This window comes from Pelophylax lessonae, assembly GCF_965119305.1.
Source record: "Pelophylax lessonae genome assembly, chromosome: 10".
NCBI lineage: Eukaryota > Metazoa > Chordata > Amphibia > Anura > Ranidae > Pelophylax > Pelophylax lessonae.
The window spans coordinates 218,082,406-218,154,494 of NC_138777.1; the positions used below are offsets into that span (position 1 = coordinate 218,082,406).

At 42.5% G+C, this 72,089-nt stretch overlaps 1 protein-coding gene across 1 annotated transcript; it reads right to left on the bottom strand.

Moving 5' to 3' along the window:
* Positions 1 to 1,559: 1,559 nt before the first annotated feature.
* LOC309565820 (histamine H3 receptor-like) lies at positions 1,560 to 20,325 on the bottom strand. The gene is made up of 3 exons (XM_082270826.1): positions 19,842 to 20,325; positions 8,450 to 8,616; positions 1,560 to 2,910 (listed from the first exon to the last, which is right to left on the bottom strand). The coding sequence occupies exons 1-3, from the start codon at positions 20,104 to 20,106 to the stop codon at positions 2,020 to 2,022; spliced, it is 1,323 nt and encodes a 440-aa protein (XP_082126952.1). The 5' UTR covers positions 20,107 to 20,325; the 3' UTR covers positions 1,560 to 2,019.
* Positions 20,326 to 72,089: the final 51,764 nt, after the last annotated feature.

Consider the following 72,089-nt stretch of genomic DNA (forward strand, 5'->3'; position numbering starts at 1 on the left):
TTAGCAGTCAGCAGCTACAGTATTTGGAGTTATGGTGGTGGTCATTTTTTACAACCACAACCCAACTCCATTCAACACTTTTTTTTTTTTTTTATAGCTCCATTCGCCCAATCTCCAAAAAAAAGTTTTGGCTGGCGTTAGGCTTTAAGTTCCCTCCCACTTTTTAGCAGGTGCTCCCGCTGGCAAGGGCGAAGTCAATTTACAGATGACACATGACAACTCAGATTTAGGCCTAGTTTACACACACTGGCAGTTGGGGCAATAAAAACAGGCTGTTGATCCACAATTTTACACCACCCCTTCCACTGTCTGCCTTTTGCAGCTGTATGGGGGTATGCACATGCTATGGCTGCAATGCAAAGAACACAAATGATCCCATCTTCGCAGCCAGTAGCACCCACTGAGCACGACGACTTCAAGTGAATGGAGCCACGTCGCAACTGCCCTGAAACCACAGGAAATGCATGCGGTTGTGGCACAGTGGTGTGGGCATTTAGGGGTTAAAAAACATAACGCCTCCTCATCCACCTGTATAACACCTCCTAAAAAGTAGTCCCCTGCAGATCGATTTTTAAATAGATACTGCTAGTGTAAAGAGCCCTTAGTTGGATTACAGTTGTTAAACTGCAATTAATGTCATGCCAAACCCATCCCCAGCCAGAACTTTCACCTTAGTTTTGAAAGGACTTGGAGAGCATACATGCATGTTTTTTTTAAAGGTTTTTTGCAAGGTTTTTGCACATGTATGTAAGTTTCTGGGTAGAGGAAGAGAACAGTAGCCCAGACACAAAAAAAGCGCAAAATTGCTGGTGTGGCGCATTTACAGGCCCTTCTTTTGAAGTTTATGGGGCCAAAAATGCACAACACAGCTCCACCCTTTCCAGTGTTTGGAATCAAGCTTCAATAGACTAAGCATAGAGATGTGACCAACCTTGAAAAGAATAGGATTCTAAACTCCTATTGTTGAACATTGGCTTGGGCGCAAATATATTCAGGTGTGAATGGGGACCCATGGTAAGATCACCTGATAATATTGTGTGCCTGCATTTTAATTATCTTGGAAATATTTAAAGTGGAACTAAAATCCCAAAAAGAAGTTAGTTCTGCTTTAAAACTCCTCCTCTGCGCAAGCAGAATTGTAGCAAAGTTTTTTTTCTATTTTTTTTTTTTATTCTTTAGCCCAGCTTCCCACCGCTATTCTGGCCTAGGCCAGAATGATGAATCCCTGGCAGCCAGTCCTGATGACGTCCCCGACCCACCCCCCTGACCACCCCCCGGCTGCTTTGTGTGCTGGCCCTGCAGCCTCCTGGAAGATGTGATGTAAATATTCCAGGAGGCTGCAGGATTGGCACACAGAGTAGCTGGGGTTGGGGGGGGGGGGGTCCAGGAGATGGGTCTGACATGTCACCAGGACTCGCTGCCCGCCCCTGGAGGAGGTAGCCAGCTAAAGAGGACCAAGATAGTGCTGCAGGACCCATTGTGTGGAACCTGAATAGTGGTTCACAGGGGGACATCAATGGGCAGGTTTTGAAGAGCACTACAGCACTGCAGGTAGGTAAGTCAGAAAGTAGGGGTAGAGGGAGTTGTGCACCGTTTTAAGGCAGGCCCCATTTGAACTTGAATGTAATAAAACAGTGTTTCTCTAATTGTAGACTACTGGTGGGTCTGCCCACTGCAGGTGGGATACTGAAGAGTTCAAGATGAACTCATTGCCTTTAAACATTTGAATTTAGCATGCATGCTAGACTCATGATCATTATATGATCCACTTGGACTGTGTACCGGCTGTGCTGTCGGCTCACCAAAAGGTCAGATACTCTTAGAGTTGACAGGACACACTAATCTTACGTCTTCAGCTTTCTTGTGACATTTCAACCAAATGTTACATATATATTCTCCAATTATCTAGTTAGTCGCTCCACTAAAGTGATTGAAACCTGAATACCGGATGTCATTCAGGTGAGCCAAGCAATAAAAGAAAAACTCCATGTTATTGGAATTGCTGTCCCGAGATCGAGGCTACATAAAAATATGGGGATGTATTTTTACTTTTCCTGGACACAGTAGTTTCATGAAGGCTTTTCGGAAACTCATATGGCAGAGGGGGTACAGTACGGGATTGATTGCAGAATTTAACCACAGCAGCCAAAACGAGATTTCGTAGAGATAATGTTGGACACAACGCCCATGGCAAGCAGCCCTGATAATCATTAGGAGGGTGTAGGGTGCCCAGCAAAGGCCAAATACGCACACAATGATGGCCAACGACTTGGCTACCCTCTTGTCTCTCGAAAGCCTAAAACGATTGGCAATGCTACTAGCCATGTCCGACCTGACGTTACTGCAAGCGTTCTCCACTGCTTTATAAAAGCAGTCTTGGTGTCTCCTGGATTGGACCTCAACCTGCAGTGGTGGAAGGTCCTGACTTATGTTGAGGTCCAATGTGTGGCCTTTGACTCTCTGCATTCTAGGCTCTTCGGGGCAAACCTCTGTGGGCGTCAAGCAAGAGGCCTGTTGTCGGCATTCTATGTGAGGCCTCTCGGCTGGCTTGACGAAAAATATCAAGTGTTCCTTCCTCTTCCTCTGGAAACTCATCTCACAGTGCTCATGGCCTTGGGCCAGCTCCTCGTTCCTCATCCTGGTTCTCTTCTTGATGTTAATGTAGATGCTCAGGTTGAAGTAGGTGACGCTGATAAAGGGTGTGAAAAATTCCACGGTGGAGGCGATCATGAGAAAGTACCAGTTGTAGTAAAATTCCACGTAACATTCGCCCTCTGGTAAGATGGTCGCACGTGCGATGTATTCCCAGCTGATAATGGCAGGACCATAGAGGAGAAAGGCTGCTACCCACACAAAGACCATTTTAAGGACAGCGTTTCTGGTCATCCCTTTCTGAGCTCTGTATGACACCTAAGAAAAAAATATAAACTTGAGTGAAAAGTACAATGAATAATGTATTCTGGATTATTGGATATAAATACATTTAAATTAACCTCTGTACAAAGATTAAAGGAGACTGAACATGCTAACTTTAGCATGGCTGCAATGCCTGAATAACCCAGTTATCTTGCTTTGTAGCCCCCGATTCAGAGAACAGAGAGTGTAAGTGATGATGAGTGACGAGCCTGAGTAAAAGAACAAATCCTTGACACCCATTAGATGAGCATATATCTCCTTGCTGGCCATTGGATGGTGCAGACATTGCCAACTGTGCTGATCAAATGCTTGGTTAATGTTCCAGAAGATCTGATAGAGTGTAATCAGGCAACTAATGGGTAGACTGCCTAGTTAAAGTCTACACCTTCCAGTGGCCAGCTCCCTCCCTCAAACATGCACATCTAAAGGGTGCCCAGGGATGTGTTCTTTCTGGCTCAGACGGAATAACAATACAGTGACTACGAGCACTACAATGAACCATGTGAGATGTACATTTGCAATGAGCAAGAAGCTGATGTATCAATCCCCCACCCTCTCATGTCGTCTGTATAACTGTTGACTGTGTCCAAAAGAGCCTTGTTTCAACCAGTGTGTCTTCTGGGTTCTTTAGGGGTGTCTTGGCAAAACACAAAAAAAAAATTGCCCAAAATATCACCAAGCCAGCAGGTGGATTAAGCCTGCCCTTTTTTTGCTACACAAAGCCACACTTTTTTTTTGTGCAGCATTACAACTTTGGGCACCATGAGGGCCAGCTGCCCACGTCCCAACAACAGAAGACATCAAAACTAGATAAGAAGGATGTCGAGCACCTGAGGACGCCCTTGTTTGTTTTACCCACCCCTCTCCACCAGCACTGGGGTCACATTAGCTGAATGAAGGAGAGAAATTGAGGGAGAAAAGAAACATTGGAATAGTAGTCAGTACCAGTGTGCAAAGGTATATTGTTTTGTAAAAATTTTTATTTTTTTTGCAAAAATTTAATTACCTCTAATGTTATGTAAATAATGTGGGTGTAAAACTTAGTTACCGTTTTTACATTTTAGAATGGGGTGCCGTCAGACTGTGCAGAATTTTAAAGGGTGCCTTGACTGAAAAAAGATTGAGTAACACTCTCATAGAGGGTAACAGCAACAGTGGTGGGATAGCATCAGCCACCATGAGGAGGGAAAATAGCCCAACTTAACCACTGAAGGAAAATTATTTAGAACCCCAAACATTATATATACAGTAAACCCCCCTCCATTGCGGGGGTTACGTTCCGGACCCAGCCTCGAAAAGTGAAATTCCGCGAAATAGAAAAACCCTATTAAAATGCATTGTAGGCATGTTTTTTTACTGTCACTGTACGTGTAGAAGCATTTTAAGGTCTTTAAACACACTTTTAAAACAATAGAAACTCATTTAAACACATAAAAGATACTAAGAGACATAGCAAGAGCTATGGAAAACACAAAAATATTTCATTTTTAATGATTTATATAGTAAAATAACATTACAAAAAAAACCGCGAATTACCGGGACCGCAAAAACTGAACCGCGATGTAGCGGGGGATTACTGTATATTTTTTTTAGCAAAGACTAGAGAATAAAATGGCGTTTGTTGCAATATTTTTTGTCACGCCGAATTTGCCAGCGGTTTTTCAAACGCAATTTTTTGGGAAAAAATACAATTTAACAAATAAAAAATAAATAAATAAACAGTAAAGTTAGCCCAATATATTTATATTGTGAAAAATAACGTTACACTGAGTAAATAAATAGCCAACATGTCATGCTTCAAAATTGTGCACAGTCGTAGAACGGCGACAAACATTGGTACCTAAAAATCTCCATAGCCGACTAGTTAAAAATTTCTATAGATTACCAGTTTAGAGTTACAGAGGAGATCTAGGTCTAGAATTTTTGCTCTTGCTATAACGATCGCGGCCATACCTCACATGTGGTTTGAACACCGTTTACATATGTGGGTGCAACTTGCGTAAGCTTTCGCTTATGCATGCAAGCTCAGAGGGACGGGGCGCTTTAAAATTTTTTTTTTTTCTTTTCTTATTTATTTTACCTTTTATTTTTTATTTTTACACTATCCCTTTAAAAACTTTTTTTTGATCACTTTTATTCCTATTACAAGGAATGTAAATATCCCTTGTAAAATAAATAGGCAGGTTAAATGCCTGCTGCAGCCATGTTACTAAGAAAAGCGATGGCTCGCCCGCCAATTTATAACACGTTTCCTAATGCTATAATTGACTTCAACGCAGACCCCCCCCCCCCACCCACCCACCCGCCGCCACCACCACCTTTGGCTGTGGTAAAACACATTTAATCATAGAGCATGTTATCTACAGCTCTTTCCTTGCAATGCTCCTTATAGAAGAGTGGCTGATACTGTATGTGCCTCGTACTGAAAGGGTGCAATCCGTTCCATGAAGAGGTCCTCCGGAGGCTCCGCGGTAATGGAGGACTCAGATCTACTTGTCATGAAGCACAGGCAGAAGAGACACTAATGATTCATGGAAATTGAGTTTTCAGAACTTCTCCGCTATTAGCGATTGGAGTGGCCACACTTGAGACCTATTTCTTCGAAATACACAATATGAGAATTATATAATGTGTCTGTGAAATTTTTTTTTTTCCCCCAACATTGTTTTTTTTGGGACGTGTGCTCAGTCTAGATCAATATAGTCTTTTCAGTGAGACCTGCATGACATAACTAATCAATCTTATTGATACGGGTCAGTCTTATAATAACATTGTTCCTATATAGGATTTGAATTCAAATTTGTAAACTGGGGCCAGACACAAAATTGCAAGTCTATGAATTGGCCAACTCCTTATAAAAACCCAATGCCCATCTTTAGTGGCTGATATCCTATCTTTGCTGTTGTATTCCATTAAGAGCTCCCCCTAGTGGCTAAAATAATTATTAATATATAATAAAAAAAAAAAATATGGTAAAAAAAATTAACGTAATATTGGAGTTTACCTTGCCCTGGTCTTGGCAGATATATTGGGCTATATATATATATATGTTTATTTATTTATTTATTACACAGGCAGTCCGGGGGGAGGGGGCGCGGTCTATTCACATTCTGCAGCGAATTTAACACAGCGGGGTTGATTTACTTAAACTGGAGAGCCCAAAATCTGGTGCAGCTGTGCATGGCGGCCAATCTGCTTCTAACTTAAAGCACAACTCCACTTTTGTTGGGAAAAAAACATTCCCCTCTGGGTGATCTCTGTACATTGCAGGGATTATAACAACCTTTGTTACAGATTCCTAACTTTTGTTATTCTGAAGAAATCATTGTTTGTTCCTCTGTGCTGAGTGGGTCTAATGGGAGTGGTTTCATAATTATCTATCAGCTGTGGCAGCTGCAGGGCTCTAATGAGGAAATCTGCTGGGCCTGCATCCCTTTAGACGTGTTCCTATTGGGAGTATCTCACCAAAAATGACATTTTTGTTGCAGGGGATGCCAGAAATCTGACTTGTATCATAGGCAGACTTCTGGGAAAATTGGTGAGCCAATCACACAAGCAGGAAATTATGTTTCTGGGGGTGTGGTCAGTATACATTCTGTGTACAAAACAGTTCCAGGCAGCCATATTGCATTGCAATTTCAGAAAATTACAACAGCTGCAGATTGAAAAGGAAAGGTCATTTTTAACCACTTGCCTACCGCCGCAAGTACTTATACTGCGGTGGTCAGCCCCCCCTGGGCAAAGTGATGTATCGGTACGTCACTCGCCCGCTAACCAATAGGGGGCGAGCACGCGCCGCCGGAGGCGCGCTCCTGCCCCCACTTGTTCACTGCCATCCCCATGCGAGTGACCGACGGCTCCGATGTCCGCCGGTCACTCGCGATCTCCCGCTGGAGAGGGAGAAAGGCAGGCGGCTGATGTAAACAAAGCCGTCTGTCATTCTCCCTGGTGTAACAACAGAGATCATATGATCCTTCTATGTAGGATCGTATGTCTCTGTGGTTACATCAAAAGCCATGCCCTTGACAGTTAGAATCACGCCCCTAGGGACACACTTAACACTTAAACACTTAATAAAGTTAACCCCTTCCCTGCCAGTGTCATTTTTGCAGTAACAGTGCATATTTATAGCACTGATTACTATAGTAATGTCACTGGTACCCTCAAAAATGTCAGTCAAGGGTCCGATCTGTCCTCCGCAAAGTCGCAGTCCCGCAAAAAAAAATTGCAGATCGCCGCCATTACTAGTTAAAAAGAAAAACAATAAAAAGGACATAAATCTTTCCCATAGTTAGTAAACGCAATAACTTTTGCGCAAACCAATCAAAATACGCTTATTGCGATTTTTTTCACCAAAAATATGTAGCAGAAAACAAATTGGCCTACAATGTTAAAAAATTTTGATTTTTACATTTTTTTTGGGGGGGAATTTCATATAAAAAAATGTGAAAAATATTGTTATTTTTTCAAAATTGTCGCTCTTTCTTTGTTTATAGCGCAAAAAGTAAAAATCGCACAGGTGATCAAATACCACCAAAAGAAAGCTCTGTTTGTGGGAAAAAAAGGACGTCAATTTCATTTGGGTACAGCGTCGCACGACCACGCAATTGTCCGTTAAAGTCACGCAGTGCCGAATCACAAAATAGGCCCTGGTCTTTGAGCAGCCAAATCCTCCGGGGCTTAAGTGGTTAATAACATTCAATTACAATATGATTTGTGTCGCAAAAGTACATATTATATTGTTTTTTCTTTATTTGCTATTTTTTTTCCCCCACGAAAGTGGAGTCACCCTTTAAGCTTCCTTAATTAACTGCTTAGGTTCCGCTCTATAGCAGTTTTACTGCTACAGGGCGGCACCTCTGAGCCAGATCACGTATATATACAGTATATACGTGATCTGGCTCCTTCGGGTAGGGGGTGTGCATGCGCACTGCCGGCAGCTTTCTCCCGCTGTGATCATACACAACAGAAGTCCATCGGCGGGTACCGCAGACTCGATGTCCGCCGACACTCGCCGATCATCCAGCGGAGAGGCAGATTGCCATTCTGACAGGAGGGAAGGCTTGGATCCTGTGTTCCTGCAAAGCAGGGACATAGATCCATGTCTTCCCCTAGAAAAAGCAGCACATACAGTACATATAAAACACTGGTCAGGCACACAGTTAACCCTTTGATCGCCCCTTCCCAGCCAATGTCATTAGTACAGTGACAGTGCATTTTTTTTAGCACTGATCACTGTATTAGTGTCACTGGTCCCCATAAAGTGTCAGAATGTCTGCTGCAATATTGTAGTCCCACTATAAGTTGCTGATCGCCACCAATACTAGTAAAAAAATAAAAATATCCCATAATTTGTAAACTATGGTTTTGTAGACTAAGAGGTAAAATATTCCCTCACTAAAAATGTACATTTATCATGTACAGATCAATAAAAAGTTGGCAATGGGTTAGGATTCACGTCTAGTTTAATTGTCAGATGGGCGCAGAGCATGCAAGAAGATGTACCTGATATTTAAAGGGACAAGTGACTTACCGCTTTGGTGACGGAGATGAACCTGTCAAAGCTGATAAGGACGATGTTGAAAACGGATGCGGTGCACAGCAGATAGTCCATGACCAGCCACAGCTTGCACAAGCCTTTACCGAATTTCCATTGTCCGGTCAGGACGTACGGGATGTAGAGAGGGATGCAAAACCCGCCTGCGGGGAAGAGAAGCGGTGAAATCTTATTCTAAGGTGTGCGGGTGTATCTCATAAAATTAGAATATCATCAAAAAGTTATTTATTACAGTAATTCAATTCAAAAAGTGAAACTCATATTTTATATATAGATGTGTTACACACAGAGTGATATATTTCAAGCATTTCTTTCTTTTAATTTGGATGATTATGGCTTACAGCTGGTGACACCCCAAAATTCAGTATTTCAGAAAATTAGACTACAGTATTACATACGTAAGACCAGTAAAAAAAAATGGATTTCTAACACAGAAATGTTGACTTACTGAAAAGTATGTCCATGTACAGTATAGTATGCACTTAATACTTGGTTGGGCTCCTTTTAGCATGAAGTACTGCATCAATGCGGCGTGGCATGGAGGCGATCAGCCTGTGGCACTGCTGAGGTCTTATTGAAGCCCAAGTCTCTTTGATAGCGGCCTTCAGCTCGTTTCCGTAGATGGGTCTGGTATCTCTCATCCTCCTCTTGACAATACCCCACAGATTCTCTATGGGGTTCAGGTCAGGCGAGTTTGCTGGCCATTCAAGCACAGTGATACCATAAATATTAAACTAGGTATTGGTACTTTTGGCAGTGTGGGCGGTGCCAAGTCCTGCTGGAAAATAAAATTAGCTTCTCCATAAAACTGGTCAGCAGAGGGAAGCATGAAGTGCTGTAGAATTTCCTGGTAGAGGGCTGCGCTTGGACTTGATAAAACACAGTGGACCAACACCAGCAGATGACATGGCTCCCGAAACCATCACTGACTGTGGAAACTTCACACTGGACCTCATGCAGCTTGGATTCTGTGCCTCTCCACTCATCCTCCAGACTCTGGGACCTTGATTTCCAAATGAAATGCAACATTTTCCACAGTCAGTGATGATTTGGGGACAGACTTGTATAAAGTACTCAAAATTTCTACTTGAGTAAAAGTACAAGTGCTCGATCAAAAAGTGACTTAAGTAGAAGTGGAAGTGCTCGCAGAAAAAGTTACTTAAGTAGAAGTACTAAAGTATTCAACATTTTTTTTACTTAAGTATTGCAAGTAGTTTTTTCAAAAAATTTGCTACTTAAGTACTAAAAGTAAAAAGTACCAGTAGTTTTGAAAAAAAAAATTCTACTCAAGTACTGAAAGTTGAAGTACAAGTACTGTGTTATGTAGTTATTAAAGAAAGAAGTCAAAAGTTTGAACATCATATTGTTTTTTATTATTTCAAATGATTTATTCAAATGATTAACCTAAAGGACAATCACAATTCCTTAGGCTGTAACTTTTTGTAAACAAAAAACAGATAAAGTATGTCCCTCCCTTCCCCTTTTAAAGCATCCACCTTTTAAAGCCAGGGGTGGTCTCCTTCCTGAGCTTCCTCACTCTCACAGCCAGGCAGATCACTTGAAGTTGAAGGGCCAGGGGTGGAAGGTGGTGTTTTTGGTTCGTCCATCTTTTCAGCTGATCAAAAGACAGAACAGGAGCATGCGCAGTCTTCTTAATCGCGGTTTGATTTGATTTGCTCAAATGATGATGTGCCAGGCCAGCTTCGTCAAACCTACAACGCTTAAAGTGAAAAATGCATCAAAAACTACTAACAAAGTGGCTGTGCTAAAAATGCTAATAAAGTGCCTGCAATTATATATATATATTCTTCTTGTATTCAAAATCATCGCCCACAGTATCAAAAATAAAGTGACACGTCTGTGCTAAATGCAGTGCAAATTATTCCCACAATGTAAATGTAATTCATGCAAAATATATATGACAATACCACAATAAAATAAGTTGTGATTGTGAATAATTTAGGTGCAAGTTTAAGTGTGTAAACTAAACTTTATAACGAAAAGTCCATAACTGAATTCCAGTGTGCAATCTAAGAAGTGCTTGTCACTTGCTGTCAGATGCTTCCACCTTTCTTCTGTGATCTGCTCAAGTAAAGTGGTGGACTGGATAGCCTCTCTCTCTGCCTCTCTCACCTTAGTAGCACTGGCACTGCACTGGTTCAAAAAGCTGTCTATATTATTTTCATTATAAGAACTTGTCAGAACATGCTTCCACCACCTGTCCTTCACACTAGTAGTGCTCATTTGCTTTGCTCAAGTCAAGTGCCACTGCCAGTGGCCACTGCAGTGCAGGCACAGCCGCAGAGGCAGAGACAGGCCGCAGGAAGCACAGGCACCACCAACACAACACTTATGGTCCATGGACCATGGATGGTCGGATAATCATCATAGCCGTCAGTCTCACTCTTCTTGGTTCAAAAAAGCCACCCATGACCCGTGTGTATATAATATATTAATATTTTATATTGATTATTTGATTCTCAACGGTCCACCTCACTCACCTCATAGAGAAGAAGATGAGATAACGAAGAAAATGCTCCGAGTTCTGCTCCCGCGTCCGGCCGCCCGCGTCACAACTCCTCTCAGTAAGGGCCCTAAGGGGTGGAGTCTGAGTGACACACAACACGTTTAGAGGCGGAGACCTAGAGCGGGAAGACGGCAGCATGGCTCCTCCTGTGCGGTCTTAACTTGATGATCATGACAGTGATTCCGCGGGCCGCGGCGCGAGCGAGGCTGTGGGATTGATTGAATTGAGTTGTGCTGCCTACTACTACACGCTACCTACTACTACTAAATTGTGAGTCAGTATATTTTATTTCATTTTTATATATAAAAGCGGTATTGTTGAGCACTACTATTTACTAGATCTCCTGGCTGTCACTTTGTCACATGTTGGGGAATCACAGCGGCTCGGCTCCAGAAGTGGCGGGTGTCCCCATCATCCTGCCAGGGCCGCCAAGAAGTTCATCAACTAATCATAAGTTAATATCTTATGAGGAGAGGACCAATGAGATTGAGAATTGAAATAATTAAATATATATGGCTTTTAGAACCAGTGCAGTCAGTGCCACAGTGCCACCCAGACGCTATCCACCAGTGCCACCACCATTAAGTGTGTTGGTTGGTCACTCGAGCACTGAAGGAGGTGGAAGCATCTGACAAGTGAAGTGACACTTTAGATTTGCACACTGGAATTCATTTATGGACTTTTCGTTATAGATAGGTTTACACACTTCAACTTGTTGCACGCACCTGACCTAACTTATTTCATAACTTATTTTATTGTGATTTATTGTCATATTTTATATGAATTGAATTTACTGTTACATTGTGGGAATAATTATTTTCATTGCATTTAGGCTTTAGCACATTCATGTCACTTTATTTTTGATACTGTGTGGAGTGTGGGCAGGGCACTGGGGGCAACAATGATATTATATCGATTGCACAGGCACTTTATTCGCACAGCCAAGTTGTGTTTGTTAGTAGTTTCTTGATGCACTTTAAGCGCTGTAGCACAATTTATTTGTTTGTTTCATATTTTCTTTTTATTGGAAAGATTTGGTATAGCAGCTTTTATTATACACAGCCTTTATTTTCATATGCGCTGATTTACAAATTACATTATACACATTTTTTTGAGCTTTATGCAACCTGCCATCTACTGTTCTGGCAGTGGTAATTTTTTTAAAAGTAACGAGTAACTATGCAGCACAAAAAAAAAATACTTGAGTAGAAGTATCGAAATCATCAAAAAAATGTAGTGAAGTAAAAGTAGAAGTAGGAGAAAAAAATTCTACTCTAGGAAAGTACAGATACCGCATTTCGGTACTTAAGTACAGTACTTAAGTAGTTCTACTTCGTTACTATACATCTCTGTTTGGGGAGACATGTCATCTGCTGGTGTTGGTCCACTGTGTTTTATCAAGTCCAAAGTCAGCGCAGCCTCTAGCAGGGAATTCTAGAGAACTTCATGCTTCTCTCTGCTGACCAGCTTTATGGAGATGCTGATTTCATTTTTCAGCAGGACTTGGCACCGCCCACACTGCCAAAACTACCAATACCTGGTCACATGATCATGGTGTCACTGTACAGCAAACTCGCCTGACCTAAACCCCATAGAGAATCTGTGGGGTATTGTCAAGTGGAAGATGAGAGACACCAGACCCAACAATGCAGATGAGCTGAAGGCCGCTATCAAAGCAACCTGGGCTTCCGTAACACCTCAACAGTGCCACAGGCTGGTCGCCTCCATCCAACACCGCATTGATGCAGTAATTCATGCTATAGGAGCCCCGACCAAGTATTGAGTGCATCCTATACTGTACATGGACATACTTTTCAGTAAGCCAACATTTCTGTATTAAAAATCCTTTTTTTATTGGTCTTATGTAATATTCTAATTTTATGAAATACTGAATTTTGGGTCTTCACTAGCTGTAAGCCATAATCATCAAAATTAAAAGTAAGAAATGCTTGAAATATATCACTCTGTATGTAACACATCTATATATAATATATGACTTTCACTTTTTGAATTGAATTACTGAAATAAATTAACTTTTTGATGATATTCTAATTTTATGAGATGCACCTGTATAGTTCATTCATTTATATGGTGCTGACCAATTTCCCGATGCTTTGTATAGTCCATTGAGCCTTTTACAATAGCTTGAGCCAGAGAAGCTTACATTCTAATGTCCCTAGTGCAAAATAGGAGCAATTTGGTCAGAATAAGATTCAAAATAATCTGAAATTCTGAAAATGCTAACTGCCCGGCTTTCTCTGGCTTTGTGAGTCATTGCTCTTGAACAAACACATGACGGTGTTCTAAACCGACGTCTGGCATTCGCCTGTCTCTAGTGGGCGGTGTTTACGTGCATAAAGTGTTACTGATTGGCTGTTCCGGCTGCTTTAGGTCTGTGTGGCGGACCTGCATGCTTGTTAATGGACTCCGAGGGCTCCATTCACACCTCAGCGTTTTGTAGCTGCAAGCTGGAAGCTCCAAAACTCTGGAGGAGAAAAAATCTATTATTCTTTAAGGGGATGGTTCACATCTCCACTCCAAGTCACCTGAAGCCTAAAAGAGTTCTGGAGTTTTTTTTTGTAGCTCGAATCGGACAGATTGGTGTGTTTTTAAAGTGTTTTTTGTTCCATAGAACTGCATGGAAACCCTTGATTTGAGCATTTTTCTGCTCAAATGCAATAATTAAATGAAAATAAAAAATAATAAATAAAATACATTTATAAAATATTAAAAATAAATAAAAAATCCTAACCCCAACCCTTAACCCTAACATTAACCTTGAACCCTAATACTAAACCTTAACACCAATGTTAGCCCATAACTCTAATCTTAAACCCTAATAATAACCCCTAACCTAACAAATTAAATAAATAAAATAATAAGTAAATTCATTAATAATGAAAAAATGGACCCCTAACCCTAACCCTTAGCGTCTTACATTTTTTTTTTTATTAATAAATAAATAAATAATAATAAATAAATAATTTTTCTCTATTGGCTAATTTAAAAAATCCAAAGCTCAAAACACTTTAAAAATGCTGTACACAAATGCTCAAAACACGCATAAAAACATAAAAAAAAAAATGTCTGAAAATTTTGACGTTTAGGTGTGAATGCAGCCTGAGAGTACTGAAGCCAAAGGATTGGCATGACAGCCAAGGTTCTGGTATTTTCAGAAGCTTGAGGTTTCCTTTAACTGGCTGATGTGATTTTGGGTTGTGGGAGGAATCTGGACGCTCACACTTCAAAACAAATTAAGATGCAGCTTCATCATGCATTGCAACCAGAGCCTCAATTCCAGGACCACAATGCTAACTGCTAAGATATGAGTATGACTACAGTTTCCTGTAGCTTCAGTGGGATGGATGCCCAACCAGTTCCTCATAAGTCATCTGTGCCTTTCATTACTCTCATAACCAAAGCCCACTATTTCTGTTGTGTAAGTGTCAGTAATCACATTCTATGTACTATTCTCTTGGTTTTTAAAAGATTGGTTGAGTCATCACTGAAATCATTAATGAGTTTATTCTGATGGGCTAAACATTACCCCACTTTTCCTAAACCTTTTATAGTACATTCCCACCTATGTATTCAGCTCTACTACACCCACAGAGATGTACAATTACTTCTGCATCTCCAGTAGCCTCAATCCTCTTAATAAGTGAACAATTCAGCAATAATTGTGAGACTCCCACCCTTTCACCACTACAACAGTGGAGAAAAAAATTCCAGCATTTTAAGTAATGATCTCTCCTTTGAAGAAGAGAGAACAGTTCAACTCAGTCAGTGGTGGTGGGATGGTGACAGTTGGGATAGATCTAGTTGAGACGGTGATTGAGGTCTTGTAAGGCTTTACATATGGCTCTTTTCCACTGCATGGAACCAAACGGTTCGGCTCGCTTTTGTGCTTTTCCACTGCTGGTACCGCATGGTATGGTGTAGGAACGGTTCGGTTCGGTACGGTACGGTACAGCGGCGCTTTTCCACTGCATGGAACCGAACGGTACGGCTCTCAAAAACAGTACCTACTCGATTGTGGTTCCAAGAGGTACCATACCCGGTACCATATCCCACAATCCTTTGCATGCAGTCACTACTAGCCACTGATTGGTCAGAGAATCCCAACCACCCCGTTGTTATCCCACCCACTTAACTTTAGTACTACTTTAGTGAAAAATCAAACCATACCGTACCGTACCGAACTTTTCCAACACCATACCATGCGGTACCAGCAGTGGAAAAGCAAACCGGGCCAAGCAGGACCGAGTAGAGCCGAGCCGGTACTTGCAGTGCCAATAGTTTGGGGGGTCTTTGAGAGGAATGTGTAGACATTGGGGATTCCTATAAGGCTGCTGGGTCTTTATAGAGAATGTAAATGGCATTGGGGTTCCTGTAAGGGCTTCACATTGTCTAGAGAGTCTTTATGAAGATTGCATAGATATTGGGGTTCACGTAACGCTTCAAATTGGTGGATCTTTGTGCAAAATTTATAGACATTGGGGATTCATGTAAGGTTGTTGGGTCTTTATGGAGAATTTAAGAACATTGGGGTTCCTCTAAGGGCTTCAAATTGTCTGGTGGGTATTTGAGAAAAATATAAAGACATTAAGGATTCCTGTAAAGCTGTTGGGTCATTATGGAGAATTTTAGGACATTGGGGATCCTGTAATGGCTTCATGTTGTCTGGTGGGTCTTGCGTGCATATTGGGGTTCCTGTAAGACTTCACATTGTCCGGTAGATCTTTGTGAAAAACGTACAGGCATTGGGGATTCATGTAAGGCTGTTGGGTCTTTATGGAGAATTTAAGGACATTGTGGTTACAGTAAGGGCTTCCCATTATCTGGTGGGGCTTTAGGAAGATTGTATGGATATTGGGGTTCCTGTAAGACTTCACATTGTCTAGTGGATCTTTGTAAAAAAAATATATAGAAATTGGGTATTCCTGTAAGGCAGTTTGGTCTTTATGGAGAATTTTAGGACATTGGGATTCCTGTAATGACTTCCCATTGTCTTGTGGGTCTATTTAGAGATGTTATGAACAATGGGGTACCTGTATGGGATTTACATTGTCAGGTGGGTCTTTGAGAAAAATATATAGACATTGGGGATTCCGGTAAGGCTGTCGGTCTTTATGAAGAATGTAAGGACATTGGGGTTCCAGTAATGGCTTCACATTGTCTGGTGGGTCTTTATAAAGATTTCATGGATATTTGGGTCCTAAAAGACTTTACATTATTACATAGTCAGGTTGAAAAAAAGACACAAGTCCATCTAGTCCAATAAAACCTCTTTGCAAAAAATGTATAGACAATGGAGATTCCTCTAAGGCTGTTGGGTCTTTATGGAGAATTAAAGGACATTGGGGTTCCACCAAGGGCTTCATATTATCTGGGGGGGCTTTAGGAACATTGCCTGGAGGTTGGGGGTTTCTTTAAGGCTTCACATTGTCTGGTGGGTCTTTGTGAAATCTTGTATAGACAGTGGGGATTCCTGTAAGGCTGTTGGTTTTTTTTTGTGAGAATTTAGGGTTTCTGTAAGGGTTTACATTGTCTGGTGGGTCTTTATGAGGAACGTATAGACATTGTGGATTCCTGCAAAAGCTGTTGTTTTTTTTTTTTTTTTTTTTTTTGAAAATGTAAGGTTTCTGTAGGGGTTTACATTGTCTGGTGGGTCTTTATGAGGAACGTATGGACATTGGGGATTCCTGTAAGGCTGTTGGGGTTTTTTTGTGAGAATTTAGGGTTTCTGTAATGGTTTACATTGTCTGTGGGTCTTCATGAGGAACGTATAGACATTGGGGATTCCTGTAAGGCTGTTGGATTTTTTTGGGAGGGGGAGGATTTAGGGTTTCTGTAGGGTTTACATTGTCTGGTGGGTCTTTATGAGAAATGTATGCTCATTCAGAAGGTCCTCTAAAGCTGGCAGGTCTTTATGGAGAATATTAGGACATTGGGGTTCCTGTAATTGCTTCACATTGTCTGGTGGGACTTCATGAGGAATGCATGCTCATTGGGGATTCCTATAAGGCTGTTGGTTTTTTTTTGGGGGCAGGGAGAATTTAGGGTTTCTGTAGGAGTTTACATTGTCTTGTGGGTCTTTATGAGAAATGTATGCTCATTGAGAAGGTCCTTTAAAACTGGCTGATGGGACTTTATGAGGAATGTATTCTCATTGAGAAGGTCCTTTATAGCTGATGGGTCTTTATGGAGAATATTGGGACATTACTATAATTACTTCACATTGTCTAATGGGACTTTATGAGGAATGCATTCTCATTGGGGATTGATGTAAGGCTGTTGTTTTTTTGGTTTTGGGGGGGGGGGGGGATTTAGGGTTTCTGTAGGGGTTTACGTTGTCTGGTGGTTCTTTATGATGATGCTCATTGAGAAGGTAATTTAAAGCTGGCTGGTCTTTATGGAGAATATTAGGATATTGGGGTTCCTGTAATGCTTCACATTGTCTGATGGGACTTTATGAGGAATGTATGCTCATACAGGATTCCTGTAAGGCTGTTGGTTTTTTGTTTTTGTTTTTGTGTGGGGAGAATTTAGGGTTTCTGTAGGGGTTTACATTGTCTGGTGGATCTTTATGAGGAATGTATGCTCATTGAGAAGGTCCTTTAAAATTGGCGGGTCTTTATTGAGAATATTAGGACATTGGGGTTCCTGTAATTGCTTCACATTGCCTAATGCGACTTTATGAGGAATGCCTGTTCATTGGGGATTCCTGTAAGGCTGTTGGGTTTTTTTTTTTGGGGGGGGGGGGGCAATTTATGGTTTCTGTAGGGGTTTACATTGTCTGGTGGTTCTTTATGATGAATGTATGTTCATTGAGAAGGTAATTTCAAAGCTGGCGGGTCTTTATGGAGAATATTAGGACTTTGGGGGGTTCCTGTAATTGCTTCTCATTATCTGATGGGACTTTATGAGGAATGTATACTCATTAAAAAGGTCCTTTTTAGCTGATGGGTCTTTATCGAGAATATTAGGACATTGGGGTTCCTGTAATTGCTTCACATTGTCTGATGGGACTTTATGAGGAATGTATACTCATTGAGAAGGTCCTTTAAGCTGATGGGTCTTTATGGAGAATATTAGGACATTGGGGTTCCTGCAATTGCTTCACATTGTCTGATGGGACTTTATGAGGAATGTATGCTCATACAGGATTCCTGTAAGGCTGTTGGTTTTTTGTTTTTGTTTTTTTGTGGGGAGAATTTAGGGTTTCTGTAGGGGTTTACATTGTCTGGTGGGTCTTTATGAGGAATGTATGCTCATTGAGAAGGTCCTTTAAAATTGGCGGGTCTTTATTGAGAATATTAGGACATTGGGGTTCCTGTAATTGCTTCACATTGTCTAATGCGACTTTATGAGGAATGCCTGTTCATTGGGGATTCCTGTAAGGCTGTTGGGTTTTTTTTTGGGGGGGGGGGGCAATTTATGGTTTCTGTAGGGGTTTACATTGTCTGGTGCTTCTTTATGATGAATGTATGTTCATTGAGAAGGTCCTTTAAAAGGTGACTTTATGGAGAATATTAGGACTTTGGGGGGTTCCTGTAATTGCTTCTCATTATCTGATGGGACTTTATGAGGAATGTATACTCATTAAAAAGGTCCTTTTTAGCTGATGGGTCTTTATCGAGAATATTAGGACATTGGGGTTCCTGTAATTGCTTCACATTGTCTGATGGGACTTTATGAGGAATGTATACTCATTGAGAAGGTCCTTTAAGCTGATGGGTCTTTATGGAGAATATTAGGACATTGGGGTTCCTGTAATTGCTTCACATTGTTTGATGGGACTTTATGAGGAATGTATGCTCATAGGGGATTCCTGTAAGGCTGTTTTTTTTTTGTTTTTTTTTGTGGGGAGAATTTAGGGTTTCTGTAGGGGTTTACATTGTCTGGTGGGTCTTTACGAGGAATGCATGCTCATTAAGAAGGTCCTTTTAAAAGTGGCGGGTCTTTATTGAGAATATTAGGACATTGGGGTTCCTGTAATTGCTTCACATTGTCTAATGCGACTTTATGAGGAATGCATGCTCATTGGGGATTCCTGTAAGGCTATTGGGTTTTTTTTTTTTTTGGGGGGGGGCAATTTAGGGTTTCTGTAGGGGTTTACATTGTCTGGTGGTTCTTTATGATGAATGTATGTTCATTGAGAAGGTCCTTTAAAAGGTGACTTTATGGAGAATATTAGGACTTTGGGGGTTCCTGTAATTGCTTCACATTGTCTGATGGGACTTTATGAGCAATGTATACTCATTGAAAAGCTCCTTTTTAGCTGATGGGTCTTTATGGAGAATATTTGGACATTGGGGTTCCTGTAATTGTTTCACATTATCTGATGGGACTTTATGAGGAATGTATGCTCATTAAGAAGGTAATTTTTAGCTGGCGGGTCTTTATGTAGAATATTAGGACATCGGGGTTCCTGTAATTGCTTTACATTGTCTGATGGGACTTTATGAGGAATGTATACTCATTGAAAAGCTCCTTATTAGCTGATGGGTCTTTATGTAGAATATTAGGACATTGGGGTTCCTGTAATTGCTTTACATTGTCTGATGGGACTTTATGAGGAATGTATGCTCATTAGGAAGATCCTTTTTAGCTGATGGGTCTTTATGTAGAATATTAGGTCATTGGGGTTCTTGTAATTGCTGCACATTGTCTGATGGGACTTTATGAGGAATGTATACTCATTGAGAAGGTCCTTTAAAGCTGGTGGGTCTTAATGGGGATTTTATGGATAGAAGCTCTGAGGTCTGCAGCATGTATATATGCAGTAACTTCATAAGATATGAATATGAGCACCCCATGGGGGAAGCAGACACTCACCCACCAGGAAGTCAGCAATGGCCAGGTTAAGGAAGAAGAAATTGCCTTGAGTCCGGAGTCCTTTGTCCACCACAAAAGCCAGGATGACCAGAGCATTTCCCAGCACCGTGGCCAGCACCATGAGAATCATCAGCACAGCCAGCAGGATGGAGACGCTGGGAGTGAACTGTCCATAGTACTGAAACTGCTCCTCACTGCCAGCCAGGCACCTGTTCCCCGCCAAGCTGTCCACAGCGGAGCTGTTCACCCCGGACATCGCTTGCATTTAATCCCGGGCGGCTGCAAAGTTGCAAAGTGCCTTGAAATGAGAGATCTCCTCCAGCCCTTCACATCATCCAGGTGGAGGTCCTGGTGGCCACAGAGGCTCTGAGCTGGCCAGGACAGCCTGCCTCATCTGCACCCACAGCAAACTCCGAACCCCTGAGCTGCATGACATGCAATGTGCTCACATCCCAGAGAAGAGAATAAGAGAAGTCACAGCGCTGCTGCTTCTCAATGAGGAGCTTGTGAGTAGCTCAGCTGCGACGCCATCAGGAGAAGAGGAGAATAGCATCTATGGAAATTATCAGATGCTCCTGAACATGCGAAGGGGTTTTAAAATTAAAAGCTGAAGTTTGTGCAAACAGCATACACAGATGGAATTCATACACCGATCAGCCATAATAATTTGACCACTGACGGGTAAAGTAAATAACATTGGAGGAGATCAGTGTTGGGACAGTTACTCAAAAAATGTAACTAGTTACTAGTTACTTCTGTAAATTGTAATTACTTTACTAGTTACTGCATTTGAAAAGTAACTTCACTACTTATTACTTTACTTTTGAAAAAAAATATGAACAAATTCCAATGCGCATATTTATTTGTAGTGCACAAAAAAAACAATACAATTTTTATTGTTTTATTTATATATATATATATATATATATATATATATGACCACAGCGTGCCCCCTTTCAATGCCAGACTTACCACAGCGTGCCCCCTTTCAATGTCAGACTGACCACAGCGTGCCCCCTTTCAATGCCAGAGTGACCACATCGTGCCCCCTTTCAATGCCAGACTTACCACAGCGTGCCCCCTTTCGATGTCAGACTGACCACAGCATGCCCCCTTTCAATGCCAGAGTGACCACATCGTGCCCCCTTTCAATGCCAGAGTGACCACAGCGTTCCCCCTTTCAATGCCAGACTGACCACAGCGTGCCCCCTTTCAATGCCAGAGTGACCACAGCGTGCCCCCTTTCAATGCCAGACTGACCACAGTGTGCCCCCTTTCAATGCCAGAGTGACCAGTGCACTTACCTGCAGTGGCGGGCGTCTTCTCCTCAGTCCTCCCGCCTCCTCCGAGTCCTTGGCCACATGATCCCCCGCTCTCCTCAGTCCTCCCGCCACCTCCGAGTCCTCGGCCACTGCCACACGCTCCCCCGCTCTTCTCAGTCCTCCGGCCTCCTCCGAGTCCTCAGCAGCCGCCACACGATCTCCGCTCTCCTCAGTCCTCCCGCCTCTCGGCATGGGGACGCAGGAAAGCGCATTACTCAAGCCGAGTAAAGTAACATAGTTACAAATGTTACGAATGTTACGTTACTAAGTTACTAAAAAAGTAACGTAGTTAACATAACGCGTTACATTGTAACTCGTTACCCCCAACACTGGAGCAGATTTACTAAAACTGGAGCACTCAGAATATGGTGCAGCTGTGCATGGTAGCCAATCAGCTTCTGATGTCAGCTTGTTCAATAAACCACTGGCTTACCGGGCACTTTTAACGCCTTCCTGCCCAGGCCAATTGACAGCTTTCAGCACTGTCAAACTTTAATGACAATTGTACGGTCATGCAACACTGTACCCAAATAAAAAGTTTATAATTTTTTCACACAAATAGAGCTTTCTTTTGGTGATGTTTATTCATGTCTTAGTTTCTGTGATAAAAGTTTGCAAACAGGTAATTTTTCTCTTTTACTGATGTGCGCTAATGAAGCTGCACTGATGGGCACTAATAGGAAGCACTGATAGGCGGCACTGATGGGCACTAATAGGAAGCACTGATAGGCGGCACTGGTGGGCATTGATAAGCGGCACTGATGGGCATTGATAGACGGCACTGATAGACAGCATTGATAGGTACTCAGGTGGCACTGATGGGCATTAATAGGTGACACTGATGGGCATTAATAGGCGGCACTGATAGATGGAATTGATAGGCACTCATAGGTGGCACTGATGGGCATTAATAGGCAGCACTGATGGGCATTTATGGGCGGCACTGATAGAAGGCATTGATAGGCACTGATAGGTGGCACTGATGGGTATTAATATGTGGCACTGATGGGCATTGATAGGCGGAACTGAAAGACGGCATTGATAGGCACTGATAGGTGGCACTGATGGGCATTATTAAGTGGCACTGATGGGCATTGATAGACAGCACAGGTGGGCACTGATAGGTGGCACTTATTGGCAGCACTGATGGGCACTGATTGGCAGCACAGTTGGGGCTGCATTGATAATCAGTGCCCTGATTATTAGGCAGATGTGCCCTTTCACACTAGTCGGTTACCAGCTCTCTCCTCACGCTGTGACAGCATGAGGAAAGGAATGTTGATAATGACGACAATTGTCTTTACATCATGATCAGCTGTGATTGAACACAGCTGATCATGTTGTAAAGAGCCGCTGTGATTATCTCTTTACACTGATCACAGAGCACGTCACAGTGGGCACACGGGGGCAGTTCTGAGAGGACTTTAATAGACGTCATCACAGAACTGGACGGCTGCACTGTAGCCGTCATTCGGCTATAGCGGGGTCAGGAAGTGGCTAAAATGCTATTAAAGGTTTGGCTTTTAAAAAAAAAATTAAATAAATAAATAAACATGCCATACCTGCTCTGTGCAGTGATTTTGAACATAGCAGCCCGACCCTCTTCTTCTAGGGTCCCCCTGCCGGTGTTCCTGGCTCCTACCCCTTGATCAGTGCCCCCAATAGCAAGTCGCTTGCTATGGGGGCACTGGTGCGTGCTCACTCCTAAGCCCTGCTCCATGCATCCTTAAGACACATTGAGCCGTGGCTTGGCCCCGCCTCACGCTGATTGGCTTACTAGCTGTGATTGACATGGTCAGCAACAATAAGTAGGTCGTGATGATTAAATGATCCTTAATTGGCACTAAGGGGCCCAAAGTGGGCCAAGAAAATACCCCCACATCATTACACCCCCACCACCAGCATGAGCCATTGATACAAGGCAGGATGGATCCACGATTTCATGTTGTTTATGCCAAATTCTGACCCTACCATCTGAATGTTGCATCTAAAATCAAGACTCATTAGACAGGGCAATGTTTTTCCAATCTTCTATTGTCAAATTTTGGTGAACTTGTGTGAATTGTGGCCTCAGTTTCCTGTTCTTAGCTGACAGGAGTGGCACCCCGATGTGGTCTTCTGCTCCTCTAGTCCATCTGCTTCAAAGTTCGAAGTGTTGTGTGTTCGGAGATGGTATTCTGCATACCTTGGTTGTAACAAGGGGTTATTTGAGTTACTGTTGACTTTCTATCATCTGGAACCAGTCTGCTCATTCTCCTCTGGCCTCTTGAAACAGCAAAGCATTTTTCTCCACACAACTGCCGCTCACTGGATATTTTCTCTTTTTTGGATCATTCTCTATAAACCCTAGAGATGGTTATGTGTGAAAATACGAGTAGATCAGCAGTTTTTAAAAAAATACTCAGACCAGCCCGTCTGGTACCAACAACCATGGCACTTTCAAATCACTTTAATCCCCTTTCTTCCCCTTTCTGATGCTCGGCTTCAGCAAGTCGCCTTCCCCACGACTAGATGCCTAAATGCATTGTGATTGGCTGATTAGCAATTTGTGTTACCAAGCAATTGAACAGTTGTACCTAATAAAGAGGCCGGTGAGTGTATAATCCAATACATCTGTTATCGTGCTGCAAGAGATTCTGCATGTTTTCAAAATAAGCAAAAATAACCCAATAGAGATAAACATATTATAGCGGATCGATATCTATAATGTAAGGTTGGTCATGGTAAGTAGACGTTAAGCACCTGTAATAGTCTCACTTTAGTATTGATTTGGTGACATGTTCAATCACCGTTATTTAACTACTTTACTGTCTGCTAGAAATAAGAAGATAGATGTGTGGTGTCTGACATGAATAATGACGCTCCCACATCCTGGGAATATCAGCACACTGAGAACAATGTTTTCATAAGAAGATGGAGAACGGAGGAAAATAGAAAATGAGTCGGCAATAGAAAAGAAAAACAGAGAAAGAGATGGAGAGAGAAAGAGGGAGGGAGGGAGGGAGAGAGAAAGAAAGAGGGAGAGTGAAGAGAGAGAAATAGGGTGCATGATAAGGAGGAGAATGAAGAGAGAGTGTGAGAGAGGGAGAGAAAGGAGGGGAAAGGAAAGAAAGAAAGAAAGAAAGAAAGAAAGAAAGAAAGAAAGAAAGAAAGAAAGAAAGAATGAAATAATGAACGAGGAAGAGTGGGAAACATGAGGGAGAAGAAAAAGAGAGAGAAGGGGAGAGACATGAGGGAGTGTAGGAAGGAAGAGGGAGAGAAAGAGAGAGCAGGGGGGTTTGGGTGAAGACACTGTCAGATTTGTAATATCAGACTGGGGGGGGGGGGGGCTTAAGGTGAAGACACTGTCAGACTGGGGGGGGGGGGGGGGGTTGGGTTGAAGACACTGTCAGATTTGTAATATCAGACTGGGGGGGGGGGGGGTCTAGGTGAAGACACTGTCAGACTGGGGGGGGGGTTGGGGGTGAAGACACTGTCAGATTTGTAATATCAGACTGGGGGGGGGGGGGTTGGGGTGAAGACACTGTCAGATTTGTAATAGTACACTGGGGGGAGGGGTGTTGGGGTGAAGACACTGTCAGATTTGTAATATCAGGCTGGGGGGGCTGTTGGAGGCAAAGACACTGACAGATTTGTAATATTAGACAAGGGGGGAGGGGGTGCAGGGGTGAAGGCACTGCCAGATTTCTAATATCAGACTGTGGGGGGGTGGGGGAAGGAGACACTGTCAGGTTTGTAATATCAGACTGGGGGGGGGGGGCTTAAGGTGAAGACACTGTCAGACTGGGGGGGGGGGGTTGGGGTGAAGACACAAGACACTGTCAGATTTGTAATATCAGACTGGGGGGGGGGGGGGTCTAGGTGAAGACACTGTCAGATTTGTAATATCAGACTGGGGGGGGGGGGTCTAGGTGAAGACACTGTCAGACTGGGGGGGGGGGTTGGGGTGAAGACACTGTCAGATTTGTAATATCAGAGTGTGGGGGGGGGGGGGTTGAAGACACTGTCAGATTTGTAATATCAGACTGGGGGGGGGGGGGCTTAAGGTGAAGACACTGTCAGACGGGGGGGGGGGGGGTTGGGGTGAAGACACAAGACACTGTCAGATATGTAATATCAGACTGGGGGGGGGGGGTCTAGGTGAAGACACTGTCAGACTGGGGGGGGGGGGGGTTGGGGTGAAGACACTGTCAGATTTGTAATATCAGACTGGGGGGGGGGGGGGGGGTTGGGGTGAAGACACTGTCAGATTTGTAATATCAGACTGGGGGGGGGGGGTCTAGGTGAAGACACTGTCAGACTGGGGGGGGGGGGTTGGGGTGAAGACACTGTCAGATTTGTAATATCAGAGTGTGGGGGGGGGGGTTGAAGACACTGTCAGATTTGTAATATCAGACTGGGGGGGGGGGGCTTAAGGTGAAGACACTGTCAGACGGGGGGGGGGGGTTGGGGTGAAGACACAAGACACTGTCAGATATGTAATATCAGACTGGGGGGGGGGGGTCTAGGTGAAGACACTGTCAGACTGGGGGGGGGGGGTTGGGGTGAAGACACTGTCAGATTTGTAATATCAGACTGGGGGGGGGGGGGGTTGGGGTGAAGACACTGTCAGATTTGTAATATCAGACTGGGGGGGGGGGGTTGGGGTGAAGACACTGTCAGATTTGTAATAGTACACTGGGGGGGAGGGGTGTTGGGGTGAAGACACTGTCAGATTTGTAATATCAGGCTGGGGGGGGGGGGGGGGGCTGTTGGAGGCAAAGACACTGACAGATTTGTAATATTAGACTAGGGGGGAGGGGGTGCAGGGGTGAAGGCACTGCCAGATTTCTAATATCAGACTGTGGGGGGGGGGGGGGAGGAGACACTGTCAGGTTTGTAATATCAGACTGGGGGGGATTGGGGTGAAGACACTGTCAGATTTGTAATATTAGTCCGGGGGGGGGGGGGGGTGTCGGGGTGAAGACACTGTCAGATTTGTAATATAAATTGGGGGGGGGGGGTGTTGGGGTGAAGACATAGTCGGATCTGTAATATTAGACTGGGGGGGAGGGAGGGGGGGGGTGCTGGGGTGAAGCCACTGTCAGATTTGTAATTTCAGACTGTGGGGGGGGGGGGGTGTTGGGGGTGAATACACTGTCAGATTTGTAATTTCAGACTGTGGGGGGGGGGGGGGTGTTGGGGTGAATATACTGTCAGATTTGTAATATCAGACTGGGGGGGATGGGTGTTGGGGTGAATATACTGTCAGATTTGTAATATCAGACTGGGGGGGGGGGTGGGTGTTGGGGTGAATACACTGTCAGATTTGTAATATCAGACTCTGGGGGGGTGTTGATGGAAGGCTCTATCACATTGGTGCACGGATACTTTAATTAATGGACAGAAATTTCAGATGTAGGGCCGCAGGGCTCAGCAAGATTCCCTCTACATTATCCCGATCAGTGGGAGGTGGGTCAGTGGTTAAATACACCAAATGAATTACAATGGAAGTCTTGATCTCTTGGCATCAAACAGCTGCATAATTCTGCTGCCTTGCAAACTGAGAGATGAATGAAGAAAATGAGTGCAGATCAGATCAGGGCTGAATGATGTGTGATGGCTGTATAGACAATCAGGACAATCACAATCGGTGGCAGTCTGTGAATATTATGCATGCCTCCTGCCTCATCTGTCACCCTCCTCCTCAGATTAGACATGATGGCATTATAGGACGAAGAAAGAAACTTAATTTGGCATGTTGATCTAGTCTTATTTTATATTCTCTGTGCTTAAATACAACTTCAACAGCAAAGTACACAGCTGTAAAAAATACATAAGAATATTGGCTTACATAGCAACATATTCCCAGATCTGCTCAGCCAGTTTTGTTATGCAGTCACCCCTACCAGGCAATGTAGTCAAGTTGATGACCCATCTTTTGTCCATTGTGGCCAAGCAAAAAAGCTACGTCACTGGCTGGTAACTGGATAGTGAAGGAACACCACTATACTATTGTAATCACCAATCTGCTCCATTCTTTTCTTTGTCAGCAAGCTCCCAGGGTAATTCTGAGAGCACTGTATGGGACAATAGAACCCAACTGGGTTACTTAAGTGCCCCCACCTGGGCTTGATGTGTTATAAATGACAAGAATTTAGGAGCTCATACCAGCAATATTTAAAAATATAAAGAACACTATATTAACAAAAGTATTGGGACACCGAACTTTACACACACGTAAACTAGACATCTCAGTTATAGTCTGTAGGGTTCAATATTGGGTTGGCCCACTATTTGCAGCTATAACAGCTTTGTAATCTGGCACCAATGCTAGGAGCTATTGCTGCGTAAACTGGCACCAATACTATGGGTTATTACTGTGTAAACTGGCACCAATACTAGGGGCTATTACTACGTAATCTGGCACCAATGCTAGGAGCTATTGCTACATAAACTGGCACCAATACTAGGGGTTATTACTGTGTAAACTGGCACCAATACTAGGGGTTATTACTGTGTAAATTGGCACCAACGCTAGGAGCTATTGCTGCGTAAACTGGTATCAATACTAGGGGCTATTGCTGCGCAAACTGGCACTAATACTAGGCTTTATTACTGCGTAAACTGGCACCAATACTAGGGGCTATTACTACGTAATCTGGCACCAATGCTAGGAGCTATTGCTGCATAAACTGGCACCAATACTAGGGGTTATTACTTTGTAAACTGGCACCAATACTAGGGGTTATTACTGCGTAAACTGGCACAAATACTAAGGGCTATTACTGCGTAAACTGGCACCAATACTAGGGGTTATTACTGTGTAAACTGTCACCAACTCTAGGAGCTATTGCTGCGTAAACAGGTACCAATACTGGGGGTTATTACTGCGTAAACTGGCACCAATACTAGGGACTATTGCTGTGCAAACTGGCACTAATACTAGGCTTTATTACTGTGTAAACTGGCACCAATACTAGGGGCTATTACTACGTAATCTTGCCCCAATGCTAGGAGCTATTGCTGCATAAACTGGCACCAATACTAGGGGTTATTACTGCGTAAACTGGCACCAATACTAGGGGTTATTACTGCGTAAACTGGCACAAATACTAAGGGCTATTATTGCGTAAACTGGCACCAATACTAGGGGTTATTACTGTGTAAGCTGACACCAACGCTAGGAGCCATTTCTGCGTAAACTGGCACCAATACTAGGTGCTATTACTACGTAATCTGGCACCAATGCTAGGAGCTATTGCTGCGTAAACTGGCACCAATACTAGGGGCTATTACTGCTTAAACTGATTACTGAAATGGCTTTAAATTACATAGAAAAGCTTTTGAGAGTTTTCCTCTTTCCTAGGTCTGAAGCAATACCTGAGGAAGAAAGGAAAACTCTTGAAAGTTTGTCTTTTAAGTGTTAGGTTAGCACAATAAAAGGTATCATTGCATACTGTGTTACTTTACTTTACTGTTACGTATTTTTTAACCTTATTTATATATACAGTATACTTATTTAGTTTTTTTTCAGTGGTATAATATAGTGGTAAACATTATGAGTCCCCCCCCCCCCCAGTTTTGAATGCGGTATCTTATGTGCCCCTCATATACATTTTTCCTAGAGTTGCCACTGAGCACTGTGATCTCTTTCAGAGGTAATAAATACCTGGAAATGTTACACTTACTTAGCATGCATACACTTGAAATCAAATATCTGATGCTTGGTTCACTTTAATACCCAAGTAGTCAATGTAAAACTTACCGGGTCCTCTATATCAGTTCTGGATTAATTTACAGTACATTGCAAGGAGAATTGGTCAGGATAGATTCTGGGAGGAGCATTCCCTTTATATCAGGGAATTCAAGAACAGGCACCATCATGGTGTAGAAGTTCCTGATGATTATTGGTGACATTGGTCCATCAATGGAAAAACTGATTGGGAAGATGTACTCCCTGTGGACGGTTGTCTCATTAGTACATTGATCTGCCGTGTCGGACAATGTGTAGAGAATATAAATCTCTTCCCACATGGGACCCTGACATCTAGAACTGGTCTAATTTGATGCAGTAGAGACCTCAAAGGGACACAGTAGACAGTGCCTAGGGAAGCAGATCAATTGAAGTACAGTGATCAATGAAGTGAGTGATCAATGAAGAGAAGAAATACAACATCAGATAACTTTACTTGTTAGTGCTCATGAATACATCACAATAGTTCAGCTCTGTATCAGTCCATCCAACTTCATTCACATTAAACTGACACTTACACCAATGAGGGGGGGCACTATTCCTCCCACTGATACCAATGATGGGGCACTATTCTTCTCAATGACACCAATGATGGGGCACTATTCCTACTACTTACACCAATAACGAGGCACTATTCTTTCCACTGACACCAATGATGGGGCACTATTCCTCCCACTTACACCAATGATGGGGCACTATTCCTCCCACTGACACCAGTGATGGGGCACTATTCCTGCCACTGACACCAATAATGGGGCACTATTCCTCCCACTGACACTAATGACGGGGCACTATTCCTCCCACTGATACCAATAACGGGGCACTATTCCTCCCACTGATACCAATAATGGGGCACTATTCCTCTCACTGACAACAAATGATGAGGCACTATTCCTCCCACTGACACCAATGATGAGGCACTATTCCTCCCACTGACACCAATAATGGGGCACTATTCCTCCCACTGACACCAATAATGGGGCACTATTCCTCCCACTGACAACAAATGATGGGGCACTATTCCTCCCACTGATACCAATGATGGGACACTATTCCTTCCACTGATACCAATGATGGGACACTATTCCTCCCACTGACACCAATAATGGGGCACTATTCCTCCCACTTACACCAATGATGGGGCACTATTCCTCCCACTTACATCATTGCTGGGACACTATTCCTCCCACTGACACCAACAATGGGGCACTATCCCTCCCACTGGCACCAACAAGGGGCACTATTCCTCCCATGGACACCAATGATGGGGGAGTTATTCCTCCCCTTAATACCAATGATTGGGAACTATTTCTCCTCTACCTAACCACAGGGGTGTAATTTTTTTACACCCACTGACCACCAAGCCTGAGGCATTATCAACTCTCACTGTCCACAGTCCGGCTCCCTAAAATCTGAAGGACAGTAAACTGGCCCCTTGTTTAGAAAGTTTGGAGACCCCTGGTCTATTGTCACAGTTCCAGCGGATAGCCAAGTGCAAGCATGCATCAGTATGGAAATAAATGCTACTCTCATGTCAAAATCCACTCTGTAGGTGATGCCACTCGATTGGTTTGCCTATCGAAACGGGATAAGAGTGAGACTGTGGTTTCTAAGTGTTGGACAGTTGCCTCATTGTTACATCATGTGTGGAGGATATTAATATTTCCCCATGTGGACCCAATGCAATGTATATGATAAGAGACCATAATGATGAGATCCTCTCTTGTATCTCCAGTCCAGGCACCCTTGGAACCATCGGCAGGACCACGAGGAACACCAGTAACAGATAAAGAGGAACTCTGGTATAACAGGGGGTTCAGGAAGGCAGAGTCAGCCAATGACATTAGCAGGAATATGTATCAATGTCCCCAGCTGGATCTCAGAGCAGACCAGAGCAGGCACTTGACGTGTAGCATTGGACCAAGTCTGAGGCAGTAGTGATGTTACAGAGCAGGTCAAGGTCAGCAGTGAGTGGGCAGTGTGGTACCAGATCATGAGCAGATCAAGGTTAGGGATGAAGCTGAAGTAAAAAACTGGGGAAGTAATGCTGCAAACAAAATTCAAAGGATGGTAAGGAGTAATATAGGCTAGAAGTTACAAGGTTCAAGCTGAAGACCTGTCAGGAACGACAGTTTTAGGCTATTCTATAAATAGGCAGTTCGGTGCCACCGCTGATGATAGGTGTGCACATATGCCTGTGTGAGCACTGAGAAGCATGTACATGGACAGTCCTATGTTCAAGTTATCTGGCTAACAGGTCATCTCTAAAATAAAAACCCTGACATATAGAACTGGTCATATTCAATACAGTAAAAATCTCACAGGGACACAGAAGACAATGGCTATGGTCGCAAAATAATGGGAGTACGGCGATCAGAACAATGGGAGTATAGTGATCAGAACAATAGGAGCATAGTGATAAGAACAATGGGAGTATGGTGATCAGAACAATGGGAGTATAGTGATCAGAACAATGGGAGTATGGTGGCAGAACAATGGGAGTATGGTGGCAGAACAATGGGAGCATGGTGGCAGAACAATGGGAGTACGGCGATCAGAACAATGGGAGTATGGTGATCAGAGCAATGGTAGTATAGTGATCAGACCAATGGGAGTATGGTGATCAGAACAATGGGAGCATAGTGATCAGAACAATGGGAGTATGGTGGTAGAACAATGGGAGTATGGTGATCAGACCAATGGGAGTATAGTGATCAGAACAATGGGAGTATAGAGATCAGAACAATGGGAGTATGGTGATCAGAACAATGGGAGTATAGTGATCAGAACAATGGGAGTATGGTGACAGAACAATGGGAGTATGGTGATCAGAACAATGGGAGTATAGTGATCAGAACAATGGGAGTATAGTGATTAGAACAATGGGAGTATGGTGATCAGAACAATGGGGGTATAGTGATCAGAACAATGGGAGTATGGGGGCAGAACAATGGTAGTATAGTGATCAGACCAATGGGAGTATGGTGATCAGAACAATGGGAGCATAGTGATCAGAACAATGGGAGTATGGTGGTAGAACAATGGGAGTATGGTGATCAGACCAATGGGAGTATAGTGATCAGAACAATGGGAGTATAGAGATCAGAACAATGGGAGTATGGTGATCAGAACAATGGGAGTATAGTGATCAGAACAATGGGAGTATGGTGACAGAACAATGGGAGTATGGTGATCAGAACAATGGGAGTATAGTGATTAGACCAATGGGAGTATGGTGGTAGAACAATGGGAGTATGATGGCAGAACAATGGGAGTATGGTGATCAGAACAATGGAAGTATAGTGATCAGAACAATGGGAGTATAGTGATCAGAACAATGGGAGTATGGTGATTAGAACAATGGGGGTATAGTGATCAGAACAATGGGAGTATGGGGGCAGAACAATAGGAGTATGGTGGCAGAACAATGGGAGTATGGTGATCAGAACAATGGGAGCATAGTGATTAGAACAATGGGAGTATAGTGATCAGAACAATGGGAGTATGGTGGTAGAACAACGGGAGTATGTTGCTAGAACAATGGGAGTATGGTGGAAGAACAATGGGAGTATGGTGATCAGAACAATGGGAGTATGGTGGAAGAACAATGGGAGTATGGTGATCAGAACAATGGTAGTATGGTGGTAGAACAATGGGAGTATGGTGGAAGAACAATGGGAGTATGGTGGCAGAACAATGAGAATATGGTGATCAGAACATGGGAGTATGGTGGTAGAACAATGGGAGTATGGTGATCAGAACAATGGGAGTATAGTGATCAGAACAATGGGAGTATGGTGGTAGAACAATGGGAGTATGGTGGTAGAACAATAGGAGTATGGTGATCAGAACAATGGGAGTATAGAGATCAGAACAATGGGAGTATGGTGATCAGAACAATGGGAGTATAGTGATCAGAACAATGGGAGTATGGTGACAGAACAATGGGAGTATGGTGATCAGAACAATGGGAGTATAGTGATCAGAACAATGGGAGTATAGTGATTAGAACAATGGGAGTATGGTGATCAGAACAATGGGGGTATAGTGATCAGAACAATGGGAGTATGGTGACAGAACAATGGGAGTATGGTGATCAGAACAATGGGAGTATAGTGATCAGAACAATGGGAGTATAGTGATTAGAACAATGGGAGTATGGTGATCAGAACAATGGGGGTATAGTGATCAGAACAATAGGAGTATGGGGGCAGAACAATGGTAGTATAGTGATCAGACCAATGGGAGTATGGTGATCAGAACAATGGGAGCATAGTGATCAGAACAATGGGAGTATGGTGGTAGAACAATGGGAGTATGGTGATCAGACCAATGGGAGTATAGTGATCAGAACAATGGGAGTATAGAGATCAGAACAATGGGAGTATGGTGATCAGAACAATGGGAGTATAGTGATCAGAACAATGGGAGTATGGTGACAGAACAATGGGAGTATGGTGATCAGAACAATGGAAGTATAGTGATCAGAACAATGGGAGTATAGTGATCAGAACAATGGGAGTATGGTGATTAGAACAATGGGGGTATAGTGATCAGAACAATGGGAGTATGGGGGCAGAACAATAGGAGTATGGTGGCAGAACAATGGGAGTATGGTGATCAGAACAATGGGAGCATAGTGATTAGAACAATGGGAGTATAGTGATCAGAACAATGGGAGTATGGTGGTAGAACAACGGGAGTATGTTGCTAGAACAATGGGAGTATGGTGGAAGAACAATGGGAGTATGGTGATCAGAACAATGGGAGTATGGTGGAAGAACAATGGGAGTATGGTGATCAGAACAATGGTAGTATGGTGGTAGAACAATGGGAGTATGGTGGAAGAACAATGGGAGTATGGTGGCAGAACAATGAGAATATGGTGATCAGAACATGGGAGTATGGTGGTAGAACAATGGGAGTATGGTGATCAGAACAATGGGAGTATAGTGATCAGAACAATGGGAGTATGGTGGTAGAACAATGGGAGTATGGTGGTAGAACAATAGGAGTATGGTGATCAGAACAATGGGAGTATAGTGATCAGAACAATTGGAGTATGGTGGTAGAACAATGGGAGTATGGTGATCAGAACAATGGGAGTATAGTGATCAGAACAATGGGAGTATGGTGGTAGAACAATGGGAGTATGGTGATCAGAACAATAGGAGTATGGTGGTAGAACAATGGGAGTATAGTGATCAGAACAATGGGAGTATGGTGATCAGAACAATGGGAGTATAGTGGTAGAACAATGGGAGTATAGTGATCAGAACAATGGGAGTATAGTGATCAGAACAATGGGAATATGGTGGTAGAACACTGGGAGTATGGTGGAAGAACAATGGGAGTATGGTGGTAGAACAATGGGAGTATAGTGATCAGAACAATGGGAGTATGGTGGTAGAACAATGGGAATATGGTGGTAGAACACTGGGAGTATGGTGGAAGAACAATGGGAGTATGGTGGTAGAACAGTGGGAGTATGGTGGAAGAACAATGGGAGTATGGTGGCAGAACAATGGGAGTATGGTGATCAATAAAGAGTAGAAATACAACATCAGATAAAGTTACTTACTCCTTGTGATGTGGATCATTTTCTTAAACGACATATGTAGCAGACACGTGCATTTTTGTATTTTTGTGTAGATTTGCATTCCTTGAATGCAACCATTTTCTATCTGCCTATCCATGTTTTTAGCTACATTATTGGTAGTATTTCCATATGTTTCCATATTTCAAGGTTTCTATACTCTCTTCAGTATCACATTTTCTATAAGGTTGCAAATAATTCATTTATTGATGAACCAATTAACAGAGACTTTTTTGTATATACATATGTTCTGTTTTTTCATTTTATGTGTGCTGTGATCACGGTTTATCGTCGAAATGCGTTAGCCACTGTTTTTATTCACTGATATGCAATAATAAAGAACTCATAAGGATTAACGGAGCTGCCAGCTTTGACTTTCGTTTGGCTATTTACTTACTCCTTACTCGTGCTCATGAATATATCTCAAGAGTTCAGAGTCCTCTTCATATCAGTTCATTCAGACTCATTCACAACCTCTTCTGACAGGTCTGCCTATCTTAATACATCAGAGAGTAATGCTGTTCTTTCTGAATGAAGTACCCCACAGAGTGAATTTTGACCTGAGAGTGGTGTTTTTCCTATACTGCCGCATATTTGTCAGTTGGCTACCACCCAGAGCAATGACAGTATACAGTAGTCAAACCCCTTTTTTGCATCGATACCTACTGTCAAAACCTGAGTAGAAAATAGTTTTTTTTTTTTATATATATATATTTTATTTCTTGTATACACTTTTTATGGGACTGTCAATTTAATGTAAATGAAGTTGGATGGACTGATAGGGAGAGGACTTCACTCAGCTGAACTCTTGAGATGTCTTCATTAGCACAAACAACAATAGCTATAGCAGCCTAGATCAGTCTTTTTCAACCATATTATCAAAACATTGCTATGGGGCCCCATAATTTGTAGTTTTGCCCTTAAGCATGAATAAATAAAGTTATCTGGTGTTGTATATCTCCTTGTTGGTTATGTGAGACACTGAGATCTTGAGGAATGTAGAATTCAGCTTTACTTGCATAGGAGAACAGCATACATGTGTGAGAACAGCATTACAGGAGAGAGCGGAGAAGAAAAAAATGTATTTCCTGTGCAGAATATAAAAGCATATATAAACACACAGACGCTTGTATATCACTACAGCGCCATCTATAGTTTGGAGTACATAGTACAAGCTGTTGAACTTCCAACAGTCCTTTACATTAAGCTTAAAGTGTTACTAAACCCACAACAGTAAAATCAGTCTTTATATGCAGTAAAGAATGCTTGTTATACCCATTGTGGAATCTAAGGGGTTATTCCTCTGCATTTTGTAAAAAGGTTGTTTGATCCTGTCTTCTCTGATCCTCCCCTTCTTCAACTGTCCTCAATCTTTCTGCTGATAAAACAGAGGCTAGGGGACGAGCTGCACACGTTCAGTTTGGTGAGTATTGCTAGATAGATGTTTTTTTTTTCTTGGGAGGGTGCATGTGTTTAGCACAGGGCCAATAAGCACTGTCCAGACAGAGGGTCAGGGATCTGTTTAATCCTGTCTTTTCTAAACCTCCTCTTCTTCCACTGTCCCCAATCTTTCTGCTGATAAAACAGAGGCTAGGGGACGAGCTGCACATGTTCAGTTTGGTGAGTATTGCTAGATAGATGTTTTTTTTTTCTTGGGAGGGTGCATGTGTTTAGCACAGGGCCAAGCAGCACTGTCCAGACAGAGGGTCAGGGATCTGTTTGATCCTGTCTTTTCTAAACCTCCCCTTCTTCCACTGTCCCCAATCTTTCTGCTGATAAAACAGAGGCTAGGGGACGAGCTGCACCTGTTCAGTTTGGTGAGTATTGCTAGATAGATGTTTTTTTTTTCTTGGGAGGGTGCATGTGTTTAGCATAGGGCCAATCAGCACTGTCCAGACAGAGGGTCATGGGTCATGCAGTCTCATAGGACAGTCAGATGAGAATGAAACTCCTCCTACAAGCTTTAACCAGACACTGATAGAAGACACAAGACTGCTCTAACTTCTGATGAGAAAAGGTATTTAGCAGGTTATATTTACTAAAATAATTGCATTCCCATGTTCTGTGGGACACCAGATATTATTATAGTGAATGCAGAGTCCTGGATTTAGTAACACCGTAAATCAGTAATAAACCCAAAAATAAACAATTATTATATTGCAGCTTACCAATCCCCCCCCCCCCCCCCCCGACTAACAAAGATGCTGTGCTGCCTGTGCTCCTTCGCTCAGAGTTGTGTCTCACTAATACAGAAGATGTGTTATTATTATTATTATGACCACTAGATGGGGGTGAGGAGCGTATTTTTTTCCTATGATAAGTCAGCGCCATAATGCCATAAATGCCATAATGCCATAAATTCCACATTCACAAATTCTAACTGTAGAGAAAATAGCTGGAGGAGAACTTTTGATTTTGCCCCCTTCACAAAGAACCAGGGCTTTTTTCCCTCAGAAAATAGGTACAGGAACTCAACCACGACCCCCCCAAAACACCCTCCACACACACACACACACACACCTTCAAAACCGCATCAAATAGTGAGTGTGGTCAAATTTCACAGTGGGAGGGTCTTAAAGGAGCATTGCAGAGTTTGAAGGTGGTTGCACACAGAGTGCAGATATCGGGAGTGTGCTACGTACATAGTGCAGGGTTCAGGGGTGCACTCCATATAGAGTGCAGAGCTTCTTCCACAGCTGCTTACCTTTGCATTTCCATACATATCTCATTTTCACCCCTCTTTAGCTCTGACCTCTGCATGCAACCCCTTCTCTACTGCCCTCATCTTCTCCCCACCTCTTTAACTGGTTGCCGACCGCCTGCCGCAGTTATACTGCTGCAGGCAGCCGCTGCTCCGCAAACCAACGTAGGTATTTGTCGGTCACGCGCCTGCAGCTAGGGGGCAAGCGCCAGCGGCACTCTCCTGCCCCCGCTCGTCAGCGGGGACTCCCATGCACGGGGCAGGCGGCTACGATTGCCACCTGACACCCGCGATCACTTCCCGCTGAGAGAGAAGAACGGTCAGCTGTTGAAAACACAGCCTACCATTCTTCTCTCTGGAATGATCACAGAGCGCCTGTGATCCTTCTATATAGGAACACAGGTCTCTATGATCATTTCACAAGCCACGCCCCCACAGTTAGAAACATCCTAGGTACACATTTAACCCCTTGATCACCCACAGTGTTAACCCCTTCCCTGCCAGTGTGATAATTACAGTAACAGTGCATATTTTTAGCACTGATTACTGTAGTAATGTCACTGGTCCACAGAAGTGTCAAAAATGTCAGTCAGAGGTCCGATCTGTCCGCTGCAATGTCGCAGTCCCGCAAAAAATTGTAGATCGCCGTCATTACTAGTAAAAAATAAAAAACAATAAAAATGACATAAATCTTTCCCGTAGTTAGTAGACACGATAACTTTTGAGCAAACCAATCAAAACACGCTTATTGCGATTTTTTTTTACCACAAATATGTAGCAGAAAACAAATTGGCCTAAAATGTTAAAAAATTTTGATTTTTAAATTGTTTTTGGGAATGTTATATAGCAGAATGTGAAAAATATTGTTTTTTTTTTTTTCAGAATTGTCGCTCTTTTTTTTGTTTATAGCGCAAAAAATAAAAATCGCACAGGTGATCAAATACCACCAAAAGAAAGCTCTATTTGTGGGAATAAAAGGACATCAATTTTATTTAGGTACAGCGTCGCATGACCGCGCAATTGTCAGTTAAAATAACGCAGTGCCGAATCGCAAAATATGGCCTGGTCATTAAGGGGGGAAATCCTTCCGGTCCAGAAGTGGTTAAAAGTTCTTTCACATGTCTTACTTTTGTTACTGTATTAGGCTGAAGCACCAAGTCGGCTCTAACACCTCCACGCTCACTGTATTTGGCTCCCCCTCTCTCACACTTGGAGCGAACATCCAATGAGGGTATAGGCTTTTACACAAAAGATCGACCGATTATCGGCAATACCGATATATCGGGGGCCGATATGCACTTTCCCCGATATATCGGAATCGGCCCCGGAGGTTACCGGTATTGCTGATATTTAGGGAAAGTGCATGTCCTGGGGTGATGCCGGCAGCTAGAGGCATCACCCCGGTACCGGCGTCCATAGCCGGTGGTTGGCTGTCTTGTAATGACAACCGATGCGGCTGAGAAGCCGCTCGGCTGTCATTACAAGGAGCGGGGGGGGGGGCCCTCCCGCTGCTTTCCACGGCTCACCCAGGTCTCCCGTCCCACCAGGAGACCTGGGCATCCCACCTCCACCCCTGCTGCCGAAGAGAAGACCCCTGTAGCATGAAGATGTGTCCCCGTGAAAGCCAGTATCCCTGCCGCAAGTGCGCATGGGCTGGTCTCCATGTAAAAAACCTGGAAGTGATGTCATGACATGACTTCCGGGTACTCGGCCCGGAATTCAAAAAACTGACAGCATTCAAAACAGCCAAACTTGGCGTTTTGAATGCTTTTCAGTGCCGAGGAGGGGTTTGAGGTCTTTTAGACCCCCAGATCCCTCCACAAGGAGTACCTTTAGAAAAAAAAAAAAAATTTTTACATGTCCGAAAATATCGGTCGATACCGATATCCGATGACCAAAATATCGGTATTAAAAAACCGATATCGGTCGATCACTAAATTACACTGCACCCCGGGCACCTGCATCTCTCCTGTCCCCATCGTGCATTCAGTGGGAGCCACTCAGAATATCAGATCTGGGGGAACCATTGGGGGACAAGCTGTCACTTGTAAACACTGAAGCCAGACTTCTGTGTTTACAAGTGATAGTGGTGAGTAGGGAGCAGATGGACTGAGCCAGAGGTGCTGGAACTGAGTTCCACCAAGTTCCAGCTGAAAAAAAGCCCTGCAAAGAACAATTTGAAATGCAGTTTCACTGGACAAACAGCTACGTTGTATCTATTAATGGTCACCTTAAGTGTCGGTTAACACGATCCGACTTCGGGGGCGACCTGTGAAGTCGCATGCACCGCGACTTCGGCGCGACTTGCACGCGCTTCACATAATGGAAGTCAATGAAAGTCGCTCCGATGTCGCCCCAAAGTAGTACAGGAACTATTTCTAAGTCGGAGCGACTTGAGTCACTCCTATTAGAACGGTTCCCTTAGCACAGAATGGACCGCGACTTGTCAGGCTGACCAGTCGCCTGACACGTCGCGGTAGTGTGAAGCGGGACTCAGACATTACAATTACTAGAAAAGCCACCTTGTTTCATTTTCAGCCTGCAATCTTCCTTCTGTTATTGTGTTAACTATATAAAGATTGAGTCTGTCGAAGACAAATGCAGATAATGACTGTGAACTCATATGTTCCAGACATTTTTGTCTGGCAGCATTGGTGTGGCAGACGTTAACATGCGAAGAATCAGGATAAGTTAAATTGACTGCCACTTGTATATTAGGCACCTAATTGGATGAGTGCTGATTAATAATATAGTGAATGAGAACATAGGGAAAAACTCGACAAAAACAAATTCACATGTCTAGCTACAAAGACTTATTAGGGTTGTACATCAAAGCCTTTATATTATAGAGCTAATTAGTATGCATTAGAGTGTTTATATTGAATATGGCTCAGCGTGCGCCATGTTTAATGGCTTTGATTAAAAATTGATATTTTTAGATAGGCCAGTGAGTATAAAAACAAAATGTACAATGTAGATACAAGCTAGATTTTTGAAAAGAATATATGTAAATATAAATACACTATATTACCAAAAGTATTGGGACGCCTGCCTTTACACGCACATGAACTGTAATGGCATCCCAGTCTTAGTCCGTAGGGTTCAATATTGAGTTGGCCCACCCTTTGCAGCTATAACAGCTTCAACTCTTCTGGGAAGGCTGTCCACAAGGTTTAGGAGTGTGCCTATGGGAATGTTTGACCATTCTTCCAGAAGCTGATTTGTGAGGTCAAGCACTGATGTTGGACAAGAAAGCCTGGCTCGCGGTCTGCGCTGTAATTCATCCCAAAGGTGTTCTATCAGGTTGAGGTCAGTACTCAAGTCAAGTCAAGTTCTCCCGCCCCAAACTCGCTCATCCATGTCTTTATGGACCTTGCTTTGTGCACTGGTCCAAATCATTTGGTGGAGGGGGGATTATGGTGTGGGGTTGTTTTTCAGGGGTTGGGCTTGACCCCATAGTTCCAGTGAAGGGAACTCTTAAGGCGTTAGCATACCAAGACATTTTGGACAATTTCATGTTCCCAACTTTGTGGGAACAGTGGTGAGCGGTTTTATTTATTTGGGACGACACTATGGTAAAAGCCCATACAGTAAATAATATTAAGGCTCCGTTCACACCTGTGCAATTTTAATTGTGCAGGCCAGTCAAGTTCCTCCACCCCAAACTCACTCATCAATGTCTTTATGGACCTTGCTTTGTGCACTGGTCCAAATCATTTGGTGAAGGGGGGATTATGGTGTGGGATTGTTTTTCAGGGGTTTGGCTTGGCCCCTTAGTTCCAGTGACATGACTGCGCACCAGTGCTCAAACAAGGTCCATAAAGACATGGATGAGCGAGTTTGGGGTGGAGGAACTTGACTGGCCTGCACAGAGTCCTGACCTCAACCCAATAGAACACCTTTAGGACGAATCAGAGCTCAGACTGCACTTCTAGTCCCCAGTAGTCTCTATGACTCTCGGAGACTTTATGACGTCATGCCTGGCCAGGCAGTTGTAAATACTGCCGTGATCCCGGCTTGATAACCGAGATAGTTTTTTTTTATTATAGGCTTTCCAGCCTGTAGGAGAGATCTGAGGTATTACTGACCCAAGATCTCTCCATAAAGAGGACCTGTCATTCACTATTCCTATTACAAGGGAGGTTTACATTCCTTGTAATAGGAATGAAAGTGATAACAAAAAAAATTAAAGGGAAAGTGTAAAATAAATAAATTAATAAAAATCGAAAGTGCCCTGTCCCAGCATGCTCGCACGCAGAAGTGAATGCATACGTACGTCGCGCCCACATATGTAAACGGCGTTCAATCCATACAGGTATTGCCGCGAACTTTAGAGCAAGAGCAACAATTCTAGTCCAAGACCTCCTCTGTAACTCCAAACTGTGAAAAATTTTAAAGCGTTGTCTATGGAGATTTCTAAGTACCGAAGTTTGGCGCCATTCCACGAGTGTGCGCAATTTTAAAGCCTGACATGTTAGGTATCTATTTACTCGGCGTAACATCATCATTCACATTATACAAAAAAATTAGGCTAACTTTATTGATATGTTTTTTTTTTTTTTATTTATTTAAGTGAGAGAGAGAGATAGATGCGGAGTCACCTACACTGCTGGGAGGTACTAGAGCCAGGCCAATGAGATGTGTGTAAGCTTGTTGAGGGGTGGGGGGCACTCTGTGCTCCACACACTCCTGAACTCTGCATGCCCCATACTTCTTATCTCTGCATTCTGTCTGTAGCGCACCCATAAAACCTACACTCTGTATGTCATACACTCCTCAACTCTGCAATCTGTACACAGCGCACCCATAAAACCTGCACTCTGTATGTCATACACTCCTCAACTCTGCAGTCTGTACACAGAGCACCCATAAACCCTGCACTCTGTATGTCATACACTCCTCAACTCTGCAGTCTGTACACAGCGCACACCTGAACTCTGTAATCTGTATGTAGCGCACTTGTGAACTCTACACTCTGTATACTGCGTACTCCTAGGGTATCTTAGTAAATACATAGTCTTACAGATACAACTGGCCCTTTGATGATAACCCTAATGCTGATGTGGCCCACAATAAATTAAGTTTGACACCCCTGCCCTAGGGTCCCTGCTAAAAAAATAAGCATGTATAAGGTTTGGGGGTTCTGAGTAATTTTCTAGCAAAAAATGATGATTTTTACATGTGGGAGTGGAGTGCCAGAATTGGCCCAGCAGGGCTGGGACAAGGGGTTTGGCAGAAAGGGTGACTGCCCTGGGCACTGTGGTATCATGTGAGGTGGGGGGGGGCACCACAGGGGATGAGAGGGGGGTATGTGTGTTGGGAGGGGAAAGTTGAGGGTGGCAGAGGATAAGAATAGGAGGGGAAATTAGGAGGGGTGCTAGGAATGATGATTTGGGGGGATTTGTGTTGGGAGGGAGAACGGGGGAAGAGGATTTTTGCTTGGGGGGGCGGAGGATTTTGGGGGGTTTCTACCAGAAGAGGTGATATGGAAGAAGGGGGAGGGAAATCGTGCTAGGAGGGGAAATTGGGGGGGGGGAGGGATTTGTACTAGGAGATGGGAATGGGATTGAGGGAAGGGGGGATTTGTGCTTGGAGGGGAAATTAGAGGGGTAGAGGATTTGTGCTAGGAGGGGTGATTTTTTTTTTTTTTTTGGGAGGGGGTATTTTTGCTAGGGGGATTTGGTGAGAGGGAGAATTGGAGCTTGAAGGGGGGATGGGAAAAAATTGTGCTGGCAGGGGCATATTTGTACCGGGAGGAGGGTGAATTTATGCATAGAGGGTAAGCATGCAAATTTGTGCTCAATTTCTTTTTTTGGGTAGATTTTTGATGACACATAATGCTCATGGGGGGGGGGGGCGCAGTTTGGTATGTTTGCCTTGGGCTCTAGATGACCTTGCCCCGGCACTATGGCCCGCTATGGAAGTGGTTAAATACCATAATGGGGTTTTTTATGTTTGCCTGAAGTTCCCTTTTAGCATAAAATGTATTTGAAAGAAAATTAGAAGGAGTCCGTACTCCTTCCCTCGTCCTCTGGAGCTCTCATAACAAAAGGCCTCTTTTATGTGCCAAATAATTATGCACCCTGTGTTCCTCGCAGGACCCTCGTCCTCCTCCTCTCAGACCGAAGTGAGAATCATGCGCACTTCAGAGAAACTTCACGTAAGAAGAATGACGTACAGCGAAAATTATTTTCCTATTATCCATTCCAATTACTCTCCCTAACTGTAAGAGAACATTGTGCATAGGCGGGAGAGATAATATAAACATCCATTGTAATCAGCCACAATGCGCTGACTCGCGGGCGGCGGTAACCTTGAAAACTTACGCGGGAATGAAGAACGATTGAGATTGTGGCTGCGGGGAATTTCTTTAATAAGGCAAGCCTGTGGTTTATTGTAACGATATTATAGCGGGATGCGAGTGCGCTAACGAGATTGGAACTGAAAATGATTTTAAAAAGCGGCAGACGCGTCTTGCTATTTTTTCCGTAATTTTTAAACGGTTATAGTAAATCTTTTCCATGTGTGGGGAGGGGATGGTGATTCCGAGCAGACTGAAACACTGCGGGGATAACTTTGTACAGTAATTTTGTCATCACTCAGGGGGGTCTATTTATAAAGAATCCCCATTCACGCAAACGTAACCAATAATACCCTTTGGTGTGTAATGTCATTTTGCTGCCTTTCTTCGCATGCATGTAACATTTTATAACATTCGATCCTAAGAGAAAAATAGCCATAAGAACATTCGACTGTAAGAGTTTCACACCTTCCCGCCAGGCCTATAGCAAAATGACACCGCAACTCCAGTTTCGGTATAGAGCCTATGATGTAGGCTCTTTACCATGTGATTAGCTGTGTCCAATCGCAGCTGATCACTGTGTAAATAGGGAGTGCCGGTTATCAGCATTTCTTTACTCACGCTGACCACACCTGAGTAGAGAAGAGCCAAGAAGCGTCTCTTCTGACAGGGGGGTCTGCACTAATAATCAGTGCATTGATTAACAGTGCAGTCCCATCAGTAATCAATACCAGTACCCACCAGTGATGCCAATCAGTGCCCACCAGTGGTGCCAATCAGTGATGCCAATCAGTGCCCACCAGTGTTGCTAATCAGTGCCTACCAGTGGAGCCCACCAGTGGTGCCAATCAGTGCCCACCAGTGGTGCTAATCAGTGCCTACCAGTGGTGCCCACCAGTGGTGCCAATCAGTGCCTACAAGTGGTGCCAATCAGTGATGCCAATCAGTGCCTACCAGTGGTGCTAATCTGTGATACCAATCAGTGCCCATCAGTAATGCCTGTCAGTGCCTCCTCATCAGTGCTGCCCATAAGTGCTGCTTTTCAGTGCCCATCAGTGCCACATATCAGTGCCCATCAGTGCCACCTATCAGTGCCCTTCAGTACTGCAAATCAGTGCCGCCTATCAGTGCCCATCAGTGCTGCATATTAGTGCCTCCTCATCAGTGCCCATCAGTGCTGCCTCATCAGTGCCCCACAGTGTAGTCTATGAGTGCCCATCAGTGCAGCCTTATCAGCGCACATCAGTGAAGGAGAAAAATTACTTATTTACAAGATTTTGTAACAGAAACTAAGAAAAACATTTATTTTTTCAAACATTTTTGGAAATTTTTTCATTTGTTTAGCAAAAAATAAAAAATCCAGGGGGATTTAAATACCACCAAAAGAAAGCTCTATCTATCTAAAAAAAACAAAAAAAAATTTCATATGAGTACAATGTTGCACGACTGCGGCCCGCGCAGTTGTCATTCAAAATGCAACAGCGCTGAAAGCTGAAAATTGGCCTAGGCAGGAAGGGGGTGAAAGTGCCCTGCATTGAAGTTGGGTAAAATAATTCACCAATAGAGAAAGCGGCCTTACACTATTGGTTAAGAACATTCGACCAGCAGGGGAAATAATATGAGGGAGACCTCTTCACTGTGTACAGTTTATGGGGATTCCTGTGTGAACCGATGAACGAGTGGGTGTTCGGCCGAACAAACCTCAAGCTGCAGCGTAGAGTATTACTACCACTATACCACTATGACTACCACTGCTAGATGTGACAGGTTCCAGTTTAGGGATCCTCATTGCTAGGCACTCGCCAGCGTCCTAGCAACCAGTGACATCCCCGCCAGGCACATTCAGCCGTCAGCCGGGGATTCTCAGCTGAGGGGTGGATGTAAACAAAGCGATAGTGCAGAAAAAAAAATGTGTGGGGTCCCTCCTAAAATTCATAGCAGGTAATGTATGACAAAAAACAACTTTGGGACCCCCCCAATTTCAAAACACACTTTTGAGGGACCACACAAAAAAAGTGTGAGGTCCCGCCATCAAGATCTGTACCAGATTCTTATCTCAACATGCAGCATTGATGACCAAAAAAGGAAGGGGGGCAAAGCATCTTGATGAAGACAAGGACCTCTTCTCCACAGAGTTATTTTTAACCTCTTCCCGACCACCTGCTGCAAATTTACTACGGCAGGGTGGCTCTCCTGCGCGCGGCAAGCTAGGGGACGAGCGCGCGCCGCCGCCCCCACTCAGCAGTGGGGAAGCTGATGCACAGGTGAGGCGGCTCCGATCGCTGAGAGAGAAGGACGGTCAGCTGTTGTAAACACAGCCAACCGTCCTTCTCCCTGCAATGACCATGGAGCCCCTGTGATCCTTCTATATAGGATCACAGGTCTCTATGGTAATTTCACAAGCCACGCCCCCCCCACAGTTAGAATTACTCCCCTAGGCTTACATTTAACCCCTTAATCATCCACAGGGTTAACCCCTTCCCTGCCAGTGTCATTATTACAGTAACAGAGCATATTTTTAGCACTGATTACTTTAGTAATGTCACTGGTCCCCCCCAAAAGTGTCAAAAATGTCAGTTAGGGGTCCGATCTGTCCGCTGCAATGCCGCAGTCCCTCAAAAAAATCGCAGATCGCCGCCATTACTAGTAAAAAAAAAAAAAAAAACAATAAAAATCACATAAATCTTTCCCGTAGTTAGTAGACGCGATAACTTTTGCGCAAACCAATCAAAATGCGCTTATTGCAATTTTTTTTACCAAAAATATGTAGCAGAAAACAAATTGGCCTAAAATGTTAAAAAAATTTGATTTTTACATTTTTTTTTTGAGAATGTCATATAGCAGAATGTGAAAAATATTTTTTTTTTTTTCAAAATTGTTGCTCGTTTTTTGTTTATAGCGCAAACAAAAAAAAAAAACGCACAGGTGATCAAATACCACCAAAAGAAAGCTCTGTTTGTGGGAAAAAAAGGACGTCAATTTTATTTGGGTACAGCGTCGCACGACCGCGCAATTGTCTGTTAAAGTAACACAGTGCCTAATCGCAAAATAGGGCCTGGTCATTAAGGGGGAAAATCCTTCTGGTCTTAAAGTGGTTAAGGGGGTACCCCATGCTAAACACAAAAATAATTGTTTCCATCCCCAAAACAAATAAGTTCCAGACCCTTATTTGAGCATGCAGCCTGGCTAGCAACTTCACCCCCCCAACACTTCTAAACCATCCCAGGCCATATGCCCTTGTTGATGGGAACAAGGGCCTCTTCTACACAACCATGGCCTGGTGGATGTAAGGGTCTGGGTGGAAGGGGAGGGGGGGGGACTCGGGAGGGTAGTGGGGTAGACTTAGTGGAATCTGTAAAGGAAGAAAAAAACACAAATATCCCTGCAGCGTTATGCCATAATCTGCTAGTATACTAGCATACTAGCACAACATGACAGACTTATCTGCACATGAAGCACATGGAGCCCTCTGGTGCAGTGCTGTCACGGCTCCCTGGCACTTTCATCTTCACCCAGTCTTCCTTCCGAGTTTGCAGGCTCCGTCTGTATGAATGGCCGGGCCCATGATGACGTCACTCCCTGGCATGCATGGATATGCCGTCCTTTCAGAGCACATGGGCCGGTGACGTCACCGGCTGCATCCCGTGTGAATATCTCCTAATCAGTGCAAGTTTAGGAGATATTCACTACACCTACAGGTAGGCTTTATTATAGACTTTGTTGTTGTTGTTCTGTTGTTTAGTTGTGTCCGACTCTTCGTGACCTCATGGGCCATAGCGCACCAGACTTTTCTGTCTTCCACTGCCTCCTGGAGCTTGCGTAACTTCATGTTCATTGTTTCGATGATGCTCTCTATCCATCTTGTTTTCTGTCGTCCTCCTTTTTCCTTCCATGTTTCCCAGCATCAGGGTATTTTCCAATGAGTCCTCTCTTCACATTAGGTGGCCAAAGTATTCGAGCTTCAGCTTCATGATCTGTCCTTCCAGTGAATATTCAGGATTAATTTCCTTCAGAATTGACTGATTATCATGATTATTTTCATTATTATTGGCAGGATTATAGACTTTACTTCCACTTTAATTAAAACCCTTTTCATCTTTTTCTTATCACTTTTTTTCATCTCAGTGAGGTTGATCTCCTGCTTGCTCCTGACAGTCACTTTCTATATGAACTCCAGCAACAGGAAAAGACACGGACCAAGGCTGTGGTGGACATTTTTCAAAGTACAGACCTTAGTGAAGGACACCAAGGTACAAATACTGTACATCACCCTTTAGAGCAGGCCAGGGCAGGTCCCCATAGATCCGCCTTTAGCACAGACGCAGGCAGGGGCAGGTCCCCCATAGATCCCCCTTTAGAGCAGGCCAGACCAGGGTCCCCCATATAGATCCCCCTTTAGATCAGGCCAGGGTCCCCATTGATCCCCATTTAGTCTGACCTTTTCACCAATATTCCCCATGCTACCAGGTTTTCCTGCACCACTAGGTACTCCACGCTCTCCCTGCAAAGAATATATATATATACAGGGCTTTTTTTCAGCAGGAACGCGGGGGAACGCAGCACCTCTAGCACTGAATGTATGCCATGGCAAGGGGTGCTGGAGGGTCTACTGATGCTGGATCTATTGATGCTGGAGAGGATCTATTTTTGGATGGCAATCTATTGTTGCTGGTGGAGGATCTTTTGATACTGTAGGCTTAATTGTTGCTGGAAGGGATCTACTGTTTGGGGAGGGGGTCTACTGTTGCTGGCTGCTAGAGAGTCTATTGATGCTGGCTGCTGGGAGATCTTTTGCTGCTGCTGGGGGTCTATTGCTGCTGGGGGTGTATTTTGCTGTTGGCTGTGGGGGATCAATTGTATTGCTTTTCTTGTTATCATAACCAAATTCCATACATTCCACTACAAAGGGGAGTTCCTGCACCTTTTCTCTGAGAAAAAAAGCCCTGTATATATATATATATATATATATTTAGCCAACATGACCCCCTTTGGAGCCAGAGATGTATAGTAACTAAGTAGAACTACTTCACTACTGTACTTAAGTACTGAAAGGCGGTATCTGTACTTTCCTGGAGTAGAATTTTTTTCTCCTACTTCCACTTTTACTTCACTACATTTTTTCGATGATTTCAATACTTCTACTCCGATATATTTTTTTTTGTGCTGCATAGTTACTCGTTACTATTATAAAAATTACCACTGCCAGAACAGTAGATGGCAGGTTTCATGAAGCTCAAAACATGTGTATTATCAGCGCATACGAAAATAAATGCTACTGTATGTATAAATAAAAGCTGCATTTGAAATAATAAAAAACAATATGATGTTCAAACTTTTGACTTCTTTCTTTAATAACTACGTAACACAGTACTTGTACTTTTACTTTCAGTACTTGAGTAGCAAAATTATTAAAAAAACTACTTGCAATACTTAAGTACAAAAAATGTTGAATACTTTAGTACTTCTACTCAAGTCACTTTTTGATAGAGCACTTCCACTTCTACTCAAGTCACTTTTTGATCAAGCACTTGTACTTTTACTCAAGTATGGGTGTCGAGTACTTTATAAAACTCTGTTTGGAGCAGGCCAGGGTCCCTATAGATCCCCCTTTAGAGTAGGCCAGACCAGGGTCCCCCTCCCAAATAGATCCCCCTTAGAGCAGGCCAGGCCAGGGTACCCCATATAGATCCCCCTTAGAACAGGCCAGGGTCGCCTCCTCCCATATAGACCCCCCTTACTTACAGTAGGTCAGGGTCACCCCCTCCCACATAGATCCCCATTACAGCAGGCCAGGCCAGGGCTCCCCCCCATATAGATCCCCCTTAGAGCAGGTCAGGGTCCCCCATATAGATCCCCCTTAGAGCAGGTCAGGGTCCCCCATATAGATCCCCCTTAGAGCAGGTCAGACCCGGGTAGGTCCTCCATAGAATAGATCCCCCTTAGTGACTTCTTACTTCTCCTACCTTACCACACTCCAGACTCTCAGCCTTTCTCTCCCCAGTCCCCTGCAAAGAATATATTATTTAGTAATAATAGATTTTCCTCCACTCCAGTCCATGACCATCTTCCTTGCTTGCTCCTCCTCGGCTCAGGCTGCCTCTCTTCTCTCCCGCACTGGGCGGCCGCTGCACACACAGACAGTCCATCCCCCAAGGCCCAGACAGACTTTTAGAGAGAGATCACTCCGCGTCCACGCACGTAGGTCTCTCTCCACCAACACTTCACTTTGAGTGGGCAGCGCCAGCCAGATCTAGAGCAGAGTGGAAGGCGGGAGCGGCCGAGCCGAGGGAGGCCCGAGGCCCCGCTCCCAAGCCATCGCATCTGGGATTGGTCTAAACTGACTCAGAGACAAAAAAAGTCTGCGATGACTGCGGCGGACCCTGCAAGGAGCGCTCACGGACACCAGTGTCTGTGTGCTGACGCCTTGCCGACCCCTGCTCAGCAAAAACGACATGGTATTTCTCAGGGTGGGCTTCTTGATGGTGACAATGCCTGTGTAATGTGTGTTGAAAGTGCCCCCCGCTGGCTCTAAGGCTGAGAACCGAGTGATCTAACACCGTAGATTGTTAGTTTCTCAGTTCTCCCTGAGCAGAGAGCTGGTAACTGCCAGTCACCGCTGTCTGCTCTGCCCCCTCCTGGCTCACTGGAGTATTGAGCTGCAGAGAGGGCGGGAGTGGCCGGCTCAGGCTCTCAGCGGCCCGCTGAAAGTCTAAGCTGGGTTCGGGTCCAGACATGTGGGAGGATCTCGACCCCAGTGTCGCGATCTTGAACGAGCCTGGACCGGCTGTGTGACGTCAGCAGACAGTGGATATAAGCCCCCGCTGTCAGCTGAAAATGGGTCACTGGAGTGCAGAACGAACTGCACTCCTGTGATCAACAGGAGAAGTACAGCCAAGTGAGCTTTTGTGCACTTTTTACTCTTTTTTTTAACTTCTTTGAAATTTCAGAATGGCATTTCATATCTACCTGTCTACTGCAGCAGAGCTGCGGTGTGGCGACCGGTATTGACATCAGATTGCGGAAAAATCCACTATGTCCACATTTTCCTGCAATGCACTGCGCTCCACCAAAAAGAAGTATTACTGTGTGAACAGGCCACATAGAAATCTATTGTTTTCCATGTGCCTTTATGGTGACTGGCATTCATCCAGTGTAGATGAAAGCCAATCACCGCATATAGTTTGAATGAGCCCTGATAGCAGCTCATCTGGCTGACCTCACATCGCCTCCCAGCTGCTAAATCTTCATAACAACTTCAAGAAAATCCTTTATTTAAAAGATTGGGCTCAGATATTTAATACAAGGACGCTACTGGTATACAAATTGTTCTCTTATGTCCATCTCCAGCCATTTCCACCCCTTTCATGGCAAATAAGAAGTCGACTGAAGAGATTTCTGCCTGTAGACACCAGAGCCGGAATGCTCGGATGGTTCTATGGGATTAGAGAAGATTTGTGACATAGATGGATTAGCGGACAAGTTGTTTGATTCCTGTAGTGACATTAATTACAGTATTTGACATGGATGACACCGTTTGCATGATTCACAGAGCGTGGAGACTCAGATGTGTGATAGACGGGGACCGCCATCTATGGCTGCCAGTCACGTAATCTGGGATGACGGAGGAAGGATGGCAATTGTGGAAGAAAATCTCACAAGGAAAAAAAAAAAAAAAGTATCAAAATGTCTCTGAACCGAGTTTAATCCTAATTAACCAGCCAAGAAAAATACTCAGAGAACGTTTCTCTGCATTCAGGAGATATCCATGGGAAGCTCTCGGAGAAAAGATAACGAGCGACATACTAATTGGAATCACATACACAGAGAATTCATTCCCCCCTAAACTTTCCCTACAGACACAAACATTGATGGAAATTATATGAGACAGACAGACAGACAGACAAGAAATAATACAATACATCAGGATCTTTGTTGGCAGATAATTACATAGATAGATATTAGATTGACAGACAGACACATCAATGGAAATCAGATAGATAAATTAGACAGATAGATAGACAGACAGACAGACAGACAGACAGACAGACAGACAGACAGACAGACAGATAGATAGATAGATAGATAGATAGATAGATAGATAGATAGATAGATAGATAGATAGATAGATAGATAGATAGATAGATAGATAGATAGATAGATAGATTATAGTGATGTGCAGATCCATGTACTCGGAAGATATAGGGAACTATTCAGTGATATACTTCCACTGATAGATAGTTAAGAAATAGTAAGATAAATAGATAGATAGATAGATAGATTTGAAATAGTAAGATAGATAGAGAGAGAAAGATATCATTAGATAGATAGATAGATAGATAGATAGATAGATAGATAGATAGATAGATAGATAGATAGATAGATAGATAGATAGATAGATAGATAGATAGATAGATAGATAGATAGATAGATAGATAGATAATTAGATAGAAGATAGATAGATAGATAGATAGATAGATAGATAGATAGATAGATAGATAGATAGATAGAAAGTTAAGAAATAGTAAGATAGATAGATAGATAGATAGATAGATAGATAGATAGATAGATAGATAGATAGATAGAAAGTTAAGAAATAGTAAGATAGATAGATAGATAGATAGATAGATAGATAGATAGATAGATAGATAGATAGATAGATAGATAGATAATGGAAAGATAGATAGATAGATAGATAGATAGATAGATAGATAGATAGATAGATAGATAGATAGATAGATAGATTATACTGATGTGCAGATCCAGGAACTCAGAAGATATAAGGAACTATTCATTGATTTACTTCCACCAACTTCCACTGAACATCGAGATTTCAGTTTTGGGTGGAGTGACTCTTTAAGAATTTCTTCCAAAGAACATTCTCCGGCATTTCCTGAACCCCTTCTCCTCCCCTCCCCCTCCTTCCCTGGGCAGTGAAGCTTCATCATAATTCTTCAGGATAATGTACGGTTATGTCTTCTATGGTAAACACACGGCATCTTCTATATCATAAAGTCTACAATAATTCCCAGGTGGAAGGAGAGAACTTTGATGACTAACACATCTACAGAGCTGAAGCCATGCATTATCCACAGAACTGTCACTCCCAGAGTCCTCCGCAGCCTGGAAAGGCTACATGACACATTGTCCTCGTCCACTGAGGAAGAACATTAACACTCACATCCTCACACAACATCATCATTACTTTGTCATATATTTAAAGTTCTGTCACTCAGATCAAGTACAAAGATTTCTTCTAACAGCCAGTGAGCTTTGGAAAGAAAGAGTTCTTGGTTTAATATAAAATGTGATGTGAGTTTGTCCGCAGACTGCTGTCCATGGTCCTATGTATAGGAAAAGGACAGAATAATAATAGATATGTAGAGGAACACAAGTCACTGAAGCTTTGTATTTATACATTGTATTCATAATGACAATAAAATACAGTATCTCACAAAAATGAGTACACCCCTCACATTTTTGTAAATATTTTATTCTATCTTTTCATGTGACAACACTGAAGAAATGTCACTTTGCTACAATGTAAAGTAGTGAGTGTACAGCTTGTATAACAGTGTAAATTTGCTGTCCCCTCAAAATAACTCAACACACAGCCATTAATGTCTAAACTGCTGGCAACAAAAGTGAGTACACCTCTAAGTGGAAATGTCCAAATCGGGCCCAATCAGACATTTTCCCTCCCCAGTGTCATGTGACTCGTTAGTATTATGAGGTCTCAGGTGTGAATGGGGAGCAGGTGTGTTAAATTTGGTGTTATCGCTCTCACTCTCTCATACTGGTCACTGGAAGTTCAACATGGCACCTCATGGCAAAGAACTCTCTGAGGATCTGAAAAAAAGATTTATTGCTCTACATAAAGATGGCCCTAGGCTATACAAATGGCCTGTATGTAGATAGGAAGTGGCAGGAGAGAGGCTGCAGGAGACCAGCAGCAGTGAGATGTAACAAGAATAAAAATGGTGATAGTAGCCTGTCCTTGCATTTCAATTGTGCTCCTCTTTTAATCGCAGTTGTACCCTGCCAGGAAATATGCAGGAGAGGAAATATTGATGAAAGTCACAAGATTATAGAAAGGATCCACCGACCTGCCTTCCTTCCTTCTTTCTTTCCTTCCTTTCTCCATGCCCTTCATTCTTCCCTTTATTCTTTCTTTCCTTCCTCCATTTCCTTCATTCTTTCCTTCCTTTCTTCAAGCCCTTCATTCTTTCCCTTTTTCTATCCCATTTTCTTTCATTGCTGCCTCCCATCCTTGTTACTTTCCTCTTTCTCCATCTGTCTCCTTCCCCTTGTTATCTTCCTTCCTTCTTTTCATCCTCTCATCCTCATTACCTTTTATCTTTCATTTCTTTCCTCTTCCTTCTCCATCCCTTTCTGCTTCCTTTCATTTTCCCTTTTTCTCTTCCTACCTTCGTTCCTTCCTTCCTTCCTATATGCCCTTCATTCTTACCTTCCTTCCATCTTTCCATCCATTTCTCTTTCATTGTTGACTCCTATCCTCATTACTTCATCCTGTCTTCTTTCCTTCCTCCCTTCTTAGTTTTCTTCCTTTCTCCATCTGTCTCCCTCCCTTGGTATTTTCCTTCTTTCCTTTCTCCCTCTCCCCATTCCGTCCCCCCCTAAATTACTTCCTCCCCATTTTCATTACTTAATTTTCCTTCTTTCCTTCCTTTCTCCATCCTTGTCTCATCCCTTTCTCTTTGCCTCTTTCCCTTCCTTCCTTACTTCCTTTTATCTTTCATTTCTTTCTCCTTCCTTTTCCATCCCTGTTTGCTTCCTTTCTATTTCCCTTTTTCTTTTCCTTCCTTCCTTCCTTCCTTCCTCCATGCCCTTTATTGTTACCTCCCTTCTATTTTTCCATCCCTTTTCTTTTCTTGCTGCCTCCCACAGTCATTACTTTCCTCTTTCTTCTCTCCTTCCTCCCTTCTTAATTTTCTTCCTTTCTCCATCTGTCTTCTTCCCTCTTTACCTTCCTTCCTTCCTTCCTTCTTTCCTTCCTTCCTTTCTTCCTTCCTTCCTTCCTTCCTTCCTCCATGCTCTTCATTCTTTCCTTCCTTCCCTTTTCCAATCCCCTTGTCTTTCCTTGCTGCCTCCCATCCTCATTACTTTTCTCTTTCTTCTCTCCTTCCTCCCTTCTTAATTTTCTTCCTTTCCCCATCTGTCTCCTTCCCTCTTTACCTTCCTTCCTTCTCATATAATATTTATTATTCGCAACAGAGAGGATTACAAATGTATCTGTTTTATGGTTTTGATACACAAAGGACCTGCATGCTTTGAGGGTCCATAGACAAAAAGCTTACCAAGTGCCCAATGAAAGTTCACTAATGAGTTTTGCATAAATTTGCTGTTAACTTCTTCTTGTTGTCATAACATCTATATGGGCTTTATTGGCCAGCTGCCCAGCTCAGCATATGTGTTGATGAGGGACCAAAGGGACCAATCAGATATCTTGCAGTGCACATGTGCTGACCAGGAAAATGCTGAGAAGAGGAGAGAACAGAGTGAGTAGAGAGATGACTTTGTTAGTGTCTTGCTGTTCCTTCACTGTCCATTCCCAGGCTAGGGGTGGGGAGGTGACCAGGCTGCATTTCTTACCTGTCAGAGAGAGTAGTCAGGTCACCAACCTGGTTGAGCTGTCTGGTAGATTTTGAGGATGGAAGAACAGAAACAAAATTCCCTTGGCTATGTGTTCAGACGTTGGCCCACTGTTCAGATCTAAGCTTTGTATTTACTAAATAGATCTAATATAATGGCTAAGCAGAGTCTATTACATTAGCCTGCAGCCATCAATTTTTGCCTGTGAGTGAATCCAACTAGAAAAAGATTCTCCCCTTGAATAATCATGGCGAAAAATCTCGGCTCTTCGGAGACCCGCATTTAAATATGGGTTTAATTTTATACTAAAATATGTTAATCCTTATTGCCAAACGCATTCAATTAGCGTGCTCCTGCGGAAGGCATACAACCAGGGGATTTGAACAGATGACTAGAGTTGTGTCCTAAACTTTCTGATGAAATTAATTATACCATTGGAAAATCTAATTCCCCGCGGCTCCGAGGAGAGCGTCAGTTAATCCATAATAGAGCAAGGCGCATCAGATCTGAAAAAAGAGTATTGATGCATCACATGTGTAATACGCTGTCAGGCTGAGGAACATCTTAACGAGTAAGAAGGACACCGGGACTAAAGGATGGAATATGTTATTTTTACTGGTGCAAGTTACCTACGTCCTGTGGACCTACATCAGATATCTGACCATTACACCTTCCATTGTTCCTGTCCAACATTGTGGGAACAGTATGGGGAAGACTCTCTTCCATTCCAACTCCACAAAGACATGGTTTGACCAGTCTGTGTGAAGGAACTCAAGTGGCCTCTACAGAATCCTGACCTAAACCCTACTGAGCACCTTTGGGGTGAATTGGAATGCTGATGATGAGCCAGGTCTTCCCATCCAACATCAGTACCTGACCTCACAAACAGGCACAGAATCCCACAGGTACCCTCTAAAATCTTTTGGAAAGTCTTTCCAGAAAATGGAAGACAGACATGTCTGGTTCGTTCCGTTCCAAATCTAAAATCAGACAAATTTCCAAATGACAAAAGTAACAAATTTAAACGATTCTGAAATAACTAAAGTCAATTTTGGACAAAATTTGAGTTCAGATTGTTTTCGAATAGTTTTCTAATTGAATTTGAATCGTTTTCTAATCAAATTTGAATTTCCAAATATAAATATATATATATATATATATATATATATATATATATATATATATATATATATATATATATATATATACAGTATATATATTTAAAATATCAAAATTATGTACACAAGAGGGAACAGTAGATCATATAATATCTAAACTATATTTCTTGCTAAAGACAACGGTAGAACGAGGCCGACTGCCCTTCCTAAAGGAATGGGAAAGAGAAATATGTATTCCCCTTAAAGTGGAGTTCCACCCTATTTTTATACTTACCTCCATCTTCTCGCTCCGGGTCACCTGAAAAAGAAATGGATAATCGCATTATTTTTTTTTTTTTACTTACCTCGTAGCGAAGAAAATATACTTACCTTACTTCCTTCTTCCTCCTTCCTCGGCCGCGGCCCGTCGTCACTTCCTGTCTCTGCAATGATTCCTGGGAGCTGAACGTCATAGCTCCCAGGAATCATTGCGCCTGCACCGGCCCCGACGTCAGTTCCGGGGCGCGCGCGTCATCCCCTTCTAAACAGCTTCTGGGCATGCCCAGAAGCTGTGGAGGGATGACGCGCGCGACCCGGAAGTGACGTCGGGGCCGGCGCAGGGCATCGTGGGACCGAAGAAGGCGGAAGAGGACCCCGAAGAGGATCTCGCTGGCTTCAAGCTGCCCACATCTGAGATGGCAGCGCTGGACAAGACGTTTTCAAGGTAAGTATTTGTCCTAACAGGTAAGTGCAACCCGGGACAGATCAGGGGCTAGCCATTGTGGAATGCACTAGCCCTGACTGTCCCGGGGGTATTTAAAAAAAAAAAAAAAATCCAAGGGTGGAACTCCGCTTTAAGTGGAGAGAAGTGGATCCACCTAATGTCAATTTGTGGATAAAGAAGGTGGAAGAAATAAATAAATTAGAGAATCTAGTATTATCAGCTCATCAACAGCAAGATAAATACAGGGAGAAATGGAAATATTGGAACGACTATGTTAAAGAGGTTGTAAACTCCGTTAAATTTATTATTTTTTTTTTTACAAGCTGAAAGATAAACACATAATGAGCTAGTATGCATCACATACTAGCTCATTATGAAATACTTACCTTAGAACGAGCCCCCATCGTGCCTTCCGCTCACCTCTATGATGTGCGACATGTCCAGTTGCCCGTCTTCCGGGATCGCGGCATCCGGCCATCTGATTGGCCGGAGCCGCGGTGATGTCACTCCCGACAGTCACGGCCCGGGTCTCTGAAGAAACGGCACCAGCGGCCATTCCTTCAGAGCGCATGCGCCAGTGAAGTCACTGGCTGCATGTAAGGTAAATATCTCCTAAACGGTACATGTTTAGGAGATATTTACAGTACCTATAGGTAAGCCTTATTATAGGCTTACCTATAGGTAAAAGTGTCAGAGGAGGGTTTACTTCCTCTTTAACTCGGAAGAGTGCCAATCTTTAATCATAGAATAAAAACTATTGATGGAAAAGGGATAGGCGGAAAAATGACTAATGGAATGTTGATATTCGTATGGCCTCCAGGCAGGATTCTATTTAACAAATAATATATTTTTTTTTTTTTTGGGTTTATAGGGGTTATTTGTTTAGAAGTTGATAGGAAAAGAGGAAGAAAAGGTGATTTGGGATCAGTTATAATCATACATAAGTAAGTTGTTCCTTGAAGAATTACTATGTTTTCTTTGGCATGATGTGGGGGAATTTAAAGATGTACTGTAATGTATAGATTGTATGTGTAATTGAACTTAAATAAATAAAGACAAAATTTGTAAAAAAAAAAAAATATATATATATATATAAAATAGAATAGCAAGTAAAGAAATAGAACAACATAGAATAGAAAAAAAAAAAAAAAAAACAATAGAATAGAATAGAAAAAAAAAAAAAGAAATAATATAACCATCTTCCGAAGATTGAATTTCGCATAGAAAATTTTGACTTAGAAAAGAAAAGAATAGAAAATAATAGAAGAGAATAAAATAAAAACAATAGAATGGAAAGAATATAACAATATAACCATCTCCCTAAATTAGAATTTCGAATAGAATAAATTTGAATAGAATGGAAAAGAATAGAATATAAAACAATAGAATAGAAAATAAGAGAATAGAATAGAAAAGAATACTGAAATAGAATTGAAAAAAAAAAACAATAGAATAGAAAGGAATACTTTGTAGAAAGAATATATAACCATCTTCCAAAATTTGAACAGAATAAATTAAATTTAGAATGGAATTAGAATGAAATTAAAATTCTGAAAACGAATTCCCCGAATTTAACTAAAATAATTTATGTAAATAACTAATTAAAACTAAACACATATTTTTTGTTCTGCACATGTCTAATGGTAGAAGCAAGTATTACCTCTACAGAGCACCGGCCTTCTCTCTCCCTCAACAGGTGTATTACTCCATGCACTGATGGGGCCGCACATCAATGACATCATTGGGTAACACCTCAAGACTGCCTGGGTCTGACGCATTGGACACTTACTGGCTTATGGCCATGGTTTTGGAATGAGAATCTATGTCTGAGTAGAAAGATAGATAGATAGACAGATAGATAGATAGATAGATAGACAGACAGACAGACAGACAGACAGACAGACAGACAGACAGATTAAGATTGCCTGATATCTGGTATCATAAGTGTTTCACCCCTATGGGCTTAATCATAGAGACCATAGGGATGGCTATAGTTTTGGAATGGGAATCTATGTCTGAGTAGTTGTAGATAGATAGACAGACAGACAGACAGAGTGACAGAGAGACAGATAGACAGACAGAGTGACAGAGTGACAGAGAGACAGATAGACAGACAGAGTGACAGACAGACAGAGTGACAGATAGACAGACAGAGTGACAGAGAGACAGACAGACAGAGAGACAGACAGACAGAGAGACAGACAGACAGAGAGACAGACAGACAGACAGAGAGACAGAGCGACAGAGTGACAGAGAGACAGATAGACAGATAGACAGACAGAGAGACAGATAGACAGAAAGAGTGACAGATAGACAGACAGAGTGACAGAGAGACAGACAGACAGAGAGACAGACAGACAGACAGAGAGACAGAGCGACAGAGTGACAGAGAGACAGACAGACAGACAGAGTGACAGAGAGACAGAGCGACACAGACAAAGAAACAGACAGACAGAGTGACAGAGAGAAAGACAGACAGAGAGACAGACAAACAGACAGACAGAGAGACAGAGTGACACAGACAAAAAAAAAAACAGACAGACAGAGCGAAAGAGACAAAGAAACAGACAGACAGAGTGACAGACAGACAGACAGACAGAGAGACAGAGTGACAGAGACAAAGAAACAGACAGACAGACAGAGAGATAGATCAAAAACAAATTGAAGATTCACCAACAATGTATTTAAAGGATAGAAAAAGAAGGCCAGACAGACAGATAGACAGACAGACAGATAGACAGCCAGATAGACAGATAGACAGCCAGATAGACAGATAGACAGATAGACAGATAGATAGATAGATAGATAGATAGATAGATAGATAGATAGATAGATAGATAGATAGATAGATAGATAGATAGATAGATAGATAGATAGATAGATAGATAGATAGATAGATAGATAGATAGATAGATAGATAGATAGATAGATAGATAGATAGATAGATAGATACATCCCTTTATACCAGTGAAATCTATACAATATATAAGTACATCATGTTGTACATTGTCCCAGTTTGTCAGACCTTGTGGTCAGCCTCATGTATACACTGACAGACAGGGCCGCTGATAGGGGGGGACCACCAGCCCTCTTGTAGGGGGCCCGAGCACACAAGGGGCCCACGCAGAGAGGGGGATTAGTGATGGACAACAAATACAGAATTCTTACTCCAGCACCTGAATCTGATCTGTCCCTCTCCCTGCTATCAGCTTTTATCTGCTAAGAAAGAGACAGTTGTCCCTCACTAATCCCCCTCCCTATGTGGGCCCCCCTCACAGCACTGGCTCTAATGTTATCTCTACTCAGGAGTTTATTTGTAACTTTGTTTATTTGTAACTCTCTCTGACTCTTTGATCACTGAGCGCCAACTGCCCAGCCTGTATATTTTTCTCAACTCATCTTCATTTTTTTTTTTTTTTTTTTTTTTAGGTTTAGCAGGAATTATGCGAGCTATGTTATATTTTTGTCTGCTAATAGTGATTTTGTTGTAATTTTAGCTAAATATATCTTTAATATTTTCTTGCGGGGGGGCCCTGCCAGGTAGTCTGTACGGGGCCCCGCGATTTCTAACAGCAGCCCTGCTGACAGACATGGATATAATATATAAGTGTTAGATAAAGCTGTGAATTGCGTGGACATCTAGAAGTATATTGGTCTGCTGCTTTGTAATCCCAGGAGAGATTTATCACGTCAGGATTTTATCACAGCAATGCCGGTCTGTGGACTCGGTGAACAGGAATGTAAAATACGGATCGCTCCATCTTGTCCGAAGCCATTCCGATGAAATGCGGGATGGGATGTTTAGGTGGGAATTGGTTTCTCCATCACCTTCAGATAAGCTGCTTGCCGACAGTAAATTGAGGTTAGTGAGGCCCAGCGTCTGTAGAGTCTCTTCAACAAAGAACACAACTCGGCGGGAATCATAAATCCGCCATTACCTAACCAGGGAGTGTAGGAGACAGGTCCTCCTTCATGTTCTTAAAGGAGAGATTTTGAGACACAGATAATTTTATCACACGGTTTTCATGTTGGTACAGTCGTTACTGGCAGGGCCATCTTTAATATCGATTTGACCCTGGGCAAACATGTTCTTGGGCCCTTCCAAATCCACCTATCAACTATTTTCAGGCAGTGCGGGCTCAAGGGGCAGCTACTTTGGGCCCTGCAACAATGACTGGGCCCGGGGCAGCTGCCCCTTTTTCCCTGCCTTAAAGACAGCCCTGGTTACTGGGAACACTTTTGGAATATTGGAGGATTTTTAAATCAGAGAACAAAGATTTTAAAATTCCAAAAAGCTAGGTTCCAAAATTTGAAAGTAATAATACAACAAAGGGGGGGGGGGGGTCTCTATCCCTGAAAATATAGTGAAAAGTCCACACAGGGACAAGGGGGGAACAATGCAATACCAAATAAAGAAAAATGTAATAGAGAATAGAAATGTAAATATTGGAAATTAATATTCTAAAAAATATTTTTTTATTGATACAAAACACAATACAATACAAAGATTTTAAAATGTTGCAATTTGCTGGTCCTTCACTGTGGTGGCTGCATTCATTTTCTTTTTTCAAGCTAAGAATATCTTCTGCCAGTACAGAGTACAGAAATTACTCCCGAACAAATTCCTATTGATCCTACCAGAAATCCATTGTCCTTGTCACTTCCTGTGATATCTCAAACTACCTTCAGCCTTTTTGAAAGTCAACGTGTTTTTTATATTGGAAATTTATGGATTTTTACTGCCTGGTTAACCACTTCTGGACCGTAAGGATTTACCCCCTTAATGACCAGACCATTTTTTGTGATTCGGCACTGCGTTACTGTAATGGACAATTGCGTGATCGTGCAACACTGTACTGAAATATAATGGATGTCCTTTTTTTCCCCACAAATAGAGCTTATTATTAAATTATTATTATTATTATATATATATAGGTTTCCCCATCACTTAGTACCTAACTGTCAGTGACCATCATCCCTGTACAATAGGAAAAGAGAAACTCCCAAGTTTGTGGGACTATGAATGCGACTGATCACTTAGAAAAGTACTGACATATATAAAATGTAAATACTTTATTGTTTGTGATAAAAACAAAAAAATAGAATCAATGACAATCACAATTGTTGCTAAAAAGTTGCATGCAAGTTACAGCTCATACAGGGTACAGAAGGTTCCGGGGTACATATGGTGCAGAAAAAATAGACCCTACGCGTTTCGGGTAAGAACCCTTCTTCAGGGGTTAAACAGAATTCAGACCATGTAGTATCACCTATATAGGCAGATACTATTATATATGTCAGTACTTTTCTAAGTGATCAGTCGCATTCATAGTCCCACAAACTTGGGGGTTTCTCTTTTCCTATTATTATTATTTTTATTAGTGCTACGTCGGTCATGCACATGGCGCTGGCGGCGCGCTCCCGCCCCCACTAGGCAGCGGGGATGCCGATGCAAGGGGCCGGCGGCCGTGATTGCCGCCAGCCACCCGCGATCGATCCTCGCTGAGAGAGAAGGACGGGCAGCTGTTGTAAACTCAGCCAACCGTTCTTCTCCCTGAAATGATCACAGAGCGCCTGTGATCCTTCTATATAGGATTACAGGTCTCTATGGTCATTTCACAAGCCCTGCCCCCATACAGTTAGTAAACACTCCCCTAGGCTCATATTTAACCCTTTGATCACTCCTAGGTTAACCCCTTCCCTGTCAGTGTCAATATTACAGTAACTGCATATTTTTAGCACTGATTACTGTAGTGATGTCACTGGACACCCCAAAAGTGTCAAAAATGTCAGTTAGGTGTCCGATCTGTCCGCCGCAATGTCGCAGTCCCGCTAAAAATCACAGATCGCCGCCATTACTAGTAAAAAAAAAATAAACAAATAAAAATGAATAATAAATAATAATAATAATATATATATAATATATATATAATATATATATATAATATATATATAATAATATAATAATAAATAAAAACAATAATAATAATAATAATAATGAATAATAATGACATAAATCTTACCCTTAGTTTGTAGACGCAATAACTTTTGCGCAAGCCAATCAAAATACGCTTATTGCGATTTTTTTTTTCACCAAAAATATGTAACAGAAAACAAATTGGCCTCAGATGTTAAAAAATTTGAATTTAAATTTTTTTTTTATTGAGAATGTTATATAGCAGAATGTGAAAAATATTTTTCAGAATTGTCGCCCTTTTTTTTTTTTTATAGCACAAAAAATAAAAATCGCAGAGGTGATCAAATACCACCAAAAGAAAGCTCTATCTGTGGGAAAAAAAGACATCAATTTTATTTAGGTACAGCGTCGCATGACCGCGCAATTGTCAGTTAAAGGAACGCAGTGCCGAATCGCAAAATATGGCCTGGTCATTAAGGGGGAAAATCTTCCGGTCCAGAAGTGGTTATATAGCAGAAAGTGAAAAATACTGTTTTTTTTTTCAGAATTGTCGCTCTTTTTTTGTTTATAGCGCAAAAAATAAAAATCGTACAGGTGAGCAAATACCACCAAAAGAAAGCTTTATTTGTAGGAAAAAAGGACGTCAATTTTATTTCGGTACAGTGTCGCACGACCGCGCAATTTTCCATTAAAGTAACGCAGAGCCGAATCACAAAAAATGGCCTGGTCATTAAGGGGGTAAATTCTTCCGGAACTGGTTAATGAACAGCACTCCTGTTTTTTCTCACCTAGGCAAGAATGACATTCCTGCCCACCCAACCCCCTCATATTGTTTTTTATTATTTCAAATGATTTATTCAAATGATTAACCTGTGTTTGTTAGTAGTTTCTTGATGCACTTTAAGCGCTGTAGCACCATTTATTTGTTTGTTTCATATTTTCTTTTTATTGGAAAGATTTGGTATAGCAGCTTTTATTATACACAGCCTTTATTTTCGTATGCACTGATTTACAAATGACATTATACACATTTTTTTGAGCTTTATGCAACCTGCCATCTACTGTTCTGGCAGTGGTAATTTTTTTAAAAGTAACGAGTAACTATGCAGCACAAAAAAAATCGGAGTAGAAGTAGTGAAATCATCGAAAAAATGTAGTGAAGTAAAAGTAGAAGTAGGAGAAAAAAATTCTACTCTAGGAAAGTACAGATACCGCCTTTCGGTACTTAAGTACAGTAGTGAAGTAGTTCTACTTAGTTACTATACATCTCTGCATCTACGCCATGCAATAACAGTGGGTAAGGGGGTCTGATTTTGTATCTTTGCCTTGGGTGCTGGCCGAACCTGTCCCGGCACTGACTGCAACACCCTCCTTCCCCCTTTAATGAAAGGTCCATCTTAAGATAAATGGCAACATATCGAAAAAGGAAGTCAGAAAAAATCTGCTCAGATCCTCGGGAATTTTGTACCGGCGATGTTGGAGCTTCGCCATTCACTGTTCATTGTGAAGGAACACATGCTGAGCAGTTCAGTCATTCTGCAGGTGCCTTCATTAATTATTCATGAGCTGTCATTAGTAATTACTCAGGAATCATCACATAACGCAGGATAATTGTATCGTTTGGAATTAAGGTGTCCGTATTTACCAACAGTGAAAGCTTAAAGGGGAACACAGGGCAAACAGACAAAAACATACACTATATTACCAAAAGTATTGGGACGCCTGCCTTTACACACACATGAACTTTAATGGCATCCCAGTCTTAGTCCGTTGGGTTCCATATTGAGTTGGCCCTCCCTTTGCAGCTATAACAGCTTCAACTCTTCTGGGAAGGCTGTCCACAAGGTTTAGGAGTGTCTATGGGAATAATTGGCCATTCTTCCAGAAGCGCATTTGTGAGGTCAGACACTGATGTTGGGCGAGAAGACCTGCCTTGCAGTCTGCGCTCTAATTTATCCCAAAGGTGTTCTATCGGGTTGAGGTCAGGACTCTGTGCAGGCCAGTCAAGTTCCTCCACCCCAAACTTGCTCATCCATGTCTTTATGGACCTTGCTTTGTGCACTGGTCCAAATAATTTGGTGGAGGGGGGGATTATAGTGTGGAGTTGTTTTTCAGGGGTTGGGCTTGGCCCCTTAGTTCCAGTGAAGGGAACTCTTAAGGTGTCGGCATACCAAGACATTTTGGACAATTTAATGCTCCCAACTTTGTGGGAACATTTTGGGGATGGCCCCTTCCTGTTCCAACATGACTGCGCATCAGTGCACAAAGCAAGGTACACACACTCCTAAACCTAAACCTGATAGAACACCTTTGGGAGGAATTACAGCGCAAACTGCGAGCCAGGCTTTCTTGTCCAACATCAGTGCTTGACCTCACAGATGTGCTTCTGGAAGAATGGTCAAACATTCCCATAGACACACTCCTAAACCTTGTGGACAGCCTTCATAGAAGAGATGAAGCTGTTATAGCTGCAAAGAGCTGGCCAACTCAATATTGAACCCTACGGACTAAGACTGGGGTGCCATTAAAGTTCATGTGTGTGTGAAGGCAGGCGTCCCAATACTTTTGGTAATAAAGTGTATATGGAAACTGTGTTATCTGCCATAGGATTTCATACTCAGCGCAGGGATGATGAGAACTCCTCATAATGGGCACAACAGGCATGAAGACCCAGGAATTTAGCGCAGGAATGTTAGAAACCCCTCATAATGGGCACAGCAGGTGTACAGACCTAGAAGCTCAGCACGGAGATAGAGGGAACCCCTCATAATGGGCACAGCAGGTGTACAGACCTGGAATCTCAGCACAGGGATGGTGGGAGCCCCTCATAATGGGCACATGAGGTGTACAGACCCAGGAACTCAACTAAGGGATGGTGGGAACCCCTCAAAATAGGCACAGCAGCTGTACAGACCTGGAAACTCAGCACAGGGATGGTGGGAACCCCTCATAATGGGCACAGCAGGTGTACAGACCTGGAAACTCAGCACAGGGATGGTGAGAACCCCTCAAAATAGTCACATCAGGTGTACAGACCCAGGAACTCAGCACAGGGATGGTGGGAACCCCTTATAATGATCACAGCAGGTGTACAGACCCAGGAACTCAGCTCAGTGATCTCCTCAATAGGGTCCCCCAAAAAAGAGTCAGGAGGGTTGCTTGGCTTAATGCTTTTTTACTTTGGCCCAAATTGAATATTACCTTGTAAAAGTACCGGTGACATCATCACTGAGCTGTACATAGCCTGTGCAGAGAGCAGAGCTGTGGGAGGGGCCCAGCAGGCTCCACCCACTAAAGACCACCTGCAGAAAACTACAGGATGGGGCGGAGACCAGACCAGTCTCCCTGCACAAGGATAGAAAGCAGCAGTGAGCGGTCTTTATTACATAAGTCTAATTCTGGGGTACTGCACAGATCTGGAAGAAATACACAAAGCTCACCAAGATTCAGTAAGAATATACATGATGGATGGATTTAAATGATATTTGCTAAGTTCAGATTTAAAATTCCCCCCATAAAGTAAGCCTGCTATTTTGTATCAGATTTTCTCACTTATATCTAATATTCAGCTTTAAAGCGTAACTCCACTTTTGTTGAGGAAAAACCATTCCCCTCTGGGAGATCTCTGTACATTGCAAGGATTTTAACAAACTTTGTTGAAGATCCCTACCTTTTGTTATTCTGAAGAAATCATTGTTTGTTCCTCTGTGCTGAGTGGGTCTAAAGGGTGTGGTTTCGTAATTATCTATCAGCTGTGGCAGCTGCAGGGCTCTAATGAGGAAATCTGCTGGGCCTGCATCCCTTTAGACGTGTTCCTATTGGGAGGATCTCACCAAAAATGACATTTTTGTTGCAGGGGATGCCAGAAATCTGACTTGTATCTTAGTGCAGACTTCTGGGAAAATTGGTGAGCCAATCACACAAGCAGGAAATGATGTTTCTGGGGGTGTGGTCAGTATACATTCTGTATACAGAACAGCTCCAGGCGGCCATATTGCATTGCAATTTCAGAAAATTACAACAGCTGCAGATTGAAAAGGAAAGGTCATTTTTAATAACATTCAATTACAATATGATTTGTGTCGCAATTGTATACGCTATATTGTTTTTTCTTTATTTGCTGTTTTTTTTTTCCCCCACGAAAGTGGAGTTACCCTTTACATACAAACAGCGTTGGCAGTTGCTGAATACAGAAACAACCTCTGCTACACTTAGTATCTGTGTGCACATTAATAAATGATGGGCAGATGAAATAAACTTGACCTTTTTACCCCTCTATATCCTCCAGCTGCTGCAGATTGGCAGTCCAGAGCACACAGCAGTAACAATAAAGAAAACCCTGGTGCCCGATAAAATGACCCCTTCCAGCAGACAGGTCACAATACTAACGCCCAACCGTGTTGTTAATGCGCTCTCCCTATAAATATTCCCTCCATCTGGTAAAGTTGTGTTCTTTGCTCATTTGTGCTTTCATTTCCAATGCCTTTATTTTTTGCAGCTGACAATTATAACCCTATCCGTGTACAGACGTCAGTCTGGAGGAGTACAGTCCGCCATGTACAGACCGAATGACCCCATACATCAGCGTGCGTTCGGCAAGTCACCGCTTTTCTGTACAGTGAGTCAGATCGCTATATATATATATTTAAATGTAACAATTGCCTGAGAACCTTGTTATTTGTTAGGGAACAATCTTCTCCATAGCATCTGCACAGTCTGCGCCAGCTTTTTTTTTTTTTTTTTTTTACAGCTGAACTCAGGGCAGATATATGAAGAACACTATTGGAATTTAGGTATTTATTAAAAATATCATTAATGCAGAACTTCAGCCAAAAACAACACGAAACAAAATGATAGCTCATTAAAAGATAAAAATAACAAAACCAACTTTAGTTGCAAGGTTGCCCTCGCAGCACTTTTTTCTGCCACTAGATGTCCTCAGTCAGCCAGCAGCATTTGATTTACTTATGGCACTTTTCCACTACAAGTACCGGCTCGGCTCCACTCGGCCCTGCTTGGCTCTGTTTGGTTTTCCACTGCATGGTACCGCATGGTACGGTGTTGGAACGGTTCGGTTTGGTACGATTTGCTTTTCCACTAAAGTAAAGTGGGTGGGATAACAACGATTCTCTGACCAATCAGTGGCTAGTAGTGACAAACAGTCAAGGCTGCATGCAAAGGATTGTGGGATATGGTACCAGTACGGCCCTCTTGGAACCACAACCGAGGTGGTACTGTTTAAGCGAGCCGTACCGTTCAGTTCCATGTAGTGGAAAAGCGCCGCCGTACCGTACTGTACCGAACCATTCCAACACCAAACCATGCGGTACCATGCAGTGGAAAAGCGCAAAAGCGAGCCAAACCGTTCGGTTCCATGCAGTGGAAAAGCGCCATTAGTTGTCCTGGAACCACCCTCAGCCTGTGATTGGACGGTGATTGTCGGTGATTTCCTATTTGCCCAACTAAATACCTTAAGTGTATATATAATAAGTCCCTGACTTATAGCAAAGTCTGGTCTGTTCTATGTAAAAGAAAGGCAGAGCTCTGGAGAATGCTTTGTCCTGTGAAATAGACACATGCAGTCAGTGTTCATTCAAAAGCACTCTAAACTTTATTTTGAAGCGGGGTAAATCTTATACAGAAAATGTCACAGGAAATACAATTGGGAGGGGGGAGAGTGCTCTCAGAAGTTAAACAATGGGTTAATACAGAATGTTCGTTAGAAATTGCAAAATATGCCTCGTCTAGACCCTAAGACTTAGTATAACTAAAGAGGAAGTAAATGTGCGATATTGAACAGGATACAGACCTAAAGTGTGAAGACGGAGTAATTTATGAGTTTCATTGTTCTTGTAACTAAAGCCTTAAAGCAATCTTTAACATTATATAATGAAATAACTCAAAGGAGACAGAGTTGCACATAAAATGGCGTGACACAGGTCAAGCTAGAAAATGGTGGCAAGCAACAGAGTAGAGGTGCACATGCCTGTCATTCCCCTTCAGTGATAGGAGAAGAAGCCCAGTGATGAGCTCATCTATCTGTCACTCTGCTATCACCCCCATCAGTATGCTCCTTGTAAGCACATGAAATGATTGGCACTCTATGCCGCATTTTCCACTCACATTCAAGGTTGGCAAGAGACTAATAGCAGATTCAGGTACTTGCACGGCTGGTATAGTGCCTTGAAAATGTGTTCATACCCCTTGAAATTTTCCAAATTTTGTCATGTTACAACCAAAAACATAAATGTATTTTATTGGGATTTTACTGTTTGTAAAAGACCAACGCAAAGTGACACATAATTGCAGAGATGTATAGTAACGAAGTAGAACTACTTAAGTACTGTACTTAAGTACCGAAATGCGGTATCTGTACTTTCCTAGAGTAGAATTTTTTTCTCCTACTTCTACTTTTACTTCACTACATTTTTTCGATGATTTCGATACTTCTACTCAAGTATTTTTTTTTTGTGCTGCATAGTTACTCGTTACTTTTAAAAAAATTACCACTGCCAGAACAGTAGATGGCAGGTTGCATAAAGCTCAAAAAAATGTGTATGATGTCATTTGTAAATCAGCGCATACGAAAATAAAGGCTGTGTATAATAAAAGCTGCTATACCAAATCTTTCCAATAAAAAGAAAATATGAAACAAACAAATAAATGGTGCTACAGCGCTTAAAGTGCATCAAGAAACTACTAACAAACACAGGTTAATCATTTGAATAAATCATTTAAAATAATAAAAACAATATGATGTTCAAACTTTTGACTTATTTCTTTAATAACTACATAACACAGTACTTGTACTTCTACTTTCAGTACTTGAGTAGAAATTTTTTTTCAAAACTACTGGTACTTTTTACTTTTAGTACTTAAGTAGCAAATTTTTTGAAAAAACTACTTGCAATACTTAAGTAAAAAAAATGTTGAATACTTTAGTACTTCTACTTAAGTAACTTTTTCTGCGAGCACTTCCACTTCTACTCAAGTAATTTTTTGATCGAGCACTTGTACTTTTACTCAAGTAGAAATTTCGAGTACTTTATACAAGTCTGCATAATTGTGAAGTGGAAGGACATTTAAAAAAAAAAAATATGTGAAAATTGTTTTTTTAAAAATAAATATGTGAAAAGTGTGGCTGCATTTGTATTGAGTCAATACTTTGTAGATACACCTTTCCCGGCAATTACAGCAGCAAGCTTTTTTGGGATGTCTCTACCAGCTTTGCACATCTAGAGAGGGACATTTTTGCCCATTCTCTTTTGCAAAATAGCTCAAGCTCTGTCAGATATAATGGAGAACGCCTGTGAACAGCAATTTTCAAGTCTGGGCACAGATTCTCAATTGGATTTAGGTCTGGACTTTGACTGGGCCATTCTAACACGTGAATATGCTTTGATGTAAACCAGGGGTCTTCAAACGATGGCCCTCAAGTTGTTCAGGAACTACAATTCCCATCATGCCTGTGAATGTCAGAGTTTTCCAATGCTTCATGTGCAGTTCTGCAACAGCTGGAGGGCCGCAGTTTCAGGGAAATTTGGGATTTTCTTTCACTTTCAATGATAATGGTAAACAGGACAAATAGAGAGGCTGGATCTCTCCAATGACACAGACAGCAAAAAAAGCCTGGCAGGGGTTTTAATCCCTCTCCACTCTATCCACAACTAAAAAAAAAGTTTTGCCTTTATACTTTTCTGCATATTTGCTGAAAATATGTTGATGATAAACTGTTATGATAATATTGTGTGACATTAGAAAAAAAATGAAACTACCACTATTTTAATCTCCAGGGTCTCTGCTGTCAGAAAATATATACTATTTGGGGGTCTTCAGAGCTAAAATTTGCATTTTAATGAGTGCAAAAGAAAAAAGTAAAAAAAAAAAGTAAAAAAACATCAGGCAGTGAAAGGGTTAAGTAAAAGTGTTACTTTGTATCAGATTATCTCTCATCTTATTGAGAAATGAAAGTTTCTGTAGTTTTGTAATTTATGGAAATTGTTCACAGAGACTCATCACACGTCTCGGGGTTGAACATGACAAGTTTTATTATTTATTCTTCTGAAGATAAATCGATAATCATTCTCCGCTGAAATCTTCACTCGGTTTAATGAATGATAACCCGACTCATCTCGACTGATCTGTTTTGTGAAGTGTGTAGATTTCCCTGGTGGGACTTCCATACTTACGTATTTGTTTGCTTTTTTGTTGAAACATGTTAGCGTTGGAAACTGTTATTAATACACGACGTGGCGACACACTTCACTCTCCCCGCAGAATACGCGTCTTATTAAATCTGTCCTAATCACACCGAAAATCTGTTTATTATCGAGTTGGCGGAGTGTCCCTTCAGCTGTTCATCAAAGACAGAGCCTGACAAGGACGTCAGGGATGATGTCAGTGCCAGCTTCTTCTCTTCTCATATCCTGCTTTATGTTGTCTCTATCCTTCGGGGATTGTGTCCTGTATATACTCCGAGGATTGTGTCCTGTATATACTCTGGGGATTGTGTCCTGTATACTCCGTACACTGCCAACCTTCCCAGAGGCACTAAATAATGCAAAAACCTTTCTACTAACCATATACATACTGATCCAGTTTCTCAATCAATCAATCAATCAATCAATCAATCAATCAATCAATAAATTACTTGTTATTATCAGTGTACCAACAGTTCCTGTCATATCTGTCTGTCTGTCTGTCTGTCTGTCCTATCTGTCTATCTGTCTGTCTGTCTGTCCTATCTGTCTGTCTGTCTGTCTGTCTGTCTATCTATCTGTCTATCTGTCTGTCTGTCTGTCCTATCTATCTTTCTATCTACAGTATCTCAAAAAAGTGAGTACACCACTCACATTTATGTAAATATTTTATTATACCTTTTCATGTGACAACACTGAAGAAATGACACTTTGCTACAATGTAAAGTAGTGAGTGTACAGCTTGTATAACAGTGTAAATTTGCTGTCCCCTCAAAATAACTCAACACACAGCCATTAATGTCGAAACCGCAGGCAGTGAGTACACCCCTAAGGGAAAATGTCCAAATTGGGCCCAAAGTGTCAATATTTTGTGTGGCCACCATAATTTTCCAGCACTGCCTTAACCCTCTTGGGCATGGAGTTCACCAGAGCTTCACAGGCTGACACTGGAGTCCTCTTCCACTCCTCCATGATGACATCACGGAGTTGGTGGATGTTAGAGACCTTGCGCTCCTCCACCTTCCGTGTGGGTCTAGGGGTAAATAG

What these genes read in the sequence shown, in the direction of transcription:
- LOC309565820 (XM_082270826.1), bottom strand. Translation starts at nt 20,106, where the DNA reads ATGCAAGCGATGTCCGGGGTGAACAGCTCCGCTGTGGACAGCTTGGCG. An exon ending in CATTGCTGACTTCCTGGTGG is followed by an intron (nt 8,617 to 19,841) that starts GTGAGTGTCTGC and finishes TCTTCCCCGCAG; the next exon opens with GCGGGTTTTGCATCCCTCTC. An exon ending in TCATCTCCGTCACCAAAGCG is followed by an intron (nt 2,911 to 8,449) that starts GTAAGTCACTTG and finishes TTTTTTTCTTAG; the next exon opens with GTGTCATACAGAGCTCAGAA.